The sequence below is a fragment of the Archocentrus centrarchus genome, unplaced genomic scaffold (assembly GCF_007364275.1).
Source record: "Archocentrus centrarchus isolate MPI-CPG fArcCen1 unplaced genomic scaffold, fArcCen1 scaffold_26_ctg1, whole genome shotgun sequence".
NCBI lineage: Eukaryota > Metazoa > Chordata > Actinopteri > Cichliformes > Cichlidae > Archocentrus > Archocentrus centrarchus.
Window position 1 is genome coordinate 341,467 of NW_022060256.1, and position 72,089 is coordinate 413,555.

The 72,089-nt window shown below is 41.4% G+C and overlaps 2 protein-coding genes across 2 annotated transcripts in view; one reads left to right on the top strand and one right to left on the bottom strand.

The window, feature by feature from the left end:
• LOC115776044 (actin filament-associated protein 1) overlaps window positions 1–15,098 on the top strand; it is a 22,677-nt gene extending 7,579 nt beyond the window's left edge. Inside the window, exons 4-16 of the mRNA XM_030723642.1 lie at window positions 74–135; window positions 4,005–4,122; window positions 4,208–4,437; window positions 4,621–4,800; window positions 6,053–6,139; window positions 6,560–6,629; window positions 7,980–8,200; window positions 8,277–8,386; window positions 8,945–9,056; window positions 10,938–11,010; window positions 11,700–11,866; window positions 13,817–13,927; window positions 14,736–15,098. Of these exons, the coding sequence (XP_030579502.1) occupies window positions 74–135; window positions 4,005–4,122; window positions 4,208–4,437; window positions 4,621–4,800; window positions 6,053–6,139; window positions 6,560–6,629; window positions 7,980–8,200; window positions 8,277–8,386; window positions 8,945–9,056; window positions 10,938–11,010; window positions 11,700–11,866; window positions 13,817–13,927; window positions 14,736–14,762 (1,568 nt within the window). The 3' untranslated portion in view covers window positions 14,763–15,098. The remainder of the gene's footprint in view (window positions 1–73; window positions 136–4,004; window positions 4,123–4,207; window positions 4,438–4,620; window positions 4,801–6,052; window positions 6,140–6,559; window positions 6,630–7,979; window positions 8,201–8,276; window positions 8,387–8,944; window positions 9,057–10,937; window positions 11,011–11,699; window positions 11,867–13,816; window positions 13,928–14,735) is intronic.
• A 3,333-nt stretch (window positions 15,099–18,431) lies between these two features.
• Window positions 18,432–59,048, bottom strand: LOC115775868 (dematin). Its single transcript, XM_030723385.1, has 18 exons — window positions 58,935–59,048; window positions 42,433–42,491; window positions 39,661–39,717; window positions 38,072–38,106; window positions 36,079–36,159; window positions 35,854–35,982; window positions 31,788–31,832; window positions 29,800–29,995; window positions 28,461–28,505; window positions 27,741–27,893; window positions 27,419–27,528; window positions 26,403–26,508; window positions 25,863–25,921; window positions 25,732–25,774; window positions 25,409–25,416; window positions 25,260–25,316; window positions 24,573–24,653; window positions 18,432–23,875 (listed from the first exon to the last, which is right to left on the bottom strand). The coding sequence occupies exons 4-18, from the start codon at window positions 38,081–38,083 to the stop codon at window positions 23,762–23,764; spliced, it is 1,239 nt and encodes a 412-aa protein (XP_030579245.1). The 5' UTR covers window positions 38,084–38,106; window positions 39,661–39,717; window positions 42,433–42,491; window positions 58,935–59,048; the 3' UTR covers window positions 18,432–23,761.
• Window positions 59,049–72,089: the final 13,041 nt, after the last annotated feature.

The window sequence follows — 72,089 nt, forward strand, 5'->3', positions numbered from 1 at the left end:
ATATTTATTATATTATTTTATATAAAGCTGTCATTGTCATGTAGAGGACACTTGTTGTTGTTTGTTTGTCCAGAAGGTGTCCGGTCCTCCGAGCTGGTCTTAAATCAGGACCTGTGTGCCTGGCTGAGGAATGGGGTGAGTCAGCGGCCATACTGGTCATACTGGTTTCCACCACTGAGCTGAAGACATGCAGCTTAACTGAAGGCGACACACGAAAAAAGCTGCCGAACTAAATTAAATTACATTTAACAAAAAAGAAAACTGTGTGTAAACAAGTAAATAATAAAATATAAAAGAAAAAATGTTTTAAACCATTAAATTAAATGCTTAATGCATAATTGACAATAAAAATGTGAGTTAAAAATTGTATAAAAATAAATATCAAAATAATATTAAAATATTAAAAATATCAAAATGAAATATTAAAGTAATATAAACAATTTAAATATTAAAATACATATAAAACAATAAGAAAACAAAGATAGAATATCAACACAAACAACATTAATAAAAATAAATTGTGGAAAAATGAGACTAAAATGTAAAATCATTTACATATATACCCAAATAAAAAATAAAACTGGCAAAATGGGGTCAAAGCCAAATTACATGAGATGAAAAAAAAGTAACAAACATTAATGTATTTTCTTTCTTTATTCTGTCTGTGAAGGGTGACCAAGTCATCACCTGAACAGGTAGAGTGTGAGATTTGTGTATATTATTTATGTCTGAGGAAGATCTTCATAATGTGTAGCAGTTATGAATGAAATATTTTGCAGTCCCTGAAGTTATTTTTCACTGCACATGTTTTAATGAATATTGTGATCAGGTCATCAGTGCTGCTCACAGGCCTCATGTTGAGGAAGAGGAGCAGACGCCGGACTGATGGGTGGAAAATGGATGTCCTAGAATAACAATACAGATGCCCATGTAACAGAAAAATGTAAACACTGATTTCTAGGAGCATCTTTTACTAGAAAGGAAAAAATTCTGTCCCTTAACTGCTTCACTTCCTGACCTCAGGATTTTTCTTCTGAGGTCAAAGAAAAGTGGAGCAGAAAGTAGATTCAGCAGAGACAGAGAGGAGGAGGAGGAGGAGGAGGAGGAGGAGGAGGAGGAGAAGGAGGAGAAGGCTGCTCTGTGATGTGGGTCAGTAATGACAGACCGAGTCCTCCTGAGGTTTGGGAGGAGACGGCAGCGTTACTCAGCGTGTGTGTGTGTGTGTGTGTGTGTGTGTGTGTTTTCCATCCATCCATCACGTAGACCAGATGCTAATCAGCCGCCATCGGTGACCACTTCCTCCCTCTGTACAGCTCTCAGCCAATAACACAACAGATAGAGGAGAGATGGCCTCATATGTAAACACTGAACTTCCTGTCACTCCCTGACAGACACACACACACACACACACCCACACACACACACACACACACACACACACACACACACACACACACACACACACACACATTCAAGCTGAAAAACATGATTAAATCCACCTCAGATTCACCAATATTAAAATGATACTGTAAGCGTGTGCATGCTACGGAAGATCATCTTAACAAAAAAGAAGGAAAACTAAAATGTTTGTTGTTTTGCTCTTTCTTTTCTTTTTCCCTCTTTCACTTCATAAGATCTGAATAAATTACAGGAAAAAAAACCATACAGTCCAAACTCCTCATACAACCAACCGAGCAGATAAACAACCAAATAACTTAGAGCTGAAATGGTCACAAAGCTCTCTGAAGTGAGCACAAGTGACTTTATACTCAGCATAGCTCCGTAACCCTTTAATCTTGCTTCATGGCGCACCACTCAGACAACCAACTCTCCACAAAAGGCCCCCCAATACAAATGAACAACAAACCAACCCAAATAGACATCAAACCAATTAAAAACAAACAAACAAACAAACCCTCCAGGTCTCACTGTGATTGGGAGGAAAGGCCAGCCTGATCTAAACCCATGTAATGTTCTGTTATTATATAACACAAGAATATCCATAAGTACACATGGCACCAGGACACCCTAGATTATAGATTGATGATTGATATCGTAATTGGATCATCAGATCTGCGGCCGTGTGTTCTGGACACTCAGGTGAAGCGGCTGAGTGGTGGAAGGCTTCCGCCTTGGTGGCCTCAGAATCTCGGCAGGTATAAGAATTAGCACCTCTAAGTCCGAGGCCATGGTCATCGGCCAGAAAAGGGGGGAATACCTGGATCAGGGACGAGTTTCTGCCCATAGTGGAGGAGTTTAAGTATCTCTGGGCCTTGTTCACGAGTGACGGGAGATTGATAGACAGATTGGGGTTGCGTCAGCAGTGATGCGGATGCTGCACCGGTCCTTTGTGGTAAAGAGAGAGCTAAGCATTAAAGCTAAGCTGTCGATTTACCTGTCAATCTGCATCCCTACCCTCACCTATGGTCACAAGTTTTGGGTAGTGACTGAAAGATTAAGGACACAAGAGGCAGAAGTGTGCTTCCTCCGAAGGGTGGCTGGCCTCTCCCTTAGAGATAGGGTGAAAAGTGCAGTCATTTGAGAGGAGAGCCGCTACTCCTCCACATCAAATAGAGCCAGTTAAAGTGGTTCGGGCATCTGACTAGGATGCCTCCTGACCACCTCTTGAGTGAGGTGTTTTGGGCATGTCCTACTGGGAGGAGGCTCTGGGGCAGACCCAGGACACGCTGCTGAGATTATGGCCTCGTTTACACGACACCGTTTCAAAATGACAATGGAGTGAAAACGATGTGTTTCGGAAACGGGGTCCAGAGTGGAGCATTTCAGAAACGCACTGGCTTGCATTGTCAAGCAAACGGTTGAACACAGGGAGATTTGAAAACGGGTGACTCGCACATGTGCAATATGGTTGCGACGGCCACAGTTTTCCGCACATGCACAAATTGTTAAACAGTACCGGCGAATTCACGAGTGCTTCTTGTGCTTTTCTTGTGTTTTTACAGTTTTGTATTTCAGCGTTGTGTGCAGCAGCGATCCAACCTCATCATCAGTCCAGACAAAACCTCTCACATTGGCCATTTTGCAAATAATGAACAATTTGCCGCGCTTCCTACTGTATCCCTCCATGCATGCGCGTCTTGCGTAAACAAGCTTTGCAAAGAAAAAAACGCCAACTTGTGGCCTGGGTTGGGAACTACATCGTTTTCATCATTTCATGCATCACCGTGTAAACGCCGATCCTTTCTGAAATGCTACCGTGTAAACGGAAGGCTGAAACGCATCAAAATGTAAACGGGGCCTATATCTTTCGGCTGGCCTGGAAACAGCTCAGTGTTCCCCTGGATAAGCTGAAGGAGGTGGCAGGTCTGGGTTTCTTAGGCTCCTGCCCCGACAACCTGGCCCTGGATAAGCAGAAGAAAATGGATGAATGAAAAAAAGAACCAATCAACCCAAATAAATATCAAAATAACTCATATAAACAACCTACCAACCAATCAACCAGCCAAGAAGCCAGATAACCAACCAATAAACTAAACCACAAAAATGTAACCTAATACATATTTAATATTGGACGGTTTAAACTATTTCTAAGCAGGAATTTTTAAATCCTACCTTTAAATATAAAGACAAATTTGTAAATTTAAAGTCTCGTACCAACGTTGGAAGACGAGAATATAGACACTTTTTTACACTTGGAAACCGTTATGAGATAAGCAGCAGTAAACCAGATCCTACCAAACCCTAATCTGACTCTTAGGATCGATGACCACTGCCTCACTGGAGCTCACTGTCTGATTTGTCCTTTAAATTCTTCTTTTCACATGGCTTCATCAAAATGTCACCATAAAATCAAAGCTCAGAGAGAAAACTGAAACACAGATTTAATGAGTGACCCTTTGGAAAGTCCTGAAGTGAACTGAACAATCTACCTGTAGCTTTATTTGTCTAATTCAGACTTCAAACTAACTTCTTCCAAAGAGCTGTGGATTTCTGAATGAACCCAATCAGATATTATTATTTTTTTTTTTTTTTTTTTTTTTTAGATGCAGGGCCTCAAGGTGCTACCCCACCCTCCAGGAGGTCTAGGAGGTGATGATGATGAAGATACATATGAGGAGGCAGAACCTTACATAGCTGCTGACACCACCATGTCCAACACTGGTACAGTATCTGCAAACACACATGAAGAGAAATCAGGAACATGATGTAAAAACACAAACAGACACGATCCTCTTCCTTTCTCCAGAGAAGGCAGAGTCAGACAGCAGTCACTATGAGTCATACGGTGAGGAAGACAATGATGATGATGAGGGGGAGGAGTTTATGAAGGACAGGGCTCACTACATCCAATGGAGTGCCTCACAGCCCTGCCTAAAGCCCACACCAGAGTCCCGCCTGTGTGGTTACCTGTGGAGGAGGAAGTGGCTCGGACAGTGGAGCAAAGAGCTGTTCATCATCCGGAACGACGTGCTGCTGGTGAGGAACAAAACAAAGCAGAGTCACAAACCTACCCAACTGCAGTCCCTCCAATACCCACTAGATGCTGCTGTATCCAAATTTCACTCTCTAAGACACCTCAGCTGAACTTTTTGTGAGCAAACGTGTGGTTGTTTGACTTTCCTTGTCCTCTGTTTGTAACTTTTTGTTTGTGTGTGTCAGTGTTATAAGTGTGCTCGGGACCTGCTACCTCAGCTGGAGTTGAGCCTGCGCGGCTGTCAGCTCGTCTACAAGTCAAAGAGCAGCAAGAAGATCCAACACCAGCTCAAACTGGTGCTACTGGGCTCCGAGACGCTGGTGCTGGGCTACAGCACCTTCCAGCAGGCCGACGAGTGGAAGAAGGTCATCAGTACTCAACACATACAAATCATGAATTATTTCACATTCTGCATGTGGTGCTTTTACACACCTACCCTTCAGATTTCTACATCTACTGCTCCACATTGCAGAAGCAAATATGGAAAACAACATAAACCAACTTTAACCTCTTCATATATAACTCCTTCCATGCACTCTCAGTTATCTTTAAGAAGGTAAAGAATTCAATGCAGTGTTCACATCCTGCACAAAAACTGCTCTTACTCCTCAATCTGAGGTTTCGGCAGGTAGACTGTCCTCTCCACTACCCTGGCAGAGATCTTCCCAGGAAGGCTACCCCTCCCCCTTTTTTTTAATAAGTGGATTTTTTTTAAAAATAAGTGGATTCACCACTCTAGTTTGCCAATCTAGAGGCACTTTTATGCAATGTAGCAGAGATGTGTCAACCAGGACAGCCCTAAAACATCCAGAGTCTTCAGAAATGACCAATCTTGGGCACCTGGGTGGCTTAGTGGTAGAGCCGGCGACCACATACATATGCCGCATTGCGGTGCAGACAGCGCAGGTTCGTGTCCTGGCCAATTTGTCCGCATGTCTTCCCCTGTATCTTTCCCCCATTTCCTGTTTCTCTCCACTGTTGCAAAAAAAAAAAAAAAGACCAATCTTATCCACCTCTGGGGCCTGGCCACTGAAGTGTTTAACAACCACTTCAGGCACCTCAGACCCAGCAGTGGGTTAGTCATTCCCCTTGCCACAGACCCTGCTTTCACCCTCCAACTCTGTGTCAGTTGAGGTCAGCAGCACTCCAACTCCACTGTGTAAAGTTTAGTCAGAGAACTGCTTCTCCTCCCGACTGCGCCGATGGTTTTCCTAGGCTGACTGAATGCCTTGCTCAGCAGTCAGACAGAATTCCCCCGACATCCAAGTTTTTGTTTCAGCTGCTGCCAAAGCTGGGACTCTGCCTGCCCGTACCTGTCAGCAACCTGCAGACTCCCACAAGGTGTGGAACATTTTGCAGTCAGACTTTGGTGTTTGGTGTGGAAGCTCAGTCAGAGCCTGTTCCCCACCCCAGAGGTGCCCAGAAGCACGTGTCATGTTGCCCATCTTCATATACATGACTTTGAACATCACGTTTGACTCAAGAGCTGCAAGATTCCTTATTCACTTTCTAACTTAACTGGCACATTTCCCTGCTTTCTTTCACTCAGTCTGAAAACAAATGTCTCCAATTATTTACCTACAAATATTTTTTTATTCATTGGAATCTGGTGTGTAGGTGATCGAGGAGGTGAGCGTTGGAGGTGATATGGAGATGCACAGCTTTGCATCTCTGAATAAATCAGACCAGCTGCTGTCCTGCAGGGTAAGACACACATACGGTACTGTACTCATAATGAATCAGATCATTACAAACAAACAAACAAACTTCCTGTTCCAGAGGTGGATGTTCACATTAATCATGTCCAGAGTTACAATAATCTCTGTGAGCCCAAAGATTGGCCTGCACGCTGCTCTATACTCTCAGTTTATCACAGTTTTTTCTACTCTTAGATCTGCATGATGCCACTTGTTTTCTCTGTTACCCATAATGCCTCTAATAATGTCTCCTGTTCAATCCACAAAAGGCTTTCAAAAGCTTGAATAATCATGAACTTGCCCTGTAAACTGAGCAGTAAATAAATGCAGATCTGAGCATAAAATGTTGGCTCTAGAGAAGTCAGATGAAGGAGCATAAATATGCTTGCATACGTATTTCCTGTTAATACTGTTTATCTTCCTTCAGTCCAGTATAGTCCAGACTGACTCTGATGAGGAGAAACCTTCATCTTTCTTCACCCCCAACAAGAACAAAGGTACTGAAAGGAGAGCAGGTTTTTCCTTTGAGAATAAAGTGCAGTAATTGTCTTTATGAAGCTCTTTGATTGTTAAAAATTGGCCCAAACACAATGAAGTGTTTGAGTGGAGTTCTGTTTATAAATGACACATAATTCAGTTTTACATCACTCACACAAATCTTACCAGAATTTCCAGGAAACACTCAAAATAAAGTTCTTGTTTTTGTCACTGTTATAGTTTTTAAAAATCTTTTCATTTTTTTTAAAATGTATGAATAAAAAATGTGCATAAAAATAGGTGGAAACTAACTGTATATAAAAGATGGACATAGCCACCGTGACATCATCTGTCACTTAGTAAGGTCGTTTTGGTCACCATGTTAGCTTTTTGAAATTAGATGTCACAAATGAGGGGTGGATCTGACCATGAAACTGAGGAATGGTTTCTTAGTCATAGTGTTGCAACCTGCCAGTCACTGTGTAGCCCCGCCCTTAGACCCTCCCCTGCTTCTGGTCCTTTCTGACTCTAATGTGTAGTGACTGAGATCATAAACTCATCAGGAAGGTGTTTACTGAACTCAGAGATCAGGTGAGCAATTGGCTCATTTCCTCATAAACTCAAAGGAGTCGCCCCCTGCTGGTCATTACAAAGAAGGCCGGGTTAAGACACTTCAGCATTGGCTTCAGAGCCACAAACTATGTCCATCTTTTATATGCAGTCTAGGCAACACACTCAGCTCAGGAAAACAAACTCTAAATCTCCTTCTGTAGTGGCCCCTGGTGGGGATACTAGCTGTGGGGGCACTGCACAGCACAAGGCCTAAATCTGTAAAAAGTAAGCTGTGTGGACAGCTGCATCTACTGTTCAATTTCATGTTTAACAAGCTGCTAACTAAACATAATTCACAAAAATCTTCTCAGCATCAGTTACTGTCTGTGCAACAAGAAAAATGCAATAACTTCTTACTTTAATGTTTCCTCCCCTGAAAAACTTTGTTATGCCCATAATTTCATGCAGATGAAGAAGCTGAGCAATTTATACGTTTAAGAGACCAAACATCATCTTCCATCTGAGCCATTAGTCACGGTTCCTCTGTGTTTACAGAGAAGTTATTAAACTGAGGTGGAAATTGGGTCAAAATAGCTGCTGCAGAAAGAGCTTTAAACCAGTTTACACTCTGACTGTGACACCATAAGAAAAGTTAAGGCGGAAATATATGAAATAGAATATCTGCAAATGGAAAAATTGAAAATGGATGCCAGGAAGCAACAGGACACAAAGTCCTTAAATTCAGCAGCTTTTAAATGGAGTTCTGTTCACGCGGTCACCTGGAATGACGTGAGAGCTGTGGCGTTTTTCTGCGGCAGGTTTCCTGAATGTGCTGATGAACTGTCAGTGGCAGAGTTTACTGTGTCAGGTGGAGGTCGGAGTCCTCAACATGTTCGGAGAGGAGGAGGAGATGAAGAAGGAACGCTCGCCTCAATACACCATCCAGCTCAGAGGCTGTGAAGTCAAACCCGGGCCTGACACCAGCTACTCCTACAGGATAACACTGAGCATGCTCGATGATCAGGTGGCAGTGCTGGAGGTGAGCTGGTGGATCAGGAAGTGAGAATTCATTCAGTTTAACTTGTTATTCATTAATGTGTCCTTCCTTCCTGCAGGTGAGCACTTCAGAGGAAAAGCAGCAGTGGTTGAAGCTGCTGCAGGACAGCGCTGCATATCACAGTCACCATGACAACAAAACACAGGAGCACACAGGTGTTACCCTCAGGTACGAGAATCTGTCAGCACCAACCCATGAACCTTTTTTTCAACCAGGTAACCTCTTCATGTTATCTTCATGAAAAGCTGAAACTGCACCAGCACCAACTGCTTTCCTAATAATAATAATAATAATGATCCGTATTTATTATAAGAAAAAATACAAAGATCACATGCTGTCAGTACAGTAGTCAAATATACATATGAAGACATATTAATATCTAAAATGAATTTTTATGAATTATTATTTGGAGATTTTTTGGATACTTCCTGCTGTGTGATAGTGGTGAGTGCTGAGCTGTCAGTGGGTCAGCAGCCATTAGACTGTTTTAATCATGTTTATTTGAACATTCTGTTTTTTCTTTGGCATTTTCCAAGTTTCACAGTTTCTTATTGTGTCCTAATTATATGATCAGTGTTCATATTTCCCTGGAGCAGCGTCACATCCTGCTGATGCTCTGATGGCCCCACATATGCGGCTCCTTTCATTTGCCTGGAGACCGCCTGAGTTGAAGGACTTGTGTGGTGACTCAGGTTCCTGGTTGATGTGGTTCTGTTTCCTCCTCAGTGGGCTGCAGACTCGGAGGTTTCCCACCTCCAACACCTACATGGATGATCCCTTCCATCTGAGTGGGCCGTGCCGAGACCAGCCCATCTACTCCAACACCATGGAGCACATGGTACGGACCGAGCTGAAGGACGTTTAGATTGAAAAGAAATAATCACCACCCAGCATCAAAAATAAAGTAATGGGGGCACCAGGGTGGCTCAGTGGATGAGCAGGTGACCAGGTATACCATATACCTGTGGTGTGGGTGGCCCAGATTTGTGTCCAACCTGTGGCCCTTTCCTGCGTGTTTTTCCCCCACTTTCCTTTCTCTCTTTACTGTGCAGTATCTAATAAAGGCCAAAAAATAAAGTAATAATATTTATTATGCACACTGTTTACCTACCAAGCAGTAATATTTATGCTCCACCTGGTTTGAATAAGAGGTCCCATTCTGAGTGCTCAATAAAGATTCAAAGAAGGGGCACAAACTGATGCTTAGTCCTTGTGGTGTGTGGAGGTGGGAGGAAATTTGGGGCTTAATTTAACTGAATCTGCCCAATTTTTCTAGCATTTTTGAAAAACAAGAAATTCTCTGGACTGAAAAAACCATTAAAGCTCAGTTAAAACCTGCTACCAAACCAGTTTTGCACCAGCTCAAAGTATCGCAGTCTAAAGACTAAATCTGTGTTTGTTCAGCATGATTTTCTTCTGTGAGCAGCAGTGTGATGGATCTACGACAGTCTGAATAACCTGCAGCAGTTTCATGTCTGTGACGTAGAGCAGCAGAAACCAGCGTTTCTGATCATTCACTGGAGGAAACTTCACAAAGTGCATTCTGGGTAAACTCTGAAGGCTCATGTCAGCATGTGGGAGCGCTGCTTAGAGCAGGTTATAAAAGGTCTCCTTTTACTCACCTCACATTAGAGACCAGGCTCATCTTCTAGCCCTGATACTTTGGGGGATAAAATCATTTTTTAAAATTCTGTTTATTAGATTTTATAACAAATAACAGAAAACCAGAAAACATCAGGATTCAAAGTGATAACAAATATATGAAAAGACAGTCATCTATAACAAAAACCCCTACCCATCCCCTTGGCACCTATCCCCATCAGATCACCAGGAGAAAGCTGCCACAGTAGCAATATATATCTGACCATTTGAATATGTTCAAAACAAACAAACAAACACAAAAAAGGAAGGAAAACTTTTAGATATGTGAGCTGCCTCATATTAAAATGTTCTTGCAGTTTCTAACTTGAAAATCCAACAAAGTTGATGCCTTACCCGTCTAATCTTTTCCACTTTAATGAAATAAAATACTTCCTGCACTCAAGCCGAATGGGTAGGAGGTTTGGGTGATTTCCAGATCAGTAAATTTAGCCTCCTGACCAGCAGAGTTATGAAGGCTATTAGATTTATTTTCATAGGAGAAAGACTGGGTGGGGAAGGCCAGACACTGAAGAGGGCTACTAAGGCCTAAGGGTCAATGACCTGGCCAGTCACCTTAGACAGAATTTTGAAAATATCCATCCAAAAAGAGTTCAAGGAAGGGCAGCTACAGAACATATGCAAGTAGTTTGCTGTATCTTGCTGGCATCGATTGCATAAGAGGGACTCAGTATCAAACATTTTCGCTTCATGTGCCTTGGTATAATGGAGTCTGTGTAAAATTCGACATTGCATAAAACTATGCCTGGCACAGAGAGAGGATCTGTGAACCCTTATTAGGATAATATCATTTTTTAATGCAGTCATATTTTAACACTCGTGAATGCAGCTCAGGGCTTCTTCAGGATCAAATGCTTTTAGGTCCTGAAGAGGGTTTTTCAACATTCTGGCAATTCAATCACAGAGAACATTTTCATAGTATGAAAGTAAACTTCACCTTCCTTAAATTTATTTAAGTTATTGTATAAACACATCAGCTGATTCTGAGGGGCTGGAGGGTGATTTTTTCAGGTTTTTCATGGAATAATTCATAACATATGACCCACATGTCGTCTTTTAGTTCCAGGGCCGTCAGGATTCGGTGTCGTCCAAAGGCTCTGTGACCTACAGCAACACTGTCCTCAGCAGCCACAGTAAGTCATTACTATAATAAACTACAAAGACTTTACCTCCTATAGGAGGTTTTCTGGGCTTTTATTTTGAAAGAAAAATAGGATTCCTTCGAAGTGTCTTAAAAGGCTGGAATTCAGAAAAGGCCAGCATGAAGTGCACAAACCAACTTCTGATAAATGAAACCAATGAAACCTTAAACCTGCATTCTTTGTAATGCCCAGCAGGGGGCGACTCCTCTTTTGGAAAAACAAACGTGATTGTTTAGGAGTCTGAGAAGACAGCGTGCAGCCTTATTCGCCGACTCGCCGAGTCCGAGTCTGTCATTTGTGCTGTGCCTCCCCAAAAAGGGCTTCTTAACAAAAGTCCTTAACATATACACTGTGTGACTGCTGCACATAAAATTCTTCACAGCAATTTACACACAGATTGTGGGATTGAAATAAAGTTTTAACTGTGATTTTATTAATCATGAAATCTTGTTGTGGTTCAGAATGTTTAGTATATGGCACTATTTAAATATAAACTGACTTTCCCCTAAAAAAAAAAAATCAGTTTTGGCTTTTAAAGCCGCATCAGTTGCTTAAAGAAGTGCCAAAAAGACCTACAGGTGCATAAATATTGAAATTGAAATGGAACTGTCATGGATAAATGTGTATGGAACGTCATGGGTGGAACTGATGGATGAGCGGGTGGATGCTCTGTGTTTCAGACAGGAAGGTGGCTGAAGTGCAGCGAAGCGTTCAGAAGCTCGAGCTGACTGGCGGGAAGGCGGTGCCATTGAGGGCAGGGTCAGAGATGAACTTGGCATCCACCACAAAGCAAAACAAGCGCACCTCTTTTAGACAGTCCCTGGCCATCTACAGTGAGCGTGCTCAGGTTGGAAACACTGAACCAGGACTTCTAGATGTGGGGGTAGGGGTGGGAAGGTGCATAAATGAATTGTGAGAGATCCAATTAAGAGCTTTGCAGCTTAGCTTCAACAATTCAATTCAATTCAATTTTATTTATATAGCGCCAAATCACAACAAACTGTCGCCTCAAGGCGCTTTGTATTGTGGGTAAAGACCCTACAATAATACAGAGAAAACCCAACAGTCAAAACGACCCCCTATGAGCAGCACTTGGCGACAGTGGAAAGGAAAAACTCCCTTTTAACAGGAAGAAACCTCCAGCAGAACCAGGCTCAGGGAGGGGGGGTCATCTGCTGCGACCGGTTGGGCTGAGGGGAGAGAAAGACATGCTGTGGAAGAGAGCCAGAGATTAATATCAATTAATGATTAAATGCAGAGTGGAGTATAAACAAAGTAAATAAGGTGAATGAGAAACAGTGCATTATGTGAACCCCCCAGCAGACTAGGCCTATAGCAGCATAACTAAGAGATGGTTCAGGGTCACCTGATCCAGCCCTAACTATAAGCTTTATCATAAAGGAAAGTTTTAAGCCTCTTCTTAAAAATAGAGAGGGTGTCTGTCTCCCGAATCCAAGCTGGAAGCTGGTTCCACAGAAGAGGCGCCTGAAAGCTGAAGGCTCTGCCTCCCATTCTACTCTTAAGTATCCGAGGAACCACAAGTAAGCCAGCAGTCTGAGAGCGAAGTGCTCTGTTGGGGTGATATGGTACTATGAGGTCTTTGAGATAAGATGGTGCCTGATTATTCAAGAACTTGTATGTGAGGAGAAGGATTTTAAATTCAATTCTAGATTTAACAGGGAGCCAATGAAGAGAAGCCAATATGGGAGAAATCTGCTCTCTCTTTCTAGTCCCTGTCAGTACTCTAGCTGCAGCATTTTGGATCAGCTGAAGGCTTTTCAGGGAGCTTTTAGGACAGCCTGATAATAATGAATTACAGTAATCCAGCCTAGAAGTAATAAATGCATGAATGAGCTTTTCAGCATCACTCTGAGAAAGGATGTTTCTAATTTTAGAAATATTGCGCAAATGCAAAAAAGCGGTCCTACATATTTGTTTAATATGTGCATTGAAGGACATATCCTGGTCAAAAATGACTCCAAGATTTCTCACAGTGTTACTGGAGACCAAAGTAATGCCATCCAGAGTAAGTATCTGGTTAGACACCATGTTTCTAAGATTTGTGGGGCCGAGAACAAGAATTTCAGTTTTATCTGAATTTAGAAGCAGGAAATTAGAGGTCATCCAGGCCTTAATATCTTTAAGACATTCCTGCAGTTTAACTAATTGATGTGTGTCATCTGGCTTCATTGATAGGTAAAGCTGAGTATCATCTGCATAACAATGAAAATTGATGCAGTGCTTTCTAATAATACTGCCTAAGGGAAGCATGTATAATGTAAATAAAATTGGTCCTAGCACAGAACCCTGTGAAGAAGACTCCCCATTTACATGAACAAATTGGAGTCTATGAGATAAATATGATTCAAACCACTGCAGTGCAGTACCTTTAATACCTATAGCAAGCTCTAATCTCTGTAATAAAATGTTATGGTCAACAGTATCAAAAGCTGCACTGAGGTCCAACAGGACAAGAACAGAGATGAGTCCACTGTCAGAGGCTCTAAGAAGATCATTTGTAACCTTCACTAATGCTGTTTCTGTACTGTGATGAATTCTGAAACCTGACTGAAACTCTTCAAATAAACCGTTCCTCTGCAGATGATCAGTTAGCTGTTTTACAACTACTCTTTCAAGAATCTTTGAGAGAAAAGAAAGGTTGGAGATTGGCCTATAATTAGCTAAGACAGCTGTTCAACTGCCAACAATTCAACTTTTAAGTGTAGCTTTTACTCTGAACCTGCTCACTGGTTTCACTGGTTTCTGCTGTAACCTCTGCTGGTCTCTGTTTTTCCAGGCTGGCATCCTGAACCCTCTGCTGCGACGGACGGCTTCGGCTAAAAACTCCCTGAGACGGGCTCCTTCAGCATTGTTCATCGAACATGGAAAAGTTTTCCAGAGGAAGAAGGTGATGTACCGGGCGATGCTGCTGCTTACTGCACCAAAGTTTTCATATTTTAGATATTTAAAAGTGACCTTTTCCTCATTTTCTGTCACACGTTACTGTGTAAAAGCTGTAAAGCTTCAGACAGCTCTGACTGCTAAGTTTACAAGTTTACTTTCATGCTGAGCTGACATGAGCTTGTCACTGATGTCTTTATATGGTGATGTGCTCCAGGAATCAAATTTATAACTTTTTTCAACTGGGTTTTATTTAAATAGCAGTGATTCACAACATTTGCCTTCAGGTGCGTTATATTGCAAGGCAAAAACCCAACAATATTAGAGAGAAAACCCCAACAATCAGATGGTCCTTTATGAGCAGCAGGTGGTGACAGTAGGGAGAAAGAACTGCGTTTTAACAGGAAGACAATAGAGACTAATAAAGACAAAAAGTTAATGACATGTTGCAATGGTGGTGAAGAAACACTCATCATCAATCATCAGTCCATCTGGGACCCACACACCCCCCAAGCAGCCTAGATCTATTGCAGCATAACTAAGGGAGGGTTCAGGGTCACCTGATCCAGTTTTATGCCTAATCTTAAAAATAGAGAGGGTGTCTGTCTCCCAAATCCAAACTGGGAGCTGGTTCCACAGAAGAGGGGCCTGAAAGCTGAAGGCTCTGCCTCCCATTCTACTGTGTTCAGTGCTAATCTTGGTGTTTCAACATGCTAAGCAGACAAACTACACAAGTCGTGCAGAAACTGCAGAACAGCTTTCAGAGGAACCTCCATCACTAATTTCACTGTGTCTCCATTTTTTTTTTTTTCCAGGAATGGGAAACCAAGGTAGCTGCTTGACCCCAGTCGACCGGCTGATCACGTCCCACCAACTACTGTGGACATTTTTACCACCCAGCATGTTTTTGTAGTGTGGAGGTTTCTCTCAGAAGTGCCATGAGGGAACTTTCCAACACAAACACCCATCAGACAAGCGCGTAGAGAAAATCCACATTAATGTCCCACAAGAAGCAGGCAGTGAGTGTCTCTTTGCTGCTTTGGATCTCTGAGCAGAACTCTCTTATATTCTGGAACCATTTCATATCCAAGATGGATCGTTAAAGTTTCAATTTTCAATCAACAACAGTAAATGATGTTTTTAGTAAGTTTACAGACCCGCCACAGTAAGCTGCTCCTCCACAGACTTCCAGAAGCTGGCCAATCAGAAGAAAATGGGCTTTATAGGGAGGGGAGCCTTAAAATATGGAAGCTTGTTTCTGCCAAAAAAAAAAAAAAAATGCCATCCATAACTCAAAATTTTGAGTTACGTATCTCAAAATTTCAAGTTAATAACTCGAGTTAGTTGCCAATCAGGAAGCTCTGTGAAGATAAGTAATTTCCTTGTTACCTGGAAGTAGGAGGCTGAAGGCATCAGCTGTCCAACAGTTCAGCATGAAAACATTGATTCCACACCTTTTATCCAGCTCTTATTTGCTGGAAGGCATTCAAAGGTCAAAAAACAGTTAGTTCACGTTTATTATAAACTGCTAGCTAACTGAGACTGTTGCTACCCGGTTTTGAGTGCACATGCACTGTCGTCATCTGCTTGCAGGTAACAAGGAAATGCCCTCTTTCACAGAGCTTCGTGCTTCGGAGAGCTAAGTCGAAATTTTTTTTAGATTTATTTAGTGGTGGAACCGAGCTTCCATATTAAAGAGACTGTGGGTAGAATGACCACTTACGACCAGAGGTGTCACTAAAATCAAGACTAGTCCTGTGTGTGTCGTCGCTACACAGAAATATTTTCACATGCACGTAACTGAATTTACTTTCCTACTTTTATGGTTTGGGGTGGATTGTTTTCACTAAAGTCTGTTGCTTCCCACTCAGTGTATGAATGTGTTTTATTATCCAATGACAAACCAGAGTTTTAAGGTGACACTTGTGTTTTTTAACTTTTAGTAGCACATTTATTTTTTAATGGCTAAATTTTCAATATGTTTGGTTTAATTTTGTGATATAACTGTTTTCAGCATGTACTGACCAGCACAGTGTAATAACTGCCTGAATGATTCATGTTCATGACCACAACAGCCACTTATTTGCTGTACTCAGGTGAATGTTTCTTTGACTCAACACTGACCTGTAAAATCATTTTTGTACAAAACAAGTACTTTCCTGGCATACAGTCTGAGTGTAATTATATTTTCTTGTCATGGTAGTAAACTTTATTTAAGGGCAAAGAGAAACTTTTTTTTAATATGTCCATTTATGTACATGTGACACTCCTCTCAGGATTTTAGAAAATCATTTTAATCACAGGAGCATTTGTAAACTTCTTATTTCACATATTTCTGGCTTAAAATGTGCTACTAATATCTGTAATAAATGAGCTCATATTTCTTCTCACACACATAAATTCTGCAGCAGCTGTGCTGCTTTCAGTCTGTATTATGTGATTAAACTCCTCATATTTCTCTAAACTTCTAGGTTTTTTTTTTCCTTTGCAAAATCAGTCGCTCTGCTGCCAATACAGTTATCCGTGTTTCTGATCGGATGTTTCATGATTTATCTCATAGACTCCAATTTGTTCATGTAAATGGGGAGTCTTCTTCAGACACTAAGGTTAATTATGGAGTTCCACAGGGTTCTGTGCTAGGACCAATTTTATTTACATTATACATGCTTCCCTTAGGCAGTATTATTAGAAAGCACTGCATCAATTTTCATTGTTATGCAGATGATACTCAGCTTTACCTATCAATGAAGCCAGATGACACACATCAATTAGTTTCAGATAAAACTGAAGTTCTTCTATTCAGCCCCACAAATCTTAGAAACATGGTGTCTAACCAGATACTTACTCTGGATGGCATTACTTTGGCCTCCAGTAACACTGTGAGAAATCTTGGAGTCATTTTTGACCAGGATTTGTCCTTCAATGCACATATTAAACAAATATGTAGGACTGCTTTTTTGCATTTGCGCAATATTTCTAAAATCAGAAACATCCTTTCTCAGAGTGATGCTGAAAAGCTAATTCATGCATTTATTACTTCTAGGGTGGACTATTGTAATTCATTATTATCAGACTGTCCTAAAAGCTCCCTGAAAAGCCTTCAGCTGATCCAAAATGCTGCAGCTAGAGTACTGACAGGGACTAGAAAGAGAGAGCAGATTTCTCCCATATTGGCTTCTCTTCATTGGCTCCCTGTTAAATCTAGAATAGAATTTAAAATCCTTCTCCTCACATACAAGGTCTTGAATAATCAGGCCCCATCTTATCTCAAAGACCTCATAGTACCATATCACCCCAACAGAGCACTTCACTCTCAGACTACTGGCTTACTTATGGTTCCTCGGATACTTAAGAGTAGAATGGGAGGCAGAGCCTTCAGCTTTCAGGCGCCTCTTCTGTGGAACCAGCTTCCAGCTTGGATTCGGGAGACAGACACCCTCTCTATTTTTAAGATTAGGCTTAAAACTTTCCTTTATGATAAAGCTTATAGTTAGGGCTAGATCAGGTGACCCTGAACCATCCCTTAGTTATGCTGCTATAGGCCTAGTCTGCTGGGGGGTTCACATAATGCACTGTTTCTCATTCACCTTATTTACTTTGTTTATACTCCACTCTGCATTTAATCATTAATTGATATTAATCTCTGGCTCTCTTCCACAGCATGTCTTTCTCTCCCCTCAGCCCAACCGGTCGCGGCAGATGACTGCCCCTCCCTGAGCCTGGTTCTGCTGGAGGTTTCTTCCTGTTAAAAGGGAGTTTTTCCTTCCCACTGTCGCCAAGTGCTTGCTCATAGGGGGTCGTTTTGACTGTTGGGTTTTCTCTGTATTATAGTAGGGTCTTTACCCACAATACAAAGCGCCTTGAGGCGACAGTTTGTTGTGATTTGGCGCTATATAAATAAAATTGAATTGAATTGAATTGAATGACCCAGTTGTGCGAAAGTTGTTTTTAACTGACATCACTTTAAAATGAGGCGCCAAAGAAAAATACCTCTGCTGACTCCTCCCTCCTCGTGTCTCTCCCTCGCCTCCTCTGTTTGCATCTTTGGTGGGAAAGACTAAGACACGAGGAGATGAGTCGAGTATGTATGAACGGAGAAACTGGAAAGGAGGAGAAAACAGAGGAAGACAAACACAGAAGCTGCTCAGAAAATGTAAACAGCAGCATGAGAGAGACCCTGACAGTTTTTTGGCTGCTCTCATCCTGCCTGTCTCTGAGGGACTTCTACTGGACTCTACTTACCTGGTACAACATGCAGCTGATGGGGCCTGACCTGACCAGCATCTATATGTGATGAGTTTTCAGTAAGAACACGTCCATCTAATCAAATCCATGAAGAAGCTGACATGCTTCTCTATCCGCTCAAAGAGATATTTTATCACTGTGGTCAGTTTTTTCATCCCCTTCCATAAAACTCATAAGTCTCTTCTAATGCCGTCCTTTTCCCCTCAGTGTACTGCAAATGTATTCAGAACATGAAGCCAGTGAAGCAGAACGAGTTTAACACAATCTCCAAATAGAAATGTTCTTTATTGTAACTCCTGGTTAATCATTCACATCACCATTCATCTGTTACAGCAGCTGCATCCACAGAAGAAAACAACAGCAACTAGTAAGTAGTCATTCAGTGGTTCAGTATGTACAGCAGCAGGACGGCGAGTCCTCGTCAGCGAGTCTGACCTCTGACCTCTGGGCTCGTATTTCTCAAACTGTAAAATGTCTTCATTTTTCTTTCAAAATTTACTTAGAATAAAAAGAATTTTCCAAGAAAAAAAAAAGACAAAATTATGTTAAATAATTTTTTTGTATCATGTTAATTCTTTGAGATTTAAGAATGACAGAAATAAAATGAAGTTTTGTAACACGGCAGTTTTTCAAAGAGAAAGCACAAATGCACACTCGTCCGTAAGGTGGAGGAACCGCGAAATACGAGCCCGACTTCAAAGTCCAAAGAAGAGAAACTCTGAGCCACAAATCTGTAACCGCCAGAGTGGATTTAAATAAAGGTAGAATAAAAATATGACATCATCATCATCCTGACATCACACATGCAGCAGTTAAACGCTCAGAGACGCTGACGAGCGTCGAAGCCGCCCTGCATGACTAAAGAATTCAATAAAAACAGAATCAAACACTTCAAATGTACAAAAAGAAAAGCATGGAACAATCTTTGTGTCGTCACGGCAATCACTTCCTGTTTCTAACTACACAAACTAACCAGAGCAAAGCGAACATCCTCTCAGTATCAGTAAACGGCGTCAGAATCATTCCAAAAAAAGAAGAAATAAAGAAAGAAAACAGGAAATCATCTCAACGTAAAGTGACCAATGCTTGCTCACTCGCTCCAGCACATCTCACATCTCCATCCACTGGTTTTGTTTTTTCTTCAGTCTTTTATTTTGTTGTTCCACAGATACAGGAAGCGGCGAGGCAGATGTGACAGTGAGTGATGCAGAAAGTGGCGGTGGTGATTTCTGTGGGGTTTTGCTTCTTTTAAATTGATGCAGTGAGAGTGATCTGAGTTTAAACTCACGCAGGTCTGAGATGCTGAACTCGGATTTAAAGGAACAAACGTCGGGTCTAAACCATCAGCGGGAGTTCGCTGAGCTAAAATACAAACAGCTCCTGCATGTGTGTCAGTTTATTACAGGAAAAACGCTCTTAAAGCATTCAGAGTCAAAGTGCAGCATCAGGTCAGTTCAGCTGTTTCCTGATGGATCAGCTTCAACTTTGGAGAAAATAAGAAGTTAAACCACTCGGAGCCCAGTGAGACCCCCTCACTGTGCTCAGCTCAAACAATTTAAAGATTAATAAAAATAAATGCAGTTTACACAGTCAGACTCCAATGGATGCTAACACTCAGTTATGATAACAATAGATGACATTTCTATTACTTAGAAAACAACAGCTTCTGATTTGATGCTGATCATCTGAATGTCACCGACATTCAGATGATCGTTTTGCAAATCTTTCAGAAGCGTGGATGAAGACTGATGCGGTGAAACGGACGAGGTGCAATCAGAAGTTTTGTGACTGCCGACAAAAATCAAACATCATCAAAGTGTGAGGCCACAGCTCTCAGCAGGATACAGGTGGAGAGCCCACTGCGGGTTGGGGGGGAGTTTAGGTATTACTCATGGAGGAGGGAACAGGAGATCAACAGAGAGGTGCAGCGTCACCATCTGTCGTGGTGAAGACGAAGCTGGTTGATCTTCATTACTAACCCCACCTCTGACCACATGCTGTGGGTACAGACCAGAGGAATAAGACTGTGGGTGCAAGCGGCAGCTATCAGGAGGAGACCTGGACACACCGGAGAGCAGGTTTGGAAATATCTCTGTATCTTCCCAGGAGAGCTGGAGAAGGTGGCTGGGGAGCTCTCTTTAGACTGCTGCCTCTGTGACCCGGACACCGACAGAGGGGCTCAAGGCCGTCTCATTGGCCCTCTCTAAACCGCTTCCACCTCTGCTCAAAGTGGCGCTCCACGCAAACATGCTGACTGCTGGCCCTCCTCGGTGACGCGCTGTTGTTTGGTCTCAGTGTTGTAGTCAAGTTCTCATTGCTTTGACATGAAAGTTGGGTTAGTTTAGTTACTGGAGTTACTAAGAATAGCTGCTACACTGAAATTGATCCAAAGCAGTCAAGAATGAGATGATTATTAATCCAGGTTTGATTTTTGTTTGTTGGAAAACTTTTTGATTGCACCTCATAGAGGGATGAAATGGTCTCACCGATTTATAAGAAGCTTGCTGTTTCGAGGCTTAATGGCTTTAATTTACTGACACACAGAAAAATTCTCTGAATACCTTTAAATCCGGCTCAGTCCTGAGTCCCGGCCCGCGTTGGTTTAATGAGTTAAAGGTGTGAAACATGTTGGATATTCAGGTGTAGTTTTGCAGTGCAGATTTAAATTTAACCTCTATGCTGGTGGGTATATTAATACATATATTTAACAATGAGTGAAGACGTCACACACCTACTGAAGTGCTAATGATGAAGATCAGTTCACTTCAGCTCGGGCTAAACTCAGGTGAGAATGTCCGGTGATTTCCCAGAATTCCTCAGAAGAGTCCAGGAAGAAATTATCCATTGTTTTCTCCTCAACATTCAGGATCTATTATTTTTCACTTAGACTTAATTAATAACAAACATGCCACTTCTCTATGTACGTTAAAAAATAGCTGCACATCATTTGGTCACTAAGCAACACTAGCAGACGCTGATTGGAGGAACCAGAGCTGTCAGAGTTCAGCCTGTGCTCCGGTTTGTCATCGCTCTTCTGCACCGCAAACATCTCTTAGAAGTGTTTTTGTGAGACTGTGTGTCTGTGTGTGTGTGTCTGTGTGTGTGTGCGGCAGTGGCTTTTGCTGAACTAGAAAGAAAAAAACAAGGAGACGGTTTCATCGCAGACAGCAGAGGCTGAATATCAACGAACGATGAATGAGGTTTGCTGCTACTGGAGCCAATGAAAAGACAGGAGGAAAAGGACTGCCATGTGAGCTAAAAATCGGGCTCAGGATGGGCCGATCTGTACCCAGACGAGTCAGTAAAAGACCCCCAGCTGTGAGGCTGAAGTGAATGTGGCTGGGATTCATGGATAAGAATTAAAAAACACAGAGTCTCAGGTTCCTCTCTGCCAAAATCAAAACTGTAAATCACAGATTAAATAAGGACGTTTCCAGCTGTAGCATTACCACACCTGCTGTGTCTGCTTAAAGGCCTATAGACTATAAATTTCATAAGTGTGCCCTCATCCAGATTACACTGATTTAAGTCAAAGCTACTCAGGGGCACATACACCATAAACATTTCCAAAGTTTCCTCCGTGATGTACATGCTGCATGTTCCTAAGAAGCTTTTTGGTATGATGCCACCCCAGTACAGGATTTTCAACCATCAACCTTCAGCGTTGAAGCATAAAGTCGGCCTGAAGAGCCATAGCCTGCAGCTCCTCTGGCTCACTCACACCAGAGTAAAAACAGGACGGCGACCTCCTCGTGACTGGGAAAAATTGGTGGTTGCTTGGTCATTGGATTGAATTATTTCACATCTGGCAACCAATTGCAAATAGTTGTGGTGAACAGCTGGTCACCAGAGGTTGAACGTGCAATGACCTCACCTTTGCATAACCATAATTGCAAGATGATCCCACAGGCTGCCTGGTGGGAGACAACCTGTCTCCAGACAGTCGCAGTCTGATTCAAACTGACTGCAATCACTCAGATTGAAAAAGACTTGCAACTAACTGCCAGGTTAGTTACAAATGCAGACAGATTGCCAACAAGCAATTGCAATCAATCTTAGTCAATCTGCGCTGATCAGCACAACTCGTGACGCATGTCTTTGCACTAGGGGACTCCACCCAACTGGTTACATTTTGGTTATATTCTTATATAAAGCAAGGTTGCTGAGTGCAGCTGGATTGCTGTCTGTGGAGATATTGCTATTTCTGTGATGTTCTGGCTGGACTCTGAATGCAGGAGTTAGTGTGAATTTCTGTGTATGTAGAGGAGATCTGCAACAAATTGCCATACTACCACAAACAGACTGCACATAACTGCAAAGTTGACCCCATTCGGTCGCAAACTAATAGCAGACTGATTCCATCTATGGCCACCTTAATGCACCTAAGTTGCCTTGTAAATGGCAACTGACTGCCAGTGGTTGCAGAACTGGTCCTCATCTTTGAAGCAACCATTTCAAAGACAGTGTGATCACAAATTCATTGCACACGGTCGCGATCATTTTGGCTGCGCCTCTATGCCTTATTTTAAAAACTCATCCGTTTAACCTTAATTAAGGCTGAAAGTTTCTATTATTATGGGCGTGGCCTCTCTGATTGTAGTAGACTGCAGTTCCTGTAATGACCACTTCAGACAAGCTCCAAAAGGCAGAAATTATTTAATACTTTTATCTAGCTTACACTCTAAAATGTGAAGCTCTAAGAGAGAGATTAATAAACAAATCCTTCAGTATTGCTGTATTTAATAGTTTTTAGCCTCATTTTATCACGTGCAGTGAAATTATTGCAGTTTTGATTTGTCCACTTTTTTAGCTCAAATAAAAATGCTTAAACTTTAAGTTTTCTTTGACTAAATGCGACGTTGACGTCATCAAGTTACTGATCCATGCTGGGTTAGTTAGCTTTAGCTGTTTATGCTGACAGGTGTGAGGAGGACGTTTAGTCTTTCATGCCTGCAGCCGGTGTGTGTCATAAACTCGAATGACTGTGACCAAACCATCTCCTTGTTTTTCTCTTTGGTGCTGGGAAAGAAATGCTGTCACAATGACATCATAGCTGGCTAAGCCAATAGTAATAATCCTGCTTTAAAAGATTGCTAACAGGTTTGTTTGCTCAGTCTGGAAGCTGACGCAGAGTCAGCAGGAATGTTGGCCTAAAGTCCGACTACGGCTGGGATAAAGAGGCTCAGAGGGCTTCAGGATGGAAATGGTTTTCTGTCTGCTGTGTGGAAACCTGGAGCCCTGTGGAATCCAGAGAGACTGCAGGGAACCCCAGGAAGCCTCCACAGACAGCAGAACCACTAAGCTTCAGGTGCAGCCGCTGATTTCATGTTTCTTCATCGTTCTGAAATCCTCCCCTGCAGATTTATTATTTGTGCTTGCTCTGCAGATCTCTAAATTAAACCAGTGACATTAATGTGTGCAGCAGAACTCTAAAACCACTCCGTGTTTCTTTGCAAACCCAAAGCCACCTGAGGTGTCTACAAACTGAAGTGTTGATGACGGTGGTGACGGTGTCGGCTGATGATACGTTTCCGAGTCCGTTTGGTGTCCCGCCGGCTGGATCCTGGAAGAGCGGGGGACTGTGGGACATGCAGCTTCAGAAGAGACAGACCTTTTTTTTCAGTTCGTTCCTCTTCCAGAGAGAGAGGCGGTCGAACTCCTCAATGGACATCCTGAAAACGCTAAAGAATTCTTCCTGAGAGAGGTGCCTCTGCAGGGACGAGACAGACACAGAATCAGAGAAAGAGCAGGAATGAAGAAACCATGTTTTATTTTTCACCCTGAAACTCTCGGTACCAACACCAGGCTGCACCTGCTACTAAAACAACCTGATGCATCTTTGGAAGTTCGTCAAGCACAAAGATTCTAGTAAAGATGCTGCTTGGTGTCTCAGATTTAGTGAGAATTAATGAGCTTTGAATGTGTGAAACTGGAAGATTTCAAGTGCTGTGTTCCCAAACAGCAGGTGGACATTATTCTGAGCATATTTAAACGGATTCATCAGAGGAAGAAACATTTTCTCTCATTCCAAAACATTTTTATATTAAATAACAAATATTTTAATGACAGCTGTTCAGTGTGAAGCAGAAGTCTGTGAAATCAAGCAGAAACAGACAAGAAAAGCTAAAGATGATGTTTGCAGTAAAAAGGCCGATCAAATCAAATGCAATTTATTTGCTGATTCCTGTGAAATTGTCCTCTTATTCATCATTTAATTAAAAATGACACAATTTTAAGTATAGATTTCAGAACACACGCACAAATCTGATTACATTTACACTAATAAACATCTAAAAACTTCAGACACATACTGTCACACATCTCTTGGCCATCTTTGCTGAAGCTTCTCATGTTCTTTACATGTTTCTCCAGAGAGGAGCTCATTGTATTTATTTTTATTTTTGTACCTCCAGTCGTGTCCGATCCACACCGGGGGGGAGTTTGCTGCGTCCTCTGTGAGTCACCACCAGCATCTCATAGGGATAAATCTGCACACAGCAGAGAGACACACAAGACATAAAGTGAATCTTCATGTTCTGCTGTGTGTTCAGTAAAGCCTTCCGACTGCAGAGGTGATGATGATGATGATATTTTACTTTCTAAAGAAAGAAAAAGAAGTTTTCCTTTTTTTGTTTGCAAGAAGCAGAAACACAAATGTATCTGCTCTGTTCAGTGCACCCTCAGACTCACTGTGGAAACAGAGCATGTTTAATGCACCCACTCTGCTCATTCCCAGATCTGTATTCTTATACTTGGACTAGAACAGATCTGCATAACTTCCACTTCAAAATAAACCTTTTTTATCTGAGCCTAGGCCTCAGTGCAGCCCCTCAGTTCATCCTCTGGCTGAAACAAGCGGTTTAAGCTCACCTCACTAACAGAAGGTTTGAACTGCAGGTGGGTAGGGCTTCTATTCCTGAGATGACCTTATAAGGGATATCCTCTCTCCATGACATCACACAGATCCAAGAGTAGAAAAAAACACTGTGATAAACTGAGTGTTTGTGTCTTATCTGAGGCTCACAGGGGTTACTGCACGGGCACTGAGAACAGGTCCGCTTTGGCTGTAAAGCTTCTAAGTTCAGTTTTTGTACCTTATGCTCCAGCATGCTGGGCAGAGAGTTTCCTCTGTCCATCCTCGAGTCTCCGTTCTGACAGACAAACACAAAGATTATGATGAACACCGGCACTAATTATTGATGAGTGATTTCTGCAAAGATAGTCAAAATAATGGAAAGTGTACCTGAAGCCCTGCAGGGAGACACAAAGAGACACAAAGATTTTAATTATTGTCAGTTAAAAGTTCACTGATGGCAAGAAAAATTAAAAATATGACATCTTTACAAGTTACCAGAAGAACCTGAGAATGAACGTTTTGTTTATGTATGAGTTTAGGCTTCAGTAAATAATGCTAAAGATAATTCCCTATTTCCTGTCCTAAAATGTCTAATTAACATATAGACTCTTTGGCAGCAAAATAAATCAGGCCAAACCTGTGAAAATATGGATTCAAAGCTTTAATGATTATCATGGATGTCTCGTATATTCTCAGATGTGTGTTTGTACCTGCAGGAGTTTTCTCAGACGAGCTGAACTCAGCCGACTGCAGCTGCAAACAAACACAAACACGTTCACGTCTTCATTCGGCCTCCTTTTCACACCGCTCAGACCAAACGTGTTCGTGCAGAAACACTCACCCTGGACAGGCCGCTCTTAGAGGATGCTGGGAAATACACGGACTTGGAGACGTTGGACCCTGGAGAGCAGCAGAGAGGAGAACCTGTGAGGTTTCCCTGCAGATTATTTTCATGTTGATCATGTTGATCGTTCCTGACACACTGACTGAGATTTCTTACTGTCAGATGATGATAATTGTTAAAAAAAAAAGAAAAACAACACATGTACAGCAGTCAGTTCTTCCAGTGTTTTGTTTTTAAAGGTTATAACAGCTGGCTGACACCAGGTGGCAGTACTTCCTGCTGTTTTTCTTTGTATGAAATGCAGATTTAATTTGTGGTCTTGGAGTTAGTGACAGTGAATCTTCTGTGGGCATAAACACGCGTCTCATGAAAACAACTCAAAATATCCTTTGAGGTGCAAAATGAGAAGGATGACAGGTTTAGACGACACTTTTACTAATAAATGTCTAATTTAACATATTTTCATCTTGTCAAATGTTTCTGACAGAAACAGACAACAGCAGTGAAGTGTTAAAGTGTGTGTGTGTGTGTGTGTACCAGTGTTGTGGCTGCGGTCCGGTAAAGAGCGAGTTTTCCTCCTCAGAGGAGCTGCAGACTTCTCCAACTCCTCCTTCAGGATAATTTTACCCAAATTGGACTGAATCTGAAACCAGACGCATAAACACAAAGACACATTTTAAGATGAGTTTTTAACCACTTTTGGGAACATTTGCTGTTGAAAGAAAATAAACATGAAAAGAACCAAAGACTGAGACTCCAGCAGCAGTCAGTCCCCACAGACTCCCATGCTAAAACATTACAGCAGAAATAAACATGTTTACAGCCTGATACAGAAACTGCTTTGGTCTCTGCAGCTAATTTCTCCCTTTATAACAGCTGTATGGGAATGATGTGTCTATAACTCACTTTGCATTATGAGGAGAAAGTAGTTCCTACATGAAATGTTTCACAGCAAGGTTTATTTTATTTTTTCCCATCATGATTTCTGGAAACAGGAGTTTCTGCTGGAAGTAAAGTGCTCTTTACTTCCATTATACTAAATAGACAGCACAAATTTCTGTAGCTGCAAAACTGGGTAACTCACACCAAATCAGTCTGGACATATAAATGGCCCTGCAGACAAAAATGAAAAATACATGCCTTTTATTTTGAGATGAGCTGTTCCTAGGACAAATATGAAAGAATAAAAGTAGTTTTAATGCACCCTCACTGGTTCCACAGTTAAAACTGTGTCCAGATTAGTCTCCTGATGGGCTCCAGGGCATACATTTCTCTCTGAACTGCCATTATGAAGTCCATTTTATTATTTTCTCAGTCACCCAGAAACCAAACAGCACTCTGCAGCTGACATGGCAGCAGTTCTCATATTTTATTTATCAAGTGGTGAGATTTTTTTTAAAGCAAAAATACCAGATATTCATTGGCAGCAGCTTCTCAGACGTGAGTATTTGCTGGTTTCCTGTTTTTCTGACAGTGAACGGGACATTTTGGGGTTTCATGGCAAACATGTTCTAGCTCAGCCTGGATCTGCAGCTGGCTGTGTAGTCTCCCACCTTGTTAAGTTCTTGCTTTTGAAGCTTTCTGAGTCCCCACAGCTCATCAACCAGCTCTCCATCCTCCTCCTCATCTTCATCTTTCTGCTCCTTCCTCTTCCATTCCTTCTCTGCAGAGAGGAGAGGAGACATGGAAAGGAGAAAAGAGGAGAGGAAACAAGGGAACAGTGTGATGAATACCTGACAGGAAGCAGGAATAATCAGGATTTATAGCCAGACATGATTTTCAGATGAAAATCTTTAAAATCCCACTTTCTTAATCAACTCTGAATGTAGCACAAAGTGTGTTTCATTTATTTCTCTGTGTTAGTTTGGGTCATACCAATCACAGCTAGTGAGGGGGGGCAGGGCCAGTAGTCAGTCTCAATCTTGGAGGGCTGGTTCGGGTCTGGAGGCTGAGCTGCTGGAAACTTTGAAGACTCAATGATCAAATCCTCGATGTGCTTCCCCTGAGGGACGGCAGAGGATGATACATCTGCACACACACAGACACACACACACACACACACACACACACACACACACACACACACACACACACACACACACACACACACACACACACACACACACACACACACACACACGTTAAAGCTGATTAAACACAATGAAATCACTCATGTGGGTTTAGGACAGGGGCTGCAGCTGACCCACATTCAGCTCACACACTCTACCAGCTCCTAAGATTTTCATTACTTTCATTACTTTATATTTATCACAGTTTTTTGGGGGCATTTCTGCTTTAATTGGATAGCAGAGCAGTGAATACAAACAGGAAAGTGAGGAAAAACAAGGGGAAGGCACACAACAAGGGCTACGAGTTCAGACTTGAACCCGGGCCGCTGCACTCAGCTCCTTGGCAGACGGTCACCGACTCACTCGCTGAACTAAACCAGCACCTTATAATTTTTATTTTTAACAAATGATAAAAAAAAACAAACATGAGCAACAAACTGCTTCACTACATTTTACACACTGCAGACCACATCCCAGCAAACTTAGACCAGAAACATCAAGCCTGTAATTGACTTGAGCGACTCACCTTGTTTGTAGATGGGAGGCTTCTTGTAGATGTTGGTACCATTTTCTGAAAGCAATAAAATAACCAAGTTTTATTACATATATAATACTTGGGGTATTTTTTTGTTTTTTGGCTTACTACATAATGATTACAGTGATCCTTCACCTATCGCGGGGGTTAAGTTCCAGAGACCCCGGCGATAGGTGAAAATCCGCGAAGTAGCGACTTTATATTTATTATATATTTATGTTATTGTTTATATATATTTTAAGCCTTTATAAACCCTTCCCACACTCCTACAGACCTTTCCCACCCTCTTACTACAACTTGAATGATGAAGATGATGAATTATGTATGTAGCTGTGCAGTACTGATGGCGATGAGGGTGGTGCAGTATCTTTGCCCTCGGCCATTACTTCTATTTCCGCTAAATAATGAACATAGTTATGGAGTGTTAGAGAAATACCTATATACTGCAAAATCCTGCAAAACAGAATTTGTAAATTTTTTTACAAAAAATCCGCGATACAGTGAAGCCACATTAAGTGAACTGCGATATAGCGAGGGACCACCGTACTTCTTTACAGTTTCAATACTGAGTCCAGAGAGCAGGCATATCTGGGTCTAATCTGGGTAACTTCATGCAGTTACAACACTGTTACACCAATAGCAAATGTAGTCTGGCTCAAAGGTCACAAGACACCTGACTAATGGCCCATTTACAGTGGAAACTAGACTCACCCGGAGTCGACATCGTCACTCAAAGCCAAATGCGGCCCATAGAAGACTCCAGATGTGGGCCACATTTAGGCCAAACATTCGTAGGTATCTGAGCTTGCTCTTTCGTGTAGTGTTTAACACATTTGGTTGGCAAGAAAATGTCACTAGTTCAAATCCAGTCAGAGGCACAAATCCCCTCTGGGAATCCAGTGTAAAACAGTTCAGACACTGGGAGCTCCCTGATGTGATAGGTAAACTCCAATTCACTCTCACTGGTTACAAACCAACTAATAAGAATAACACTCCTCTTTTCTCTTCCTAATATTGGCAGGTAATACTTCTTTTACATGGACGCGGTGCTGATGATGCATTGAACTGCATCTGGGATTCACTGAATTTCTTGTGGTAGCCCTGCCCACAGTGGTTTCAACATTGTGACCAGCAATTTTTGGACATGCAGGTAGACTTTGTGCAAAATTTGAGAATTAAAAACTCCCCTGATGGAGATACTGTTTCTAGCTGATGGAGCTCCACCTGCGTTAAGATAACGCTCTCCAGTTATGTTTTTCAGAATCAGGTCCCACCAGTGTCTGGTGGGACTCAAATGAATGAACAAATAAATGGAAATAGATATCTTTACCTGGCCTGTGGAAGTGCTGCATGGTGCTCTTCATGGTACCAGATGAGTGTGTGGTGGGTGTGTTTGGGGTATTTGGTGTATTTGGTGTTGATGGTGTGTGTGTGCTGTGTGTTCTGCTGCTCTGGATGGTGGAACCAGGCGAGGACCCTCCAGGTGATCGGCTCTCCAGCCACTCCCTGGACTCCTTGGACAGATTCTGGAAATACAGAAGAAAATGTCACTCCTCTGTGACAACTAGAACTTTCTAATGAACACAAAGGGCTTCCTGAGGGATCCATAAATCTCAACGTTGACCAACCCTCAAAGTAATCTGTAAGACCTCCTCAATTACTACTACTAAAACTTCCTGAATCAGAATTTCCTAAAAGTCCTCAAATCCTAAAACAGAGTACACCTCAGGAATCCAGGAATCCATGACAGTCAATCATTTACAAACAGAACCTCTTCACTTGACTGGAACTACCTCGAGGACTGCTTGAACTACCACAGTATGCTCTTATAAGGATCCCTACAACTCTTAGAAAGCCCCACCTCAATGACCAGTACGCTTTTGTAAACCTCATTAAAACTTATGAGACCTCTTCAACTGAGACCAGAACAACCTGTAAAAGACCACTAGAATCAGAGTGAAGAAAGCAGGCTTCTCAAAAAGACCACAACATATCCTAAATGTTGTTTAAAACCACCTTAAAGAACCCTAGAGAGATATCTTAAAAGATTTTAGGAACACCCCCAAAAGATCCATATGATCCACTTGCTGACCACCTTATGAACAGGTCATCCTCTAAAGGACCACATCAACCACCTGACTGGAACCGCAGCAGAACTGGCATTTAAAGATGTCTATAATATTTGCAATGAATATCACAATCTACAAGACCTCCTTTATTACTGTTAGAACCTCCTAAAATGTTCCCAGATACACTTTAGGGAACACTAAAATCTCCACATTGCTATCTGAATGTCTGAAAAGAATTCTTCAACCGCCACACAATCAAACTCCTCCAACTAAAGAAAGTTTGGTAGCACCTCACATATCAACAGAACCTCCTAATCTGCTGGTGGAAGCACAACATGCTGAATGTCCATTAGAGGTTCTTAAAAACCCATAGGAGTTCTTTTCTTATGACCAGTTGAAACTCAAAAAAAGATCTGTAATAGCATCAAAGGAACTGACCACAAGAACTACCAAAAATATGACTAGAACTACTTTGAGCACACCTTGAAGGACACCCTTGTGACTGATTAATAAACCTTGTAAGCCTCATAAAACCATCTTACAACTTCTCAGCTTGAGATATATAATCCCTAAAAATGTCCAAAGGGTTGTTTATAACTTTAAACCACCAAAAAGGAAGCCTAGAACCTCCTCTGTGATCACTAGAATGTCTTGAAGGATTTTAGGAACACCTTAAGGATCCTTAGGACCTCCTCATTGACCAGCTTATGACCTACAGGTCCTCTGTTTAAAACATAGTCAGTGGAACCTCCTAAATTACCAAAGACACATTTAAAAAATGCCACCAGAACCATATAAAGGTTAGTGCTTGATATGGTAGCAGGAAAATGCACAGTGTTCTGCAGAAAAATAGAGCCAGAACCACCTTTATAGAAAGCGGGCTGACAGAATAACAGGATGATTCACAGAAAGCGGGCAGAGAGAGTCAGTGCACTAATAATAAACCATCACATACACTCAGACACCCACAAAGCATCTGAGTTAGAGAGCTGCTTCTCTTAAAATGCCATAAGATCCTGTATTGTCTATATTTCTACCATGACTCACTTTCTGATATGTTTTATGGACCATTATGAGGCTCTGACATGTGACCTTCGACCTTGTCACTAATGGCTGTATAAACTGAATCTTGTTTTGTTCCTGCTAAAATCACTGCTGGGCTCTAACAGTAAACAGGAAGACCCTCCTAACCTGCTAAGATAAACTGCATGATGACATGTAAAGAAAGAAAACATGGGGGGGGGCTTACCTCTGGGGAAGGAGGAGGAGAGATGGAGCGAGGAGACAAGGACCTTTGGGGAGAAAAGAGCAAAAATAGATTAAATACTTGAAAATATATTTAGGTTCAGAAAATGAGGAAGAAACTACACTTAAACAAAACACAAATAGACAAACTATATAAGCTGTTTGTTACACAGTTTTCTTATTAAGTCACTGTACCAGATGTAAATTACAGAGAATTCCACTTCAAATCACACTTTGACCTGAAGGTGGCAGTGTTGCTTCACTCTTCCAATGATGAACTCCAGAGACAGCGATGCAGAAAAGCGTCCGTTTGGCTTATTGTCACAGTAATATAATGGCGCAGCACCTGAGCATCAAGTTTAATGCAGAGCAGCATTTGTTTTTAATAAGGGTGGAATTTGATGACAACAGCCATGCAGATGCAGATGGATGTGTGAGCTACACATCAGATCATTTAAAAGAAGAACCAAAAAATTAAAATGGCATCCAGGTGAGTCACAGTTATTTCTTATTTTTGGCTCTTATTCCATTCTTTCTTTATACATAAACAAATGGCAGTGTTCCACAAGGCTCTGTATGAGGACACCTGTTTTTTCCAATTTTAATATTTTATACTCCCACTTGGCAACATTCTGTGTGCATTTAGGTAAATGTCCATTGATATGCAGATGAAATTTACGTTCCCATTCTGCCAGCATACTCTGATTATTAGCTTCATCTTTGGTGAAAAGTCTCATCTTTTAGCTGTCTTGAGTCTGCTGCTAAGAACAGAATTTGAATGAAATCCCTCATTACTGTGCTGGTTGATTTACCAGCCAAAATGCTTTGGAAATTCAAGACAACCAGAAAAAACCCGCAAGACAGCTGAAAGAAGGTGCAGCACAAATGCGGAAGACAGCATTTCTTTGTGGCTTCAAAATTTAAACACAAAAAGCATTCTGACTTCCAGAATATCTGTCTTTGTCCCTTTACTGCTGCTTACCTAACCCTTAACCCAACCTTAAACCAATCTGCACCACAAAATGGAATCACTTACTTTATGGCAACAGCCCATGACACAACACACATGCACACACACACACACACACACACACACACACACACACACACACACACACACACACACACACACACACACACACACACACACACACACACACACACACACACACACAAACATAACAAGGCTCAGCTGTGTTTAAGAGCTGTCAGCTCTCTAAGCCGCAGATTGATGTCCTTGTTCGCAGCCAGACGCAGAGCTACCCAACCGACAAACTAACCGACTGTCAGAGCAGCCGACCTGCTGCCACGCTGACGGGTTTCCCCTGCTCCCAGGCTCTGAGCTACAAAGGTCCTGGACCTGAATGCACAGAGAAGGAACTGCAGCATATAACAATCTATCTATCTATCTATCTATCTATCTATCTATCTATCTATCTATCTATCTATCTATCTATCTATCTATCTATCTATCTATCTATCTATCTATCTATCTATCTATCTATCTATCTATCTATCTATCTATCTATCTATCTATCTATCTATCTATCTATCTTCATTCATCTTTGGATTCAAATTCAGTATCTGAAAGGGTCCCACAGAATCTGAAAATGTGTTTCATGTCTGCTTGATCATACTTTCAGAATCACACCTTTGAGAAGGAGTTGGAGTGTTGACTAAAATCCAGAATAAGCAATCAGGTATTAAGACTTTTAATTTCAGTCATTTCAGTATCTTAATCATCTCCAGGCTGTCACAGCTGTGCTGCCTGTGTTGGTGAGATGCCAAATTAGTGCAGGATATAAGCTGATTGTTCAGATTGTGAAGAAACCACCAAATTTGGCATATACGTTCCTTAGAACATATAAGATTATTCTATTGGTGGACACACATGAAAGTAATAATCTGAAGGGTGATTCATTCAAAACGGTTGCCACTGTATTTCAAACTGTTTTATCCGTTAACTTTAGTTTGATTTTCGTCAATATGGTAAAAAAAACCCACTAATACTCATTACATATCAACTTAATGTTATTGTCCACCAGCTGTATATGCATTTGATCAATTTCATGCAAATGATCTAATCTCATTTGCATATATGCATAATTAAGCTTGTGAGATTTACTAGTTTGGCCGTACAGTATTCTGATTTCCTCCATGCGAATACTAAATATCATGGTTAAGTATTATGTCATAGATTATTTTTTATGTACATATTTTTGACAACAAACAAATAGGGTTACAAACGCATTTGTGTTGTGGTGGCCTTCCAGTGGCTCCCTTGTCTTTTTGGCTGAAGGTCACAGCTCAGCTTTGACTGTGTTTTTCTTTCAGGTACCAAACATCAAAATAATACGAATAAAAGCTTTCTAACAGAGTTACATTTTAGGATATGTCATATGTTTCACAGCTTTTATTGAAAGATTATTAGTTTGTGAAAATGGTGGACAATTTTCCCTGAAATGTAGAGTGGATGATAGATGCTTATTAAATGTTCACTGGGGCTGCAAGAAAGCATGCAGGGGACAGTGTAAGTGCAAGCGTAACGCACGGGCCTGCACAGAGCTCTGTGTTTGTGACAGCAGCTCTGTGGAGTGATCATGAGCATGCTGAATGCAATGAGCTGATTATATCTTCTTTTACATGGAGATCTCATTTTCTTCAACAGAAATGTATTAAATATGTAATCAAAGTGGTTTATGTTATAATAAAGCTACCTTCAGAAGCTTCACGGCAGAAATGTGTTGATGGTTCGGTTTTTCCTGTTCTTTCCCAAAATCCCACATCTTATGTCAACATGGCCACTTATTATGCATATTTCACGTGTCCATCCTTAAATTTATTAAACTTGGCCTAAAGGTTTTCCATGCCAACTTTCATCCTTTCCTCACAATCTGAACAACTGGTTCAATTACATAAAAAAAACTCACAGAGCTCAGGTAAAAGCCACAAAACAACCACAAATACACACATGCAGAGGTGGCCAAAGAACTGACATTCTTTACTTAAGTAGAAGTACAAGTACTTGTGTTAAAAACTACTCTGGTAAAGGTTGAAGTACTGGTTCAACCTCTGTACTCAAGTAAAAGTATAAAAGTACAGGCTCTGAAATCTACCCAAAGTAAGAAAGTAAAAGGAGCTCCTTGGAGGACGTTTCTACCTCTTTCTTACAGCATGTGAGTGAACTTATCGCTCATTCTTTGCTCTCCCTTAAAATACAGCAGCTGCTCTTTTAGCTAGCAGACACACTGTGTGACAAACTGCACACATTTTTTTTGTCCTTTACGTTTTCTGTCACTTATTTTCCTCACCGTTCCGGCGTGTACGTAAAGCACAATTTCCTCTAGCTTTTTCCGGTCTCCGAGCGAGCATTGCAGGAGCGTTCCCTCCCTCCCACCCTGTTGTTACAGCTTCCAAGCAAAAGCCGCTTGCAGTCAGGAGCCAACTCCCACACTGACTCTAAATGCAAACGTTTCTCAGACACGTTAAATCTAAAGTAATGAGCTTGTTTTTTGAAAATGTAAGAAGTAGAAAGTACAGATACATGTGTAAAGATGTAGGGAGTAAAAGTAAAAAGTAGTCAGAAAAATAAGTATTTATTTTTTTGACTACTTTTTACTTTTACTCCCTACATTTTACTTGATGTACTTTACATCAAGTAAAGTACAGATACCTGAAAAATCTACTTAAGTACAGCAACGAAGTATTTGTACTTCATTACTTCCCACCTCTGCACACAATGATGCAAACAAACACCCAGACCGGCTGCAGTTTATCTAGAGGGCGCCCAGACATTCAGAGCGTAGTCAAAGCCCAACAGAAACTTCCATGTGTGGCAGAAGCAGCTGGTTATGGAGGTTGGTTGGAAAATGTGGTATTTTACCATGTTTAAAACCCCTGTAATCAAAAATAGGGTTGGGGTCCTACTATCTGGACTTCCATCAAATAGGAGGTCCAGACAGTAGAAATTTCATTTCTTGATAGGATGAATGTGGAGTCCATTTTTTCATAATCGGCTGTACACATTGGGATTTCTTGACAGAAATCTAAGCTATGAGCAGATACTTCACCTCCAGTGGGCTGTAGCTGTAGTGTGGCTGGTAGATCATCAGATCAGGTCTCTCTATATCCAGGATGGCTTTGTCTCTTGGTAACGCTGCCAAGTCCTTGTAGCCGATAACCCCGTCCTCCACTCTGGCCTGGGAGGGGGGGTTGGGGTGAGGGAGATTACAGATTACTGCCTCAAGATTAATCTGAAGTATAAGAGAACCGTGATCTTTGCGTGTTTGTCTCACCACGATGGCAGCAGCAGGGGATCCTGGGACGCTGGTCCCTCTGAGAGATAACACACTCCCTGGAGATGTCTGAGCCAGCTGCTGCTAACACACACACACACACACACACACACACACACACACACACACACACACACACACACACACACACACACACACACACACACACACACACACACACACACATTTGTACTTGTGTCTTTGTGTGGACTCTAAGTAACATAATACCAAAGCTATTACTGCCTGACCATGAATAAGCCTGGATCTTAAAAATAAGTCCAAACCCTTAACAGACCTGTTAAACGTCTGCTCCTGAGTGAGAACCAGAAAAAAAACCAAAGCCCATTCATCCATATATGTCCTCACATTTCAAATGCTTCTATAGCTTAATTAATACATTCCCAACCCTCTTATCCCGAGCGTAGCTTGAACCCTCAAACAGCTATTGGAAGGTCCCTCTGAAGTCAGGAGACTAAATGTCCTCACTTAGCAGGATTCTTTAGTATTACTTCACTTTGAGCAATCATTCAGTATCAACATACTTTCTTCCGTCAGGAAGGGAGCATTGAAAAGTTCAGTAACTTTGTCCATTAAATTCAAAAACCATACCTGAGTACATTTGGCCAATATTCCCTCCAACACCGTCTCCTTGTGCACCTCTGGACCTCTGCTGCTGTTCTGAGATCGCCTCCTGGAAGTCCCAAAACCTCAAACTTGTGCCAACAGCAAATATCGGCTACATTTTTAAACTGACCCAGCTTTCATGTTGAGGAACATCACTGATGATTAGTGCTAGAAAATCATATCTGATATCCTCCTGACCTGTGATGTTCTGTGTTTACTACACCACACCACGTTCAGGTGACGATGCTGTCCTTGTTGATTTTTGTTTCTTTATGTTTGGTGTAGGACTTTTGTAGAGGTTTGATTGCACTTCCAGTAACATGACATCTTCTCCTTTCTCTGTCTGCTCCACTCAGTGTGTAAGGAGCAGTAAATAAATTAGGTCAATTCAATCTTCATTGAAATTTATCTTAGTTTCATTGTCCTCAGTTTGCTAATTAATACCAGTTCAACATTTATATTCTTGTATGTATTTGTTTTACAGTTTGTCTTTCAAAGTAATATTTAAGTTGAGTGAAACAAGCGCCAAATGTAAAGATTTACACAACTGGATGTTTCATATTGTAGATTTGTCATGTGGTACTATGTGTCCACACATACTATGTGCCCTTCAGTATTTTTTGATGAGTCAGACAAAGTTTCAGGCTTTCTGCCATGTGTTAGATTTTGAACAGATGGTTAACGTTTGTGAAAAAGTCTATTTTCAGACCATAGTCTGTTCCTAAACCTAGCCAAACTGTTTTGGTGCCTAAACCCCCCCCAAAAAACCCCTGAAAACTCAAAATAATACTCAAAAAATAAAATATAATAAGAAGACTGACTTTTCATTTTACTCAGCACTCAAACCCCAGTCTCCCAGGTGAAATGCACCTGTTCAGCCTCACAACCTTGCAGTTTATATATCACCTCAACTGATATATGAAAACCTGTCTTTCTGCCAGAAAACACAGAAGGCAACTTTCTACTTCTGTCCTCTTTCTCCCCAAAGTGATTGTTCAGTTGCATTGATGGTCTTGAACCAGCTTTGATTAGGTGGATGCTTGCTGGTTTTTATTGAGACTCACAGTGTTGTGCAGCGTGAACTTTCAGCAGAAACACCATCATGCACCAGCATACAGAGCATTTAAAGGGAGTTTTGAGCCTCAACAACACAATATGAGCTCATTGCATTGAAACATTATTTGAAGAGATCCAAAGGAGCGATCTAACAAGGAACAGGTTGATAGGTGCATGAGGAGACGATCTTGAAGAGGAGATTGATCAAGGTATGGGTTTTGATCTAGATACTAAAAGACATGAAGACACACACACACCCTCCCTGCGACACACACACGCACGCACACACAGCTATTAGGAAGACGTGGTTTACCTTGGGCATCATCCTGACTACTGATTGGTCAGTTCCTGAAGGAGATAAATGCATAACATGATGTTAAATCGAGCATTGCAAGCAGAAAGTGTAAGAATGCATGACAAAGTGTGAATGGTGGAGAAGCCAGAAGGAGAGAGGCATCATGGGAAACTGTCTTGATGTTTGGTCTCCTAGTCTCACATCAACATGTGTAACAGCTGTATTGGGCCACAGCATGAAACATAAATGCTTTACAATAAAGACTCTAAAAACTTTCTGTAGTTTATTATTTTCTATTGACATGCATCAACATCACAACTGTCAAGTTTCTTTCCTGTGTGGATAGAAAGACCAACAAAGAAAGACCAATAATTAGCAGAGGGTCACCAGCATCTGTAGCTAACAGCTAACAGTGCTGTCAGTATGAATAGTTCTGAACCTGGGACAAATATAAAGATCATGAGAGAAAGGTGGAAAATTCAGGCCTCTGAATGTTTATCTCGTTCCTTATTTTTAACCCTGTGGATTGTGTCTTAAATGTGTTTGGACTCTCTGGTTAAGCTGTTTTTTTTAATTGTTTGTCATCATCTGAAAGTTAAAAGGCTTACGATTGTTAAAGGAGTCCCCCAAGGTTTTGTGTTCAGCCTACTTTGATTCTCTCTTTAGATATATAACTGCAGCTGTTATTGCTCAAGTTATTAATATGATGATGATGATGCAGATGAGCACTGTCTGACAGAGACACTTCATTAACTAATGATTGCATTTAATGTATTATGGTCTCAACTTTGTCTTCAGTACAACCAAAACCAAGCAAGTGTCATCTTAGATCACATATCCAAATATCTCCTGTCTGTCAAACACCCATCTTTATTCCTGGACTCAAGTAGAGCAGCTTTGCTTTATTCAGAGTTCAAAGTAATCCTTCTTTATCTGGGCCTTGGATCAGTCCTTCAGGTTGTCCTCTGGCTAAAACAAGCCAGCTCCCCTTCCTAAAACCCCACTTTCTTCTGATTAGCCAACTTCCGGTAAGAACAGTGCACGAGTAAAACAGAAAAAGACCCTTTGAAACACAAGCATGGCTCTGAAAACGATGGTAAAGCGGTTGCACACGGTGGGCTCAGCAGCTGTTATGGTCCTTAAAACAAAGCTTTTAAAGGAACATTCTGACATTTCTGCCTGTTTCACAGTATCTTTCACTGAGCATGTGCAGGAGTCCACTGTGCTGCAGCTGTTGGGCTCTTTTCTCTTTTCATGAAGCTAGGCTAGGCTAGCAGTTTATCCCATTATTTTTAGTTTCAGTGCTAAGCTAACCACGCCCAGGACCTGACTATACTGAGATGACAAATAAAATGAGATCTGAATCACGGGGATCTGGCAAATTGATGGAGTGTTTCTCCTGTCAGATTACTGAGTGGACATTCAGCACTCTGCAGCAGCTGCTGGGTTTCCAGTTTTTTATTGTGTGATGTGGCCGACGGACACAGAGGGATTATTCCAGAGTCTACAGCTTTGTCACACACACACAAACACGCGAGCGTGGAAATCTGGGTAACAAGCGGTCAGCCAGCAGTGTGTGTGTGTGTGTGTGTGTGTGTGGTTGTTACCTCAGGGAGAAAGAGGGATCATGCTTGTTTGTGTTTGTCTTCAGCTCTCTTCAGCACCTGGAACACAAACATCCATCACAGCCTCATGAACATAATATTACATAATCTCACACTAAAACTCAAACTGCTGGATATTTTATATAGGTAGCCCATATAAGGTCTTTTTATTTATTTATTTTTTACCAGCTCTCACTAAGCATGTTAAACAGAGCACGAACAGTGCAGAATTTCAAAATTAATATCTGCTGTATTTAAAAAATACATGTTTTCACATTATTTTCATAATTTGTAAACCTATAAATTAATATGTGCAGCTCCAGATTTAAAAAAAAAAGAAAAAAAAAAGCTGAAAATGATTTTAATAGTTATTCTTAATGTTCAGCAGCAGGTTCAAAACTGTAAAATAGTTTCCTGACATTTTTATTTAACATTACTTCAGAATTTCTTAATTTCTGAAGTTTCTGGGAAGGAGTATATAATCTTTCTACAGTGGAGTTTTTTGATATATCATATTTATTATTTATTTAGTGTTTGAAGCTTTAAAGTTTTTGAATGTCACGTTTACCCAAAGACACCGTTCAGTATCTGATTGATTATCACCACAAACAATAACAGGTGTTAATTCAGGAAGTAAATCGGTGGCTTCTTTTCGCTCTTTTTAAGTCGTTCTTAGTGATTCAGAAGCTGCAGACCGGCTTCTCATTTTTCTTTACTGATGTGCTGAAGGCTTCAGGTGCAGCTGACCATGAACCTCAGTAAACAGGCTGCAGAAGAAGCCCTCATGGTCAGAATAGCCAGGCCTCTTTGAAAGGAACATTTTGATCACAATGAGACTCTGAGCTGGATCAATAATGGATTATATTATACAGCTTTATCATCTGTTTCTGATGTTCTGCTTGTTTGGTAGATTTTGTTCAGACTGGACTCAGTCTCTGACCCTTCCTCCCTCTCAGTATTGATCTCTGCTGGTGTCTGGTGTCATTGATGATCTGAATAATTAATGTGAATGATCAGGAGGAGACAGACAGTCAGAGGGGAGAGATTTCTGATGCTTACATCCACAGAGTTTCAGCTATTTGTGCTTTTTGGGGATGCAGTCAGTCCAGTATTATGTCCATTAAAAAGACCAAAAAAAGGAAAAATTGTGGTTATTATTAGCTCAATTAAACATTTACCTGTACAAACACAATATGCTGTGCTATCATATAAAACAAAAGATCCTCACATACGAGGCTGGATCTAATAAATACTTCTGTCTTTAAGAAATACAAAAAGGAAGTCTTTTGTTTCAGCTGAATGATTCAATTGCTTATCATTTATGAGCCTGTTATATGCACTGCATTGCCAAACGTATTCACTCATCATCAAAATCCAATCATTCCATAGACAGGTGTATAAACTAAGCAACTAGGCATTCAGACTGCTTCTACAAACGTTTATGAAGGAATGGGTCGAATGGGCCTAGTTCTTACATAGTGCTGTTCTACTCTAATTGAGCACTCAAAGCGCTTAACAAGTCCAATCATGAAATTGCCTCACTACTAAATATTCTGAAATAACGACAGCAACTCAACCATGAAGTGGTAGACCACGTAAAATCACAGAGTGGGGTCAGTGGATGCTGGGGTACATAGTGTGCAGAGGTCACCAACCTTCTGCACAGTCAATCACTACAGACCTCCAAACTTCATGTGACCTTCAGATTAGCTCAAGAACAGTGTGTAGAGAGCTTCATGGAATGGGTTTCCATGACCAAGCAGCTGTGTCAGATGCAATGGTGTAAATCACGCTGCCACTGAACCGTGGAGCAGTGTTCTCTGGAGGGATGAATCACGCTTCTCTGTCTGCTGATCTGATGGATGAGTCTGGGTTTGGTAGTTGCCAGGAGAACGGTACCTGTCTGACTGCATTGTGCCAAGTGTAAAGTTTGGTGGTGGTGGTGGGGTTATGGTGTGTGTGTGTGTGTGTGGGGGGGGGGGGGGGGTTCAGGAGTTGGGCTCGGCCCCTTAGTTCCAGTGAAAGGAACTCTGAATGCTTCAGCATACCAAGACATTTTGGACAATTTGATGCTCCCAACCCTGTGGGAACAGTTTGGGGATGGCCCCTTCCTGTTCCAACATGACTGCACACCAGCCCATAAAGCAGGAAGAGTGAGTTTGGTGTGGAAGAACTATACTGGCCTGTACAGCATCCTGACCTCAACCCAACAGAACAAATTTGGGATGAATTAGAGAGGAGACTGTGAGCCAGGCCTTCTCATCCAACATCAGTGTCTGACCTCACAAATACATTTCTAGAAGAATGGTCAAAAATTCCCATAAACACTCCTAAACCTTGTGGAAAGATTTCCCAGAAGAGTTGAAGCTGTTGTAGCTGTAAAGGGTGGTCCGACATGATATTAAACCCCAAGGATTAAGAATGGGATGCCACTCAAATTCATAGTGAAGTCCTGAGCTCCAGTTTTGCTGAGTGAAATTCTGGGAATTTATTTGGATATTTCTGAGCACCTTCATTTATTAAAAAGCAGGAGAAGAAAGGGTTTTCCATCTGTCCCTAGAGAGAGATTAATTACAGAGTAGTGGCTCCTGGTGATCAATAATGTGATCAATAACATGAAGGAATCAGGTGTCAGCTGTGTCAGTGTGTTTCAAGCACTGTAATGGATCATCTCTCTGCAATAAACTGACACCATCATCAATTAAAAAGAAACTAAGGAAGATGCTTCAAGTCAGACTATGCTACAGTTTAAAGATGTTAAAAAAATGAACTTACATGTTCGATTTCTGCTGATTTCCTTTTCAGGGACACAAATTTATCAGCTCACCGGCCTCCTGAAAGAAAACCAAAGAACCGCTTTTAGAAAAAGAAGCAAAAACAACAGAGGACGGAGAACAAAGATCCTTCTCCTTCAGATTCACGTGTTTGCAGATGACAGGTGAGCTGAGGCCTGATTCAGTGCAGGTGAAGAGCTAAAAATAGAACTGCAGCCAGTTTATGTGTCACCTGTTCGGGGCTAAATCCTCCAAATACCTGAATGGACCTCTGAACAGAGACGGAGCTGCACTCCTGTTTTCTCTGCTTCACGCTGAGGCTCTGCGTCTATTTTCAGACTCACGTTTTATCGTTGCTTAGCAATGATGCAGGCAGGTGATTAAACTGAAAATGAATCCTCAAAAATGGCTGAAAACCTGAAACTGAGCAAACTAAGCACCGACGCGCCGCTGTCCTGCAGTGATTACAGACAGTGAACTCAGCACAGAGACTTGATATTAAATGATTCCTGCAGGCTGAGGGGGAGTTTGTTTTGCTCTGGTCGATTCTCTGACTCTGCTGGGACACACGGAGATAACTCAGAGGAATGCTGGAAGATGTCTTAGGGTTGCTAGGTTACCACACACAGCCGTCCAATTGGCTGACAGAAATGTGGGAGAGAGAAACAAAGAGAGATACTGCTCTGACGCAGACCTCCCACCATCGGACCACCCCGATGCAGCAGGGGTCACGGCCTCAGGTAAACCCCACCCGACTTCACCACCTGGGAGAATAATTCAAACTACCCCTGCCAACTTCCTCCAGAGGGTTGGGCTGCAGCTGAAACATCCAACTAAAAATCACCTCCTATGTCTATGAAACTCTGGGTTCACTTGACTTGGTAACCACTGTCATGTGACCTCTGAGACGGATGAATGAAGCTGCCCTGCAGTGCAGCCCTTGACTCTGAGCAGAGGTGACACTGCATCCTTGGATGGTCAGATTTCCAGAGTTGGGAATTCTACTGATTTCACTGACTTCATGTGCTTTTTAAAAAAAAAAAATGAAAGTCAAAATGTGAGAGCAGCATGGACTGCATGGCCACAGAGAAGATGTGTTTGTGTGTTGCACATTTCAGACAAATTATCTGTTAAAGGCAGCTCCTCACACTTTACCTGCAGCTCAGGTTTCTGACCCTCACATGGCTGCAGACTGCAGCAAACTGAATACAGAGCGACGCCGGAGAAAGGCCGAGGCTGTCAATGAGAATCCACTCATCATATTACAGAACACAGACCCCAGGCTTCACCAGGAGGGACCTTTTTATCACAGGGTGTATATTAGGACAGAGTGCGACTCTCACTGTAGGGACTGAAAACACAAACTGTGATGGTCGTTTATGTGCAAGAGAAAACAACAAGAATACGGATGGAAACAAAGGATGGCCACAGACATCATCTGATTGGAGCAGATTTTTGAGCAAGAGCAGCAGACCAAAACCCCAAATCAATACGTCTGGACTGGGAGTTAAACTGCCACCTTCAAAGTGAAAGGTATTAATAGTGATGTGGAATGGTAAGCAAATAGCTTAAAACAAGACAACACAACCTGCAAAATGTCCCAAAAAGTGGCATGCTAGGATTTAAAAGTGTGATTTAATTCTGGTTATTGATACTGGAACAACAGCTGTTATTAATTTAAAGATATAAATGCCAGCTGCCCTCTCATAAAGAAGATGAGTAATGTATTTCAGTGACCTGAGGTGGGACAATCAACTTTGGATGGTTTTGCTCCAGAGAAGGGAAAGAGTCACAGGACTGTCAGTGTTATCATCAGCGGTGCCGGCAGCTGTGAGAGGCTCAGCTTGAGGCCGTCACAGCAAAAAGGCAATGAAAGGTCAGAATTTGTAGAAAGTATTTTTTTCTAACTGAGAACTTTTTAGGTGTCCAACAGTCCATGAATGCAGCACAGAGGAACAAAACGGCTTATGCAACTCACGGAAAAAGATGTGCTCGACATGAGTGGCAGGTTCAGATGTGAATGAGAGGTCTGTTCGCTCTCAGAAGCCCAGCTTGTTTGTAATAAGCTAGTGACCGGCACTAAAGACCCCCTCAGAGATATTAACCAGATAATTTATAACACTTCATCCAAACACAAAGAAGCAGAGAGACAGAGAAGAAAAGATGCCCACTGAAGAAGTCAGCCAGTCTGTAACTTCATTTCTGTGCCTTTTGTTCCACATTTTAGTACAAAATGAGACCGAATGCTTGTTTCCATCCACTTCTGAATGTGGAGACAAACAGCTCATCATTAAACCTCAGTACAACATGAGACGACATCAGTAAACATGATGGAAATATTAATCCATCATCTATCCATGCATTCTGTTCAACTTATCCTTAATATTCAGCTTGGTGCATTTTCCTCACACACAAACTTCAGTCTGTTTCTGCCCATTTTTATCCACAAAACTCCAAGAAGATCTTTGATTATCTCCACTGTTTCCACTTGTTTTTTTGCACAGACTAAAAATACTTGAAAAAAAAGTGGATGGATGCATCTTTGTAATTTAATAAACATGAATATACATAAAAGTTCACAAAGCATCTTCGGCTCTCTGAGAAAATTCTTAGATTTTGAATTCAAACTCAGCGAGCCGTGCATCGCCCCAGGAGCTGCAGAGGGCCAGCTTAGAAATGTTAATTAACAATCATCCTGGGGATGCTATTGACTGTCCATGTAGAGCTCAGATCATAAATATGTGGACGCTGGAGGCCTCTGCTTCAGTCCGAGCAGGTTTACATCAACATAAAAAGAACTCATGGGCACTAAACCAGCCCTGACTGCCAAAGAGTCCCACTGCAGCCCTGCATCATTTCCCTGTTCATTCACTGACAAAAACATCAAAGATTTAATAAGATGCTGCCTGGCTTCATTCTATGAGGCCTTCTGAAACCCTAAACTTTGGGTGTTCAGTGTGTTTTCCTCTCTGACATCATAATTCTGTATTTTTGTTGCTGATGTCATAGAGAAAGGATAGTCTTATAAAGGTATCTCAAGCACACAACTCTGGCAGTGTGCACCCACCTGCTGTTCAAACCTTCTATTTGACAGTGGTAGCCAATCAGAAGAAAGTTGTTTTAAAGGGGGAGGAGCTAAAACACAAAATCTTGAACTTGATCAATTTGAAGACTGACTGCAGGGCTGCAGCAAGAGCCGGTTTAAGATAAATAAGACTTATTCTAAACTGTGAATAATGCAAAGCTGCAGAATAAAAAAATAAACGCGTGGAGCTGGACATGAAAATGACACATTTACAAACTTCTACAAACACTTCTGTTACCTAACAAAGAACCCATAAAACCATCAAAAAAACTAACCAGTTTCAGTCTTCCTTCATATGGGCAACAAATCCAGGAAGAAAATCTAAATTTTTCAATGTAACAACACCAAAAACTGTAAATTAAAAAAAAAAAAAAACCCGAGACAATTCAAGCTGCATGTGTTTGGTGCTGGATGAAAAAATGACTGTTAAATCATCTGTGGGAGATTTCTTAGCAGCTACATGAAATTTTAGAAATGTAATGCTTCCAGTCCTGCAGTGGTTTTCCTTAAAAATAAACTGATATCATTATTTAGCTCTCTACACATGCACCATACAATGATGGTCTGTAAATCAGTTTTGATAAAAAAAAAATTTTTTAAAACAGCTCATGAATACACCTTGTAGATACAAGTTTTAGCATGATCTTTAGTTTCACATTAGTGACCCTCCTCAGGAAGCTGTGCAGATGATCCTGTTGGTTTCATCCTGCTGGTTTTTGTCTCATCAGAGGTTCCGTTGAGTCGTGATGCAGAAAGATGCGAAACATGTTGATGCTTGAAGCTATAAGTGGGTCAGAGAGAAAAACTGCTGAGTCACAGCTTCACAGCTCTGACTGACTGAGTCCTCAAGCATCCACAGAGCTCACAATTAAAGAACTTCATATCTCGGACTGAAGTCTCGGCTCACTTTAACAGCTTCAGCTCCTTATCACAAAGGGCTGATTACAGATTTCTTTGGTCTGTGATTGTTTTGTATTGGGATGAAAAGCAGCCTATAAGCTTTAAACTTTATATAAACAAATGACAGCCCACCGATTTGTATAAAAAAGTAAAGAAATGTTAAAAGATAATAAAGAAATAAATAAGTCTGTATCAGTGAGAACACACAGGAAAAGTGATACAGAATTAAATATCTAAACTTAAAATGAATACATTAATAAAGTCTGAATTGTATGCTATCCAAACCTACTCTGCCTGGTCCTGTGTGAGAAAGTAATTCATTAAATCATGAATTATCTGTGATTAAACACATTTTCTGAAAAGCTGAGTTCAGTTTCACTACCACACCCAGGCCTGATCACTACAGACCTGCTGAATCAAGAAATCCCTGAAACAGAACGTGTCTGACAAAGTGAAGCAGATCTCAAAAGGCAGCAGATCATACCACGATTTCAAGAACCAGCTGAGGAACTAAGTCACTGACATCTATCAGTCTGGAAATGGCTACAAAGCCATTTCTAAGGTGTTGGGACTCCAGAGAACCACTGTGAGAGCCATTATCCACACATAGAGAAAACCTGGAACAGTGGGGAACCTTCCCAAATTTACTCCATGAGCGCATCAACGACTCATCGAGGAGGCCACAGAAGAACCCAGAACTACATCTAAAGAACTGTGGGCCTCACCTGGCTCAGTTAAGGTCAGAGTTCAAGATTCAACAATAAGAAAGAGACTGAAAGGGAGCTCCAAGGAGAAAACCACTGCTGACCAAAAAGAAGACAAAAGGCTCGTTTCATATTTGCCAACAAACATCTCGATGATCTCCAAGACTTCTGGGAAAACATTCTGTGGACTGACGAGACAAAAGCTGAACTTTCTGGAAGGTTTGAGTCCTGTTACATCTGCATAAACTAACACAGCATTTCGTAAAAGAACGTCACACCAACAGTCAAACATGGTGGTGGTAGTGTGATTGTCTGGGGCTGGTTTGCTGAAGGAACCATGAATTCTGCTCTCGACCAGAAAATCCTGAAGGAGAACGCCCTGCCTTCAGGTCATGTCCTGAAGCTCACTCAGTTTATGTAGCAGGACAATGATCTAAAACACAGCAGCAGGTCCACCTCTGAACAACTCACAAAACGTTTGGAGGTTTGGAGGTTTGGAGAGGCCGAGTCAGATTCTGGACTTGATACGAAGCTATTCTGCAAAGAAGAGTGGGCCAAAGGTTCTCCATGTGAAAGACTTCCCTTAATAAATGAAATAATCATTTAACAACTGTATTTTGTATTTACTCTGGTTATCTTTGTCCAATATTAAAATTTGTTTGATGATCTGAAACATGTAAATGTGACAAATATGCAAAAAACCTAAGAAATCAGGAAGGAGGCAGATACTTTTTCACAGCACTGCATGTACAGTTGTCACAACATCCCCCAGCCCACCACTTAGGAACTGCTGATGCAGAGTATGAAGAATATTTTCAGGTAAATCTGTTTGCTGTGTCTAACGGTGCTGTTCTGGAATTAACGCGAGAAGTTATTGAGTATTAGAGAGAAGTTTGTGAAGTCCATCAGCTCACTGCAATCTCATTGTACATCCTGTATAATGACAATAAAGGCATTCTATTCTATTCTATTCACTGTTCACTTTCAGAGCCTGAAAATTCAACACAGAACGACAAAGCTGCTGATTGGCCGAGAATCTTAAAATAACATTTAGTTTTACAAGAAATCACAAGGCAGTTGCAGCAGTGTGTGTGTGTGTGTGTGTGTGTGTGTGTGTGTGTGTGTGTGTGTGTGTGTGTGTGTGTGTGTGTGTGTGTGTGTGTGTGTGCATTGGCAGGCTCTTATCTCAGCTCACACAGGCGTGACCACACCCAGTCCGCCTGCCGTCGTTTACGTAACGGCCGTCATTGGCCTTCAAGGTGTTTGTTCTGATTGACAGGAAGTTCAAACGTTTCCAGCAGAAGAACAAGGACACCAAGCTCAGAGCACTGGAGATGGGCTTCTTGAGTAGGGGCAAACAGGAACTGAGCTATTTTTATTGTAATTTCACATTTAAAGTTGGATAAATAAACATTTTTTGATTTTTTTCTTCTGTCTGAGGACTTCTGATGAATGAAAAGGCAATAAATTAATAAAACCCGGTTAAAAAAAGTGGATTTTACACCACTTTTCTATTTCTACTCACCGACAATTGATCAGGAAACACTGATTTTACAGCTTGAAGTCTGAAGTCCTTCTGCCCCTCCTCCTCCTCTCCTTCCTCGAGCTGCAGGATGAGGCAGAGATTTGATGCTCTGACCCAAACAGTGTTCATCACGTTCATCCTCCTACTTCCCTTTCCTGTTCCCGTCTCCATTTTATACCTCCTTGTCTTACCACCGGCCTTTTCTTGCCATGTATCTTGTTTGTTACCCAATCTCTACCACTTATGGTTCCTTTTTATTTCCTACCTCCTTTCTTCCTTCTCAATATTTCTTTGTCTTTCCAAGCTTTTCAACCCCTTCCTTGTTTCCTATTTTCAAATTTTTCTTCTTCATATTCTTTACTTATTCCTTACTTCCTCCTACCATCCCTTCTCCATTTTTTCCCATTTATTTGTCTTTTTGCAAGCTCCTTCCTTCCTTGCTTCATTTCTTCTCTTTTTTTCCTTCACTTCCTTCTCTATCTCTTCCTTTTCCCCTACCCTTCTCTTCTCTTTCCTTTCCTTTTTCCCCCTTTCCTTAACCTTTTCTGTTTACTTACGAAGCTCCACACTTTGGTCCTTGTTTCCTTCCCTGCTCCCTTTTCCTTTTCCACTTTGATTTTTGACTCATGTTTTCCTTCACTAATCCCTCAGTCTTTCCTTACATCCTCATTTCTCCCCCATCCCTTTCCTTGCCATCTTTTCTCTCTTTTCTCCTACCTTGCTTGTTTTCTATCAACCTACCTCCTACCTTTCTTTTCAGTTTTTTTTTTTGCTTTGTCCTCCTCATCTCCCTTCCTTCCCAAATGTCCTGTTTCCATCCCTCCTATCCTAGTTTCCTTTTCTTTAACACCTTCTCTCCTTCCTTCTTTCCTTAACCTGTTATAAAGAAGATGTGTTTTGTATTTTAGGAGTTTTATCATGTGACAGGTTTGATTCATAGCTGGTGTGGGGATAAAAACAGGCCCACTGTTTATCGTATCAGGGTCAGACGGGTCCTGGTCTGATATCAGAGGAGAGGAGAAGGTGTTGTTCTGAATAAAGCTCGTTCGGCTGCCGGATATCAGCAAACACTTAAAATTCCTGCAGCTGACGGTGAATGGACGGCAGCCTAAATGCCTGCAGCCAAAACAACACAACAGTCAACGCAGCACCGCTGGCTCTGCCCACGGCCTCGTTCTCACAGCATCAACAGCCCCCCTCCTCGGCCCCCTGCTGCACTCGGAGATAAGAGCCGAGGCCTCTGTCTGCTGCAGCCGGGATTCAACCTGCCGTGGTTACTCAGGCTGCTTTTTCACAACCTGAGGATTAAACTGACGCTGGAGCCCAAACCATCACAACAAGTCTCTGAACTCATGACATCAGCAACAAATCAGCTGAATTCACCAGCTCTGCCTCTGTGATTCAGACAGTCAGAGTCTGACAGCTGGATGCTGGTGTGAGAACAAAGTGAGCTTTGCAGAAAGTCGTATGATGCTGATGTTCAAACACAGAGGTGTGTACCACAAAGCAGGATTCAGGGTTAAGCTGCAGACCCAACCTGCTCCGGTTTGAGGTCAGAGATCAGCCGATCAATCAGATCTCTAAAAATCCCTCAGCCCTCAGCATGCAGACAGTAAGAGGGTCTGATGTGTTTAAAACTGTTTTATTGCTCTGTTTGTTATTTCAGGCATTTAAGCAGGCTAAGGCTATGTTTGAATTACGTGTTTATATTTCTTATTTCCCCTCAGAGTGTTAAACAGCACCAAGGCTGAATACTTTTCCTCTCACACCCCGCTGCCAGAAAACCTCTCCATGTTTCTGATTGGTCAGATGCTGCAAATACCACCTCTTTCATGTGAACATGCCCATAGCCAGACTGATAAAACCTTCATATGACCGACGATGTTAGATTAGTGAAGCCAGATAATGAGCAGATATCCCGGATATGTTGAAGTTGCTTCATGGTGCTCCTCGGTCGGACAAAATAAACAAACAAAAAAAAAAGAATCTTTATCACCTTAAAATCAAAAAGAAACAAAAAACATCAGAAATACTAAAAATCAAAATCAAACAAAAAGACAAACAACCAACACTGAACCGTGACGACAGAACGCGCTCAACAAAACCAGCACATACAACCACGATCATGACAATAAACCGACACCCCACTCCACACATCCACTCCACATCACTCCTGCAGATTTATACCCACAGCGGCCACGCTCACCACTGAAACGCCCGGCCAGTCACACAGTGGGAAAAATAAGGGAAACTTATTTTTACTGTTTGATCCATAATTTAATTTGATCAAAAGTTCTCAGAACAGGTCCATAAAACTCCTTAGCTGATTCAAATTTGTCTGATCTCATGTTTAAGTTCATCTTCTTGTAAACCTCTGCGTGTCTGCAGGTCCTATTATGTCACCTTGCGTTTGTGCCTCTGTGATGTGAATATGAGACGAGAGGATGTTTGCACTTTGATGCTCCCACTGAAATCATGCTTTTGTGTGTGAAGGCTCAGATTTTAAAATGACATTGAAACAAGGCTGACTTTTAAACTACGGCTGCTAAACTTTCGCTTTTGAACCAAACTGACCCGGCTTTAGCCCCGGTGGCTTTAAGAGCTCAAATTGCATGTGAAGGGACATATTTTCTGAATGACTTTTCAGTGATGTGAATATACTTTTTACATCATTGACCAAAGGTCTGGTGGGATGTGACCCTGTTTATGTGAGAGCTCCATGAGGTCCAAAGCAGATGTTAACCTTCAACCAAATCAGACAGGAACAACTGAATTTGGGGATAATAAAGGCCATTATTTGTCCAGGGATTTGGTGTTTGGTGGTTTGTTTTGTGCACAAAACAGCAGAAATTGTCAAACCAATTTCACACAGAGTTTTGTCAGCTATATTCTCTCTTCAAAGGTCCATCCTGAAAGCGTTTTTCCTTCTTTCTCCACCAGGAAAAATTAACCAACACTGTGCCAACCTAACCCTCTGACCCCAACGAACTTTTTTAAATTTCCACTTGAAAATACAGCCTGCATTAATTCAGCTTCAGCTCCAAATCACTGACTCTAAAGCGCAAATTACAAAAAGAAGGATTTAGAAATTTTGGGGCGCTATACCTCAGGAGGTATGGGAAGGTCTGTGGTTCGATTTCTGGCTGCTCCAGTCTGCATACCAAAGTATCCTTGGGCAATATACTGCAACACGAGTTGCTCTTAATGTGGTCACCAGAGTGTGAATGATAGAAAGCACTTAGGTGTAGAAAAATGTGCTTGAGTGAATGAGGCATGTTGTATAAAGCACTTTGAGTTCTTGAGTAGAAAAGCGCTCTATGAGAACCACTCCATTTACCATTCAGTGACTGTTTGCACCAGATCTCAGAGGAAGAGCTGAAAAACTCCAACAAAAACCAACATTTTTCCTTCTGCCAATCAAAGCTATCGATGAGCGAGTGAACACAAGGCTTTAGCTCTCAACTGCAGCTCCACCAGATCTGTTAACACAAACACTGAGCACAATAACTGCTGCTCTTATTTTAATCCCAGCAGTATCAGAGGCAGCACCATTATCCACGATTATCATCAGAAATTGAGGTGTGTCAAAGCTTCAGCCTTAAAAAACAAAATCAGCTCCGAGCTCTGCTCCTGGTTCCTATACGTGCTGCAGCGCAGTCCCAGTGGATCAAAGTTTCTATTGTATAACATGAGTGAAGATGACTCATGTGTCCAGAAATAGACAAGAAGAGCACCCACGCAGCACGGTGAGGCGTTTAGGGACTCTACGAGTACGGGACGCCACTAAGGACTCCACAGATGAGTGTAAACCTCTGGATGTTTGAAAAATATACAGAAGTCAACATATTTCCACCAAAAGATCCAAAAATCATCACAGCAGGAGAACGTGACAACTGCATGCAGTGAATCTAACGCACACAAGGAGAGTGAGTCAGAACAGAGTTGAGAAAGCCTCCACAAACACAACGAGCTGGAAAAGACGCTCTAAACTGCATCTTATATATATATATATGATTAAAACAAAGTCAGGTCTTCTGTTGGTGTTCAGGATGATTTTTAGAGGATCATTCTGATGATAGTCAATATTTTATTTCAAACACAGATGTCACAGAAAGCAAATCAGTTCAGATTTCTGTTTGCTGTTCAGCAGTCAGTAATACTGAAGCTGTGTGAAAGATTTTCTCCTCAACCCTGTTTAAAGATGTGAACTCTGAGATCCTTTTTCTACATTTACACAGTAATCATTACCTAATCATTCATCCCTGCTGGTTCTTTAGTAACTCACTGTTATCTAACAAAACAGCCTCTATGTCAGGGGTGGGCAAACTACGGCCCGTGGGCCACACAAGGCCCGCTGGTCTTTTTAATCTGGCCTGCCAAATTTGCCCAAATCAAATCATATCATAATTATGACTGATGTAGAGGATTCTGAGAATTGCTACAACAAAACTAACACCAGAATTCGATGCACTGTTTGTAAATGTAAAAGTAAATGCAAAACTAAAAATAAATGTAAGTATTAACGATGTAATGCCTTTTTTATGATTATATTTGATATGTATGCATCCGGTGCTGGCCCAGCCCATCTATCAAATTTCAAAAAGTCTATGTGGCCCCAAACCAAATAGTTTGCCAACCCCTGCTCTATGTACACCTATTCAGGAGCGGCTCATAAATGATTCATTTGCAGTTTTTTTTTCTGATTCATTCCTCAGTAACTTCTCTCCATAAAGAAAAATAAACCAACTGTTCAGAGAAACAACATGGCAGGTGAACACACCTGAGCAGAGCAGCCGGTAGCTTTTTAAAACATTAAAGTTAATGAGTGTCTAAATTCTGTCCAGAACTTCCTGCTGAAGCCTCTGCTGGTGAGACTGAAGGTGCAGAAATCAGGAAAGAAGTAAACCATCAGGGCAAAAACCATGTTCAGTGATGGTTCTGATACCAGATGAAGCTCTGAGTGTTAAATCTGTGCATGAACCTGAACTGTAGCTGCAGAAACCCGCAGAGGTGCACAGCACTGTTCACAGGGACGCATTTAAATAAAGTTAGAAGACAATGATGGAGCGCAGCGCTGATCAGAAGAGACCGAATGACCTGTCACCTCACAGGTCAATCCGACTCTGACAGGACTGTGAACGAGTTTAAGCGACGGAGGAATCCCGTCACGTTTTACATTTTACACTCACAGCATCACAAAAATCAGCGTCACAGTTCAAATATTCATTCATAGAAATGAACACAGTCAACATCAGAGGAACCTGCAATTTTAATGGAACTGTCCAAACTGAACATCAGCTGTAAATCCTGCACTTCATGATCTTTTAACTGCATATAGACTTCACCCAGATATGACTGATGACCAAATAAAGAAATACGCAATGAGACATCAGCTCATTGTGAAAGCAGAAAAAACACTAAACGTATTCAGAGCAGCCCGAATACTGAACTTTTAGACAGCTGGAAGCTGTGGCCACATTTAATATGAACATGTGAAGCTCTAATGTTACATGCATGACAAAAATGATCTAAAGCAAAAAAGTAATCACCTTTATCATGTTGTTAACCTCTGAATGCCTAGTGTATCAGCTTTGATACATGTTTTTGTGAGTTTTTCTTAACCTTCTGTATCACCACTGTAACCCCCCCCCCCCCCAAAAAAAAGCCTAAAAAAAATTTTAAGCCACATTTTAAGCCATAATTGCAAAAAGAAAGTCAGATGTAGCAAATATGATGCAAATTAAAACTTATATATGCAAATTAATATTTAATTAAGTAAAAAAATGCCAGAAGGTTCAAAAACACTCCATTTTCTGACAATTATTTTATGGTTCAGGCTTTATTATTAAACCTGAAAAAGATCAGAACCGGATATTTTCTGTTGAATATTTTGGATTCACCTGTTCCGTGAGATTATATTAGCATACCTTAATATAACGAAGCACTCTTTTTTATGCTACCTAAACTGAAACATAAGAAGAGTCTCACTGCAGCTGAATCTGCACTATTTCTTCCATCCATCCATCCATCCATCCATCCATCCATCCATCCATCCATCCATCCTCACTCCAGGATGTAGTCTGGGGAGGCTCATAGACCTCCCTCTACCCAGTCATCTCTTCCAGCTCTTCTGGGAAGATACAGAGGTGTTCCCAAACCAGTCATGAGACAGAATCTCTTCAGTGTGTCCTGAGTCTAGCCTGGGTTCTCCCCCCAGCTGCACATGCCCGTAACACCTCACCTGCGAGGTATTGAGGAGGCATCATATTCATGCTCCTCGACACTGACTGGAACATCCAGCTGGATCCTTTCGATGTGGAGTAGCAGCAGCTCTGGAACGACAGTGCTCCTCATCTTATTATCGCTAAGGCTGAGCACAGACAGATCCTGCTTGCAACCTCAGTCTCAGATTTTGGTCATGACCCACCACTCATGGCCATCACTGGGGTTTGGAGTGTCAGTACAACGAAAGCTTTGTTTTCACGCTCATTTACACTTTTTTTCAGTCAGCAAAACCTGAATGAAGACAGTTTGAAGTTTACATGTTGTAGATCATTGGTCTCCATTGCCAGTGTGAAAGTCTGTGGGTTAAAGCCATCTGTGGACTAAAGCCGTCTGTGGACTAAAGCTGTCTGTGGGCTCTTATTAATCTCTGTGCTGGCATCCTTGATCCTTTAGCTTAACCCTGCTGTGAAACCGGGTGTTAAAACATTGTAAACCACCCATTGCTCACACTCACACTGAAATAATAAAGATGAGTACTTTGAATTTATACTTTTAGCTCGTTCGTAGTGTTAAAAACTGTTAAATTAACTGAGAGCTTCTTTCATCTGCTTCCTGATGGACGAGGAGGCGCCACAGTGGAAGAATGTTTCATTTTGGCAGGCTTTTACACCAGGTGCCCCTCCTATGGAAGCTTGTTTCCACCACTAAAAAGAAAAAAAAAATCACCATTCATAACTCAAAATTTTGAGTTATGGACTTTATGGATGTTATTTTCTCAAAATTTCGAGTTGTTTTCTTGAAATTTCTCAAATCTTCATGTTAATAACTCGAAAATTCGGCTTAGCGCTGCCAATCAGGAAGCTCCGAGAAAGAGGTCATTTCCTTGTTACCCGGAAGCAGATGCCACCAGCGCATGTGCACTCAAAATGGGATTGCAACAGTATCAGTGAGCTAGCAGTTTATAGCAAACGTGAACAAATTGTTGGTATCTTTTTTACCGTCAACAGTCAAAATGTCTTCTAGCAAAAACAGCAGCATAAAAGGTAAGAAATCAATGATTTCATCTCGATCTGTTGGATAGCTGATACCTTCAGCTTCCTGCTTCTGGTTAACAAGGAAATGATGTGCGGCTCATGGAGCTTCCTGACTGACAGCGCTAAGTCAAAATTTCGAGTTATTAAGGTGAAAATTTGAGATACCTAGCATTATTTTCAAGAAATTTCAAGTTGTTTTCGAGTTATTAACTCAAAATTTTGAGTTACGGATGGCAATTTTTTTTTAGTGGTGGAAACCCTCCTGACACAACCCTGACAGCAATTTGTGTCTCTGCCCAGATTCGAACTATAGGGAGCTGTCACAAGGACAGAGAGAGCTGATGCAGTTTAAAGTACAACTTTTTTAAGAATATTAAGTTTGCATAAATGTATCTATTTAATGACTTTGAGTGTTTACAGGTCAACAACAACAACACAAAATTTCAATAAAGTTAAATTTGAAGTTTTAAATTAAATTAAATATTTTAACGAAATAAACCTCAGACCTCAACCTTCAAACAGCTCTTTGAACTCATAAATGTCCTCAGTACCAAGATCTAAAATTCACACACATGCACACACACACACGCATGCACGCAAACACACACACACACACACACACACACACACACACACACACACACACACACACACACACACACACACACACACCACACACACACACACACAGAGCAGCTTTTTCTAGCTCTCACAGGACTGCAATCCTATTATTCACAGCAGCTCCAGCAGCTTCAGCAGGACACAGAGACACAGAGAGAGCTGATGCAGTTTACAGCACGCGCTCTGTTTGTGGCAGATCTGATGCCTCAGAGCACGGCAACCTATGACCTTTAACCTCACTGCTGCCAGAGTCAACATCACACCAATATGAAACCCCTGTACAAACACACACACACACACACCAAAAATATCAACTCAGATACCAAACAAGTGGCATCAAATCCATCCGTCTGTTTTCCTGTTGTTTCTATGACAACGCCTCTCCCACATCTCTGCTGAGGTCACATGATCAAACAATAGTCTGTCATCGTTCTCCATATGAACAGAGATATTTTAGCTTCACACCTGAACCGCCTCTCAGACAAACACAGGGACAGTCCACCTCCAAAAACACCGAGATTACTGTATGCTGTTTAAATACAGATGAACAGAAATATGTATTTAGAGCGAGAAGGAGACTGAGTGAGACAAACTGCTGTGTTCTTATTGTAGAAGTAGATTATTACAGTATAGAGAAACAGATTTGGTATTACTGTAGAGATCGACAGACAGGCAGAGAGAGAAAGAAGTTATAGAGACAGAGATGCTGTGTGAACAGAGACAAATAGAAACACACAGAAATATAAAAGCAGACTGAGAGGAAGAAACTGAGATAGAAACAGAGGAACAGATTATTATAGAGACAGAGACTGAGCCATCGAGTAAAATAGACAAGAAATAAGAATAAAGTGATAGAAGGAGGTAAATATATAGAGAGAAAGGAAAGACAGATATGGATATGTGAAGATAGAGAGATAAATGAAAATCAGGTTATTGATAATTTATAAAGAAAGAAAATCCTCAGAGGGAAAAAGAAGAAATGAACAAGAAACCATAAGAAGATAATACAGAGCTAAAAACTGAGATGAAAGAGTGACAGAGACCAATAAAGATCAATCACAATCAGTGATGAGAAACTGATGGAAACTGAGACAGAGAGAAATCAAGAAACTGAAACCATGAAAGAATTCAAGTAACTGAGATCGACCAGAGGCTGAGAGACATCAAGAATTCTCGAGCAAAATAAACTGAGAATGAAAGAAATGTCTCTATAGAGAGAACAAGACGAGTGAAGTCAGATCGAGAGGAAGAGAAAACGAGCTGCAGACACGTGAAACAGAATGAGATTGGACACTGAGGGAATCAAGGTGAGAGAAATCAATAACTGAGATAATCAGAATCAAGAACTTTACATTGAGAGAATCCAGATGGAGAAGAGGATAGAAATTGGATTAAAAAAATCAGAGAAATATAAGAAATTATGAGATGAGACAATCAAGATCAACAGCCATCAGAAAATCTCCACTGAGAGAAATCCCAATTAGGCAAATCCATAGAAATAAGACTGGAAAGAAGCCAAGGTGTGAGAAACCAGCAGACATGAATACTCAAATTGAAAGTGACCAAGAGACATCAGGACATGGAGAGCAACAGAAACCTGGACATGAAAAACTCCAGATCCACAGAAATCCTGATGATAAGCTAAGAGATGGATAGAAATTATAGATAGAATTTAATAGAAATGGGAATGATAGAAACATTTTTATAGGTGTTATAGCCTCTGATGAGAAGAATCTTCCAGAATCTCTCAGAGAAGGATGCATATCTCAGAGACACCAGAGGACTTCATGGGGAGCTTTCAGAGTGGAGGCCGGCCGGCAGATGTGATGCTGGGTGAGGAGGATGGTGTTACATAAATCCCTCCTCCCCTCCTTAATCCATCCAGCTCCCCTCCCTCCCTTCCTGCATCCTCCTCTCCTCCGCGTGCTCACTTTCCAGCAGCCTCTTACATAATTTCACACCATCGCACCTCCACCAGCATCGCATCATTTCTGAATCTCTCCTTTAAAATAACACCCGGGAACATGGAGACGCCTCCAGGGGGGGAAGGAGCCTCTCTGCCCGGCGGCGGTGGCGCCTTCAGCGCCGGCTCCCCCGGACAAGGTCGACCGCAACCGGGGAAAGAGCCGGACAAAGCACCGCTACAAACACTCGCATTTGACTCCCGCAGCATCCCTCATCATCTTAGTGTAAATCAGACTGTTTCAGACTTTCTATAATCAATTTTTCATGATGTCTGTTGTTATTTTGAGCCTATAAAATAAACGCTGGACAGGACGAAGCCCGCAGCTGAAACGCTTCTATATCCCTCATTCACTCACTTCCAGTTTGGCTTTTAACTCATCACGGGATCATTATGGACCACGCAGGGAAACATGAAGCAGAGGAGGACAGAAGGTGTGTGTCTACCTGCGCTGCGTGTCACCGGTGTTTGTCAGAAACATCCAGCAGCTCCGTCACAACTGCTCCTCACTGCGCTCCCTCCACCTCCGCACCGCGCGCCCGTGTGTGTGTGTGTGTGTGTGTGTGTGTGATAGCGAGAGTGAGAGGCACATTGCCGCTATCTCTGTCCATTACCTCTCTATGTCTCTCTCTCTCTCTCTCTCTGGACTGGTCCATTTGCAGCAGCGGGGGGGTTAAACGTGACGGTGCAACATGCCTGTGCAGGGGCGTTCCCAGGGTTTTTAAAGTGGGGTGGCACAGACCAGGAGCCAGCAGGGGGCCGGGGGGTTGGGGGGATCCGAAATGAATACCAACCCAAACCAGACTGAGAATGGTTTGAATCAAGCTCATGATGTCAATGATGGCTGGACCTTCTGAGCCCATAAACATGCTTTAAGAGAACAGGGACCATGTGCTTACACACGTGTCTCCATCTGGCCTGATCCAGGGCATCTCCGGGCCAGTGTTTGCTCCCTTGATCAATGAAGGATTGTTTGTGCTTTGAGGTCACAGGCCAAACATTCGCAATAATACAGAGCAACGGGTCAGATGATGGTCTTACAAACCTTCAGAAATAGGTTACCTTTCAAACATATTGGTATCCTGCGGACCAGGAGGACCCTGGTGACTTGTTGTCATGTTGCCTATGCAGCGTGCTCAGGATCTGGTAAGGTGCTGCTGAATCTTTGATGGGTGTGTTCTTGAAGAAAAAAACCTCGCTGACAATGTCTTGATGGATATACAGAGTTTATTGCAAAACAGACAGTGTCAAACAGACGCTACTGGAGTCGTCTGGGAGAGGCAAAAGTCAGTCGTCCTTATTCATTTCAAAAGAGGGTTAACAAAGGTTATATACTGTTCCTTTCTGGCCAACTCCCACATTCCTGACTTTTACCATATATAGGTATGGAGAGCAACTTCAACCGATCATAAAGTTGTCTACCATATGGATGATTGGTCAGTTCCTTATTTGGAAAGAGATAGCCCAAATGGGGTTTCATGTGCATACCTTTGTGGTGGTGTCAATTGGAGGTATGAAGTCAAGGCCTTCATCTTAAAGGAAGAAACCATACATACATGCAGTTTAAGTCATAGTAGTTTAACATAGCAGTTTAAGTCATAGTAGATCAGACACCACAGTGTCTCAGTCAGTGCTGAGGACAGAGCCAAGGTATTTGAACTGCACAGTCTTCTTATGTCTGACCCCACTGACACTGATGATAACATTTGTCTGGTCATCAAACTCCATACACTCCATCTTTGTGATGCTAACGTGCGTTCCATTTTCCCATAGCATTGACTGCCATTGACAGGTTTGGTCCTCCACTTGGATATGAGCTGCATCAGCCAATGCCACATTGTCAGCGTGCAGTAGAGTCCAAGGGTGGGGCGTCTGCAGGTTGGCTGTGATTGTGTCCACTCACAAGATGAAGAGCAGAGGTAAAGTGTGTGTCTTATATTATTTGCCGCAGCTCGTGAGCCAAACCACGACAGTGTTAAATTCCTGATCTGCAGAACTCAAACTGGACCTTGACTGAGGTCACTATAAAGATGAACGGAGACCATTTTAAAGTGTGTATAATTCTGCAGACATGAATAATCTGCTGTTTCTGACTCATGGTGCTGATTTTACTGCAGTTTGGTGCCCTCTGTTCTCTTTTGTTCTCTTTGTTCTGTTCTCAGTTTTGTGTTTCTTAATCAGTATATTTATAATATAGACTGCGGTTTTATTGATTCCTGGGTATATCTAGGGGCAGACATTGGAAACCAGCTTCATCTGCAAAAGCTGTGGTGTGTTAGATACTCATCCGCATACAAAGAGACAATAATTAAATAAATAAATCCAAGTTTTCGTGCTGGCTGCTTTTGTGTAGATATTTAACACTTGAGAACATTTACAGAATACCCCCAACCTCTTTTCTTTTGTACATGCAGTTTGTTTTCATGTCACCGCCCACAGCATCAGCCGGCTCTCAGAGCAGCTTCATTCAGAGGAAAGTCTAGTCAGGACAAATGCACCGCTCAAGGTGATTCTGCTCAGACCCTGCGTGACCCTGATGGGACCATAGATAATTCTGGGTGTGTTCTAAGGAGGGTCCCATCCTGATTATCTTCTCATTGTATTAAATTATTGTGTAAAACACATTCATATGCAAATATTCAATATTTAAATAAACATCAAGAAAATATATGAGTTTAAGCAACAAGATTACATTTACAGTTTTCAGTGTTTAATAAGGTCTGTAAAGAATGTGTTCAGTTTAGGTAAGTCCCTAGAGATTTCTAATAAAAATTATCAATCCATTAAATGGAAATTAAATGTATGATGATAAAAAGCTGCTAGTCGCTTTTTATCATCATACACCAGGAGGACAGAAGTTTGGAAGACCTTAGAATCCATGCTTGCTGACTTCTGATGGATACGGCAGTGTTTACAGGGTAGAGGATTTAAAAGGATAGCATTTATTTTAATAAGTCAATGAGTGTCAATAAGCATTCATAATTTTAATGTGGTGTAACACAGTGCTCATATCACAGCTCTGAGAGGTATTTGTAGAGATTATTGCAGGTTTTACCGTCTTTGTGGCACTAGCTTGAAGTTACAGTGCAAGCGTAATAAAGCGGTTACTGTTTAAGGCCATGGGAATCAAAGTATTAGATTACGGTCCGAGAAAATCTGAAAAGGCTTTGTTTTGTTATTGATTATTGTAAAAAAAAATGGCAATTGAAGACTTGTAAAATAGTATGAGGAAGTGAAAACTAATAACGACTTTAAAGTATTACCTAGCATCTATAGACGCTATTTTCTGTCAGCAGTGTGCTGCAGTCAAGCATCAGGTGTACAACATGCTCGGGAGAAGCTCTCAGAAACAGGCCTAAACTCAAACACTGAATATACAGGATTTTAACACCTTCAAAGACTTCACACAAATACTGTCCATAGTATCCTTTTCACAACCCATATGGGAACAAAACACAGCTCAGTCCAGTACGCTCCTTGACTGCACCCTTCACTTCCTTTGATCTTCATGGTGGAAAGGCCTGGCTATCATGGTGTAAATGCCAGGAAGCCTGGTTGTGGGAGGAGCTCTCATTTCTAGAAATCTGTCTGAATTTATTAGTTAGTTTAAATGAATCAACACCCCCGAGTCACACTGTCACACTCTGGATATCCTCAGCCCCAACTGGTCACAGCAGATGGCTGCCCCTCCCTGAGCCTGATTCTGCTGGAGGTTTCTTCCTATTAAAGGGAGTTTTTCCTTCCCACTGTCACCAAGTGCTGCTCATAGGGGGTCGTTTTGACTGTTTGACTGTAGGGTCTATACTTTACAATACAAAGCACCTTGAGGCGACTGTTTGTTGTGATTTAGTGCTATATAAATAAAATTGAATTGAATCTTTCTGAAAGTTGTTTTTAATATGTGGGTAAAAAAGCTTTGCTGTCAGTGACCCATGGACATCACTACATACTGCGTATCCTCCTTGAGATGTTCTGCAGGCCTTTATTACAGCACCTTCAGCATTGCTTGTGTGTGGGTCTCTCCGTTTTCAGTTTTGTATTTAATAACTGACAAGCTCCTCTGCTGACCGACTTAGCAAATGAAGAATATCTAATTTTTTTTGCCTTGAGAAACTCTCTGGCTGGTTTTGCAGTTTGCTTTGCCTCATTATCCATCAGCCCTGCGAAGCTCTGCTTGATCAGTTTTGCAGCATCTGTCTGAATCTGAGCAGTATAGCCCTGTACACTTCACAGTTCATCCCCGGATCTGTCTTGAACACAATGGATGAACTGGAGTTCCTCATCGCTTCCGACCACTTTGTCCTTGTGATGATTGTAACAGAAAGCGGGCTGGGTCTGCTCATCTCTGATGCTGCGATGCAGCTAACAGACTGCACTACCCACTTGCAGAACATAGACACTGAGCCTGGTAAGGGCATAGGAGGGTGGCCGTTTCTCTACTCACACAATGACTGATGTAGCAACAGAAGGACTTTTGCCTGTCTATCACATAGACCTTAATATTACCCCAAGAGTTGAGTGCCTTTATAATCACTGTTGTACACACCCTACGTGATGGCAATGTGAGGATTCCTTTCGGTGACTTGTTGGACATTATAAACAAAGAGCAGTTTGACTATTCCGATAGAGCGCACAACACAGCAGGGGATTTTAACAGAGCATGTTTAAAGACTGTGCTCACACACTTCCCAACATGTGAACTGTGCTATAAAGGGTAGTAATACTCTGGACCACATTTACATCAACATCAGGCATGCATACAGAGTTATTACTCTTCCTCGTCTGGGCCAGCATGACCCTTACATGTATGTAGAGAGGTTATAGTGTGAAATGACTTATGATGGACAAGGGGTCATTATCTCCTGCCATACCTGGTTTAATAAAACAGGTTTAACAAAAGGCTCCACCAGCTTTTTCAGATTAGCACCCACTGTACCAAGTTTAACCAGATGTTTAACTTCACTTTTTCAGTAATTGCAAAAAAGTAACTGATCAAATATTAAACATTTTTCTGAAATCTGTTCTTCAGTATCTGCAAATTTTAGAGGAGAATCTGAAGAATCAAACAGAAATTAGCGGTTTCATTTTCTTCTTTTTACTGATCTTCAAAGGGGCAACTTTAGCACACACTTGTTTAGTCATGTACTTTTCTGTGTCCTCCAATCACACCTGGCCTGGAAACATGAAACAGTCACAGAGGGTTTACTGCCACCAGGTGGCCACATTTAGGAAGTACAGCTACACTCAATAAGTCTCATCAAAATCAAACTTCATACACACAAAAGTCACAACCTAACTACAAATACACTGTTAAAAAAAAAAAAAAAATTTAAAAAATCCTGTATTCTGAAAAATAGCAAACCAATGTAATAAACAAAACAGTTGAATTGAAAAACACACAGTTATGTGAATGCAGTCCACACAGCCAGGATAGCTTTTCTTTATCTGGCTTCTCTTATCCTAACATTAGGGTCAGAGGTCACACGAAGGTGGTTATCAGCTCAATAAATCAAGCCAGACTAGCAGTCCCTGGACCTCTGAGGTTTGCTGATTCTGTTGATTATAATCAAATTATAATATTAGAAAGACGTGAAAAGGTTGAAAAACATCATACAGACTTGTAAAATTCAAGGGTTAGTCCAAGGCTCAGGTGATCTCTGCTTTATGATCATGTCACTGTATAACTACAGAGCCCTAAAATTACCTTTCAAATTTCAGCTGGCAGCAAAGAAAGGAAGCAGCTCTTATTGACACTAATCAGTGGAAGACAAAGACTTCAGAATTTTAAACCATAGACCCTCTCATTACCTGCACACTGAGGTGTGAGGTATCTTCCAGGAATGATAATGCTGGGTTGCAGTATGTAAAATGACTAATAACCACATACTATTTAAAAAAAGACATGCACTTATTGGGGTTAGGTTAATTACCTACTCTAAATTGCCCATAGGTGTGAATGAGAGCATGAATGTGAGTGTGAAAGGTTGTCTGTCTTTCTGTGTTGGCCCTGCGACAGGCTGGCAACCTGTTCAGGGTGTACCCTGCCTCTCACCCTATGACAGCTGGGATAGGCTCCAGCCCCCCCGCGACCCTGAACAGGATGAGTGGAAGCAAATGGATGGATGGATGAAGAGGAAAAAAAAAAATCAAAGGTTGAACAAGGAGCTACTCTGTGAAATAACACCAAACGCTGTTATAATAGATCACTCCATCATAAAACTCAGTGTTTCTCTATCAAGAGAAGACTCTTCATATTAAACTTTACACAGAGTCACTGAGGAACCAGGAGGCCAGACTGTTAATGAACATCCAGGATAAAGAGGTTCAGTGAATTTGGTGTGGAAGGTGTGGAGGTGGATCAGAGTGTCAGAGGAGACTCTAAAGAAGGACAGAGTGCCAGCAGGACAGTCCACATACACCCCTACTCTGTCTTTAACCAGGGAGTCAGAGATGAATGCTCGCCTGTTATTGTGCCATACATAGTAACCACAACCAACAGAGCAGTACAAACTCCAGGAATGATCATTTCTTCCGAACATGCAGCACTTTCTGATCCCTTTCCTTCTGATTCTTCTGTAACTCACTGATATATGAACCGTTCCGCTCCACTCGACCTCCCAGTAACAGCGACCAGTCAGAACATTTCTACACAGCGTCTGAGGACAGTCAAATCTGTCTGGATGATTAGGATAGGACTGAACCTTCTCCACAGGTGTCACATTCCTCTTGTCGTCAGACAGTTTGAGCCATTTGCTCACCGTGTTTGTGTCAATTGCAAGTTGAAAGGAATCTGATGGAGAGAACAAACACAGTCCAGCTGCAGTTCCAACATCTGTTCATTGATTGACACTTTGATGATGTGAATGAGTGATGTGACAGTTTGAAGATGGTTAAGTGTGTGCTGCTTTGTTTTCATGAATCATATTACAAACACTTACACTTCCTCAGATCAGATCGCAGCTGTTGGTCTCCAAAAGGGTTCAGCCTGAAAGGAGGAGGGGAGGTCAGACAAGCAGAGTCTCAGTCAGCATGCTAACATGGATATTACATCGCTCTCATACTCGTAGTCTAATAAAGGAAGATAATAAACACACATGATTGGAGCATCCCTAAAGTCCTGTCCTGCAGCATCAGCTTCTAATAAGATACTAAGGCTTATTTTTCCTCACCTAATGGAGCTAGGGTAACAGTTTCCAGTCTCGATGCTAGGCTACAGTACTGTGCAAAGGTCTTGTGCAACCCCTCGGGTTTTTGCTTTGCTAATAGCAAATAGGTGTAGTGGTTTGTATACAATTTAAATACAGTATATGATGCATTAGAGTTCTGAGAGTTCAAAGATCTGTGCAAATCTATTTAAATAGGTTTATGTTCAGTGTTTCTACAGTGATGACAGGATGTGTGATTCTTCAAATAATATTTAACACTCATATTCTGTATGAAACAAACAAACAGGTTGAGTGGAGAGAGTGGAGGAGAGAGGAAATTTTTCCAACTCTTCCTCCTCTTTCAGCCAGTCTCTTCATACCTGAGAGCTTCCAGTCTCATGCGTAGAGGCTCCTCTCCAGGAAACAGGTGCTTAAATCCTGCAAATGCATCTTGAGTCAGAACTGGTCTCTTAAAATAACTAAGAACTCAAAGGTGTTTGTCCTCATGCATCAGCTGTGGGAAAACAGCAGCAAAGCCACCAAGTTCTAAAACACTTTTATGTGCTGAATTTACACACAAAAAAAGGGAAGAATATGTATACATATCTGCCTTCTTCAGCATTTCATATAGGTGGTGTCAAAAACCAAGAACCATAGCAAAGAAGCTACAAATACTTGGATATGAACTTCCCATTTTACTACAAATAACAGTAGTAAGGCTCTGGTCACCTAAAAGTATTGAAAATCCTATAGTCTGTATCAGTCTTCATCTGATTCTTTCCCTGGTACTGTTATTTTGTCAAGTCAATTTCATCATCATCACCCTCATTATGATTACATATTACTAGCATGAGTCACTCATCCTCTTGAACACACCACAAACTAAACATTTCATAGTTCTCTTCACTGTTAGAGTATCCCAACAGTTTCACACACAGGGCAAACATTTCAGAATCAAACCGATGCAAAAACACGCTACTCCAACATTAATTTAAGACTCATGGAATCTGTGGTTCTGACCCAGAAGCAGGTAGAAGCGTTTTGTCAGAGTGTCTCTCTCTTTGGTTGGCATCTGCATATATTCAGAGGGGTAATCTTCAAAGTGTTGCATGACCTGTGGAATAGACTTCACTTTAATTTTATTTCAGACACAGAGGCCCATGTTACAGAAAGTATACAGTGATGGAGACATTTGTTCCATTATTTCTAGAAATAGGAGGAACACCTTGTGTCACTGAATTTTGGCTCTTGTCAGATCTTTATTATTAAAACAACACCACAAAATCTCTATCAGAGGGCACCCTTGTTACTGATGTTACCAGGATTCATTTGGTCAGACATTTTTAAAACATCAGTTTCTGTTACTCAATGTTTTTTTGTTTTGTTTTTTACAGGAAGTTTAGCCCCGCTGCAAACTCTCAGAATCAGGATTATGGATTAACAGTAGTAGTCAGAAAGGGCATCCAGTATTAAATCATTGACAAATCAAACATGCAGATCATCAAGAATGCAATAATGTGAGCCTCGAGCGATTCAGTAACAACCTCCTATAAATGTTTTCAAAGAGTACAAATAAATTCAGATTAAAAAAAAAAAAAACTGATGAAAAGATTAAATACTGTCAGACTTGCCTTTTTGAACAGTTCTTCAATGTCATCCTCATGGCACCAAGAGAGAAACACATTTACAATGTGTTGGATAAAATAAGAACCGTATGCTTCGATTCTGTATGAATAGGTGTCTGCAAAAAAACATAATATTTGGACTTTAATGGTGTTTGATTGTTATTAATGAATAATTATGAGAAGCTGAAGAACTTACGAGGGGTACTGGAAAGAAAACTGATGAAGTCCTTTTCTACATGTACCGTAGCACCTTTGGCAAAGTGTTTTGGTGAAAATCTGATGTTTTCTGTGGCCATCAATTCTCTTCTACCAGGAAATTGGAATACTCCCGCATTCCCTGAAACAAATAAGATGTATGTAAATAAACTTTATCTGTTCATCTTCAGGTGCTTCGTAGTCTTAACAACAGCAACAACAACTGCATTATGTGTATTTAAGATCACTGATAATAATCATCTATACTGTATTTCACTTCTCATTGATCTATCCTAAGCTTCTGATTCAGTAGTGGTACACAGCTAGCAGTGGCTGGAGCCAAAACTAGGGTGTGGGAGCAGTTACGTGAAGTTCATGGAAAAATACTTTTGGATGGCCTCAAAGCAATTCTGGCAAACTGTCAGGTGACTCAGAAGAAGAAATCGGTGCTCTGTTCACAGGGTGTATAGTGCGGGTAGAGCACTGCTGACTTCAACTGAGGCTATAGTTGGGCAATGGAAGGAATACTTCAATTACCTCCTTAATTCCACTGACACACCTGCTGCAGAGGAAGCAGAGTCTGGGGATGAGGGAGATGACTTGCCCATCACTGTGGGTGAGGTCAATAAACAATGCCTTGGTGGCAGGGCCCCTGGGGTGGATGAGATTCACCCTGAGTTCCTGAAGGCTCTGGATGTTGGTTGACATGCCTCTTCAACATCACATGGAGATCTGGGGCAGTGCCAATGAATTGGCAGACTTAAAGATGGGGTCCCCCATCTTTAAGAAGGGGGACCCCTTCTCCACAGCCCTCAGCCTATGCCAGGTTGCTGAAGAGGAGAGTTCATCCATTAGTCAAACAATGCAGTTATTGTCCTGGTCGCAGAATACTGGATCAGTTCTTTACCCTCTCAAGGATATTCGTGTGTTTGGGAGTTACAGGAGTGTGGGGTGTCTGGCCTGTTGTTGCAGGCCATTCGGTCCCTGTGCAACTGCAGTGGGAGCGTGGTCCGCATTGCCAGCAATAAGTCGAACTCATTTCCAGCGGGTGTTGAACTCCGCCAAGGCTGCCCTTAGACAGATTCTGTTCATAATTTTTAATGACCATGATGTAGCCTAGGGGTAGCCTTAGAATCTCACCTCTGCTTTTTGCAGATGATGTGATCCTGTTGGATTCATCAGGTGGTGGCCTCCAGCTCACATTGAACCAGTTCACAGCTAAGTATGAAGTGGCAAATATGAGAATTAGCAGCTCCAAGTCTGAGGTCATGCTTCTCAGCTGGAAAAGGGTGGAGTGCCCACTCCAGCTCACGGATGAGTTGCTGCACCAGGTGGAGTTTAAGTATCTCGGGGTCGTGTTCATGAGTGATGGGAGAAGGGAGCGGTAGATTGACAGATGAACTGGGGCAGTGTCTCCAGTGATGTGGATGCTGCACCCAAACCTACGGTCACAAGTTTTAGGTAGTGACCAAAAGTACAAGACCACAGATACAAGTGGCGGAAATGAGCTTTCTCTGAAGGGTAACTGGCCTCTCCCTTAGATATAGGGTGAAGAGTGCAGTCAGTTGAGAGGGGCTCAGAGTAGAGCTGCTACACTTCCACATCAAAAGAAGCCAGTTGAGGTTGTTCTTGTATCTGACTAGGATGCCTCCTGACTGCCTCTTGGGTGAGGTGTTTCATGCATGTCCTACTGAGAGGAGGCCCTGAGGTAGACTCAGGTCACTTTGGAGAAATATTTCTCGGCTGGCTTGGGAATATTCCCCCGGCTAAGCTGGAGGAGGTGGCTGGGGAATGGGAAGTCTGGGTTTCTCTGCTTAGGTTACTGCCCTTGCGACCTGGCCCTGGATAAGCAGAAGAAAATGGATGGATGAGATCTGATGTGTTTTCTAAGTTTTCCTTTATTTATTTTTTTGAGCAGTGTATTAGTGAGCGACAAAATTGATGCTACATTCTCAAATTTTATATTTTTATAGCTACTGTATTTGCATTCAGCATTGCACATGGTTTTCATATTTCATGGATATTGATTATGTGTCTGCATGCCTTTTTTACACACGTCTCTCTTGAAAAAGATACTGACCTAAATTAGACAAACTAAATAATGGTTTTCAAACCACTACTACTAATTATTATTTGTGTATGTGGACCAGATGAGAATCACCCCCTCGGCAGGCCTGGATGATGATGACCTTTGGTTTGTCCAGCAGTGCAGGGCAGTTTTTTGTGTTTAAGCGCTCATAAATTTGATCAATTTCAAAATCCTTTTGGTCAGAGCCAGAGATAATGCCCAAGTTTCCATGAGACATGAGAACCACAAACACACTGTCTGTGTGGATGAGCTTTGGATGTTTGGAGAATGTAATTAGAGTTTCATAAATTGACTGTAAAAAAAAAAAAAAGGAGGAGAAGAAGTGAGACACGAGGCATTGCATCTTTCACTTTGTTTGAATAAAATTAACTGATTGGAAGTAAAATAACATTTTCTGCCTGCAAAAACTACCTGTGCAGTCAAGTCTCTGCGTCGCACAACCTCGTATCTCAATTTGCGGAGCAGGTAGACCATAGCCTCTTCATCTTTTTCAGCTCCATACCTGTTTAAACTCGGCTCACAAAAATTTATATTATTGATCAGCAGAGCAATACGATTTGACATGGAATATTCAGTCACAGGGTAAATCTGAAAGAGAAAATCATTTAAAGAAAAGTTGTTAGATCATTTAACAAAGTTTGAGTTGGTTTTTTTTAAATGCAGACAGTCACAAAAGGCCAGAAGAAACAAAAGATCTACTACACTAATTCGTTTAATTTAACATTAACTGCTGAAAGGACAACAGCTCAGTCATTATATATGATATGAGAATTATCTGGTGACTTACTTTTTTACCCTGGATGTCTCTCCATATGTCATCCATGCAAGTTGCCATCTTTGACCTATAAAAACAGAGGGCATGGATTTTTCACTGCACTTCACATCATCTCTAGCTATTTCTCAATACTCAAGTATGCAAGTTTGTATCTGCTCGTTCGTACTTAGCAAGTTCACATGGGAGGCTGCAGTGCAAAGGTTCTACAATAGGAACAGCAGCATGCTTGATGATGTCAGAGCTCAGATCCAGTCTTTTTCCTGTCTTCCTCCTTAATTAATACTGGGATTAATATTTACAGTGGAAATTACCCAAGAGATGCCTAATTACTAGAGTTCTTTAAAAATTAGATTATTAAAAAATACCATCAATGTGAAATAATTTGAAAAGATTACAGTTAAGAATGGACTGATTTGTTCATCAGTTTACACTGGAGTGATGTTAGAAGGTGGTAAAGAAATTTATAATAGAGTTTTGTTTGAAATCCATCCTGGGATACTTGGCTGTAGTGATGGCAGTCAAAACCTGAGCTTACAATTCAATAGAACCACTACTTCTAAGCTTGCTTTGGGACGAAAGAAAAAAAAAAAAATCACGTGACATATGACTGCTTAAATCCCGGAATGAATCACCTGAGAGGGATACGGTCCAGTCAGGTGATTCACCGCCATATGTCGTTGTGAAATGAAAATAAACCGACTCAATCCAAAAACAGCTGAAAAAAAAAGAAAAAAGATTAACCTCAAGAAAACTGAGTGTTCCTAAAAAGTACATGGACCCACTCTCTGCTCAACAACAACACACACTTTCATCCATCTTTAGTTGTAAATAGTGCTTGGTATCACGATATTCAGTCATGATGTGTGTGTGTCTCAAAGAATGCAAAGATGCTTCAGATCAAATGGTATTTTCTGCAAAAGTAAGGTAATCATTGAGACGTGTGTGCGCGTGCGTGTGTATAATTAAAGCCTTGCACTTCTCCAGGAGAGGGCGCTCAAACTGAAGCTTCGAGTAATTAACCCATTTTCAAATTAATTGGTTCAAAGTGGTTCAGTTCACTAAAAATTAATTTTCCTATCACTACTTGGCTGCACAAAGTCCACACGTGTCCCCACCCGAGGCATCCTTGATAAAAGGGGCGGAGCAAGAACACAGAGCTGCTTTGCATACTTTTGAATACAGCTCATGAATTGGAACAATACTTGCGCTGAGACTGATTACACAGGTGCACAAGAACTTAAGTGCGCATATTGAGAAATGGCCTCCGTTTCTCAGGAACAGAAGGGGAAAACAGGTGGCAGTAATCACACACACACACACACACACACACGAAAACAATCAGAACGGGACAGATGATCACAAACGAAGTAAAACTAACAAAAGATATGGAAGAAAAATCACTTTCAAAGTAAAACAGAAAATAAAACTCACACTGAACACAAAAGCACAGAGTTTCTCTGTCTCACAATGAAAGACTAATAATAAAAGTCAGAACAGAAACCAAAACTAAATAACATAAGAAAACAAAATCATGATAAACAGGAACAGACAGCTAAAAAAACCAAAGCTCCCAAAGTGAAAATAAGTGATAACTCATATAGTAACATCAAACATCATACAGCATACCTGAAGAGCAGAAAAGCGACGAACTGATGTTTCCTCACAGAACTTTCGATATGGAATGAGGATAATACTGCCTAGGTAATTCCCCTAGGTAAATGGGCGGAGACAAGAGCACTGGATCACTGGAAGGTTCATTTTTCGAGGCTTCG

What these genes read in the sequence shown, in the direction of transcription:
- LOC115775868 (XM_030723385.1), bottom strand. An exon ending in CCCCTGCTGCTGCCATCGTG is followed by an intron (nt 35,983 to 36,078) that starts GTGAGACAAACA and finishes CCCCCCTCCCAG; the next exon opens with GCCAGAGTGGAGGACGGGGT. An exon ending in TGGATCGGACACGACTGGAG is followed by an intron (nt 23,876 to 24,572) that starts GTACAAAAATAA and finishes TCGTCCCTGCAG; the next exon opens with AGGCACCTCTCTCAGGAAGA.